At 43.1% G+C, this 72,089-nt stretch overlaps 2 protein-coding genes across 5 annotated transcripts; one reads left to right on the top strand and one right to left on the bottom strand.

The window, feature by feature from the left end:
* The first annotated feature begins 21,850 nt into the window (after positions 1–21,850).
* On the top strand, positions 21,851–38,139 carry gmeb2 (glucocorticoid modulatory element binding protein 2). 4 transcript variants are annotated; one of them, XM_080015016.1, is made up of 11 exons: positions 21,851–22,026; positions 25,740–25,912; positions 28,331–28,377; positions 30,291–30,415; positions 30,524–30,627; positions 30,964–31,121; positions 31,985–32,053; positions 32,308–32,445; positions 33,385–33,405; positions 33,880–34,002; positions 36,717–38,139. In XM_080015016.1, exons 2-11 carry the CDS (start codon positions 25,749–25,751, stop codon positions 37,376–37,378), a joined length of 1,611 nt encoding a protein of 536 aa, XP_079871142.1. In that variant the 5' UTR covers positions 21,851–22,026; positions 25,740–25,748; the 3' UTR covers positions 37,379–38,139. The 4 variants fall into 4 exon arrangements, with proteins under 4 accessions (XP_079871142.1, XP_079871140.1, XP_079871141.1 ...); XM_080015014.1 differs by having other exon boundaries at positions 28,331–28,416; XM_080015015.1 differs by lacking the exon at positions 33,385–33,405 and having other exon boundaries at positions 28,331–28,416.
* A 1,186-nt stretch (positions 38,140–39,325) lies between these two features.
* On the bottom strand, positions 39,326–41,289 carry pdyn (prodynorphin). Its single transcript, XM_080015986.1, has 3 exons — positions 41,192–41,289; positions 40,852–40,984; positions 39,326–40,497 (listed from the first exon to the last, which is right to left on the bottom strand). The coding sequence occupies exons 1-3, from the start codon at positions 41,194–41,196 to the stop codon at positions 39,880–39,882; spliced, it is 756 nt and encodes a 251-aa protein (XP_079872112.1). The 5' UTR covers positions 41,197–41,289; the 3' UTR covers positions 39,326–39,879.
* Between the last annotated feature and the right edge of the window lie 30,800 nt (positions 41,290–72,089).

The following is a 72,089-nucleotide window of genomic DNA, read 5'->3' as shown; positions in this document are numbered from 1 at the left end:
TACTGAGGGGATAATGTTTCCCTGACAAGGGTCACTGATAATCTTTTTCGCCCTTCTTTTTGACCTGGAAGTATAGAGGTCCTGCACCAAGAACAATAAAAATGTCTCTATTAAACGTAAGGTCACTAACTAACAAGTCATTTTTAGTTAATGAGCTTATAAGTGCTCATAACCTGGATTTCGTTCTATTAACTGAGACCTGGCTGGATAGAAATGGCTCAGTTGCACTCGTTGAGACAGCACCTCCTAATTTCAAGTTCATCCAAACCACTAGAGCTGACCAGAGAGGCGGTGGAATAGCTGCTGTCTACTCTGATATCTATACCTGCAAGGAAATCCTCCTCGGAGAATTCAGGTCTTTTGAACACCTTGTTATGTCTATAAACTGCAGTGCCCCGATTTTAATCATCGCTGTCTATCAGCCACCAAAATCTAAATGTGTCTTTCCTGATTAATTCTCTGAGCTACTGTCCAAGGTCTCCATTGATTATGATTGTGTAATTATCTCAGGTGATTTTAACATTTATGTTGACGATCAAACAGATCCAGATGCTCAACACTTCATTAGCCTACTGTATTGGAGGCATTTGACCTCACTCAGCAGGTTTCTGGACCCACCCACAATAAGGCGCATACTCTGGACTTAGTCATATCAAAAGAACTAAATATCACTGTACCCTATGTCCTGGATGTTGCTATTTCAGATCACTATTGCATTTTCTTTGACATGTCTGCGCTTCCTGTACAACAGAGGGGTACCCGAACAATTTAAAAACGTATCATTAACAATAATACCATTGAAACCTTTAAGAGAATTATAAATGGGTTACCGCTGTTCAAGGCATCATCAACTGAGGATCCTGTGAACAACTTAAACGCCAAAATACAAAATATCATTGATAAGAATGCACCTAAAACTAAAAACATAGAAAAACAAAAAGCCCCCTGGAGAAATGGAGCAGTTATTAGGCAGCTTAAGAGAGGGTGTCACCAGGTTCATCATGAAATTTACAAGGATAGACTCAATCGATACAATATAGAAATTAAACAGGCCAGACAGTCTTTCTTCTCTAAAATCATTAATGAAAACCTCAACAATAGTGAAGTGCTCTTCTTCACTGTTGATCGACTTATTAATCCACCATCTACAACCCCGTCAGAGACGCTCTCCACTGAAAAATGTGAGGAGTTTGCTACATTCTTCTGTAACAAAATTATAGCTATCAAACAGAATATGAATGCCTCAACATCCAGAAATGAACCTACCCTTCAGTTCCCCAGTAATATGACTGCTGCCATGTCTCATTTCGTCCCCTTAGACATAAAGAGACTGAACAATATTGTTGGTCAGCTCAGGTCCTCCACCTGCTGCCTGGACCCCCTCCCTACCACATTTTTTAAAACAGTTTTTAACTGCCTAGCACATGAGGTATTAGAGATTTTAAATGGCTCTCTTCAATCAGGTATATTCCCTGCAGCATTTAAAACAACTGTCATTAAACCACTCCCGAAGAAGAGCAATCTCCATGCAACAGTTATGGCCAACTACAGGCCCATTTCCAACCTGCCGTTCCTCAGCAAAATACTTGAGAAAACAGTTTATCTTCAGCTTAACAACTATCTAACCTCAAACAGCCTTTTAGACACCTATCAATCTGGCATTCAACCTCACCATAGCACAGAAACAGCACTTATTAAAGTTCTGAACGATCTACACATAAACACTGATGCAAAAAAACAGTTCTTCTGCTCCTGGATCTCAGTGCTGCCTTTGACACTGTTGACCATCAGATTTTATTAGCGAGATTACAAAAATGGGTCGGCCTATCTGGCCCGGTTCTAAATTGGTTTAAAACCTACCTACAGGACAGGCAGTTCTTTGTGTCCATGGGAGATTTTGTGTCAAACAAAGTGGATATTGTATGTGGAGTACCCCAAGGTTTGATTCTGGGACCATTATTGTTTCACCTCTATATGCTTCCACTGGCACATATTGTAAAGAAACACAAAATAAATTACCATAATTATGCAGATGATTCACAACTTTCTTATCCCTATCTCCTGATGACCTACTCCCCATACACTCCCTCACTCAGTGTATTAAAGATATTAATGCATGGATGTCAAAGAACATTTTACAACTGAACAAAAACAAAACAGAAATACTCATCTTTGGTGCAAAGGCTCAAAGACAGAAAATTGCAGCCCATCTTAGTTCTCTGTCCCTGGAGAGCAAAAATGAAGCCAAAGATCTGGGTGTAATCATAGACGGCAATCTAAATTTCAAGTCATATAAATCAAATCACAAAATCAGTCTTCTACCATCTAAAAAACATTTCAAAATTAAGAGGCTTCCTGTCAAAAGCAGACTCCGACAAATTAACCCATGCATTCATAATGAGTAGATTGGACTACTGTAATGGCCTATTCACCGGCCTCCCAAAATCAGCTGTGCAGCGGCTACAGTTGATCCAAAATGCGGCTGCACACGTTCTCACTGGGACAAAAAAGTTTGAACATATCACATCTGTTCTTAGAGCTCGACATTGGCTCCCCGTCAAAACTAGAATTGATTTTAAGATTCTGCTACTTGTATATAAAGCTATAAATGGCCTTGTATATAATGTATATAATATGTATATAATGGCACCTCAGTATATAAAATAAGTGGTAATTATACACAAACCAGCAAGAACTCTCAGGTCCACAGGCAGTGGTCTTTTAACTATCCCTCGTACCAACTCTAAAGGAGGAGAAGCTGCTTTCTGTATCTATGCCCAAAGTAAATGGAACACTCTACCGAGGGACCTGAGAGAGACCCCCCACACTGAATACTTTTAAAAGCAGGTTAAAAACCTTGCTGTTCGCTACAGTCTACGACTGACTGATTGACGTCTATCTGTCTGTCTGTCTATCTGTCTGTCTGTCTGTCTGTCTGTCAGTCTGTGTTATTGGTGCTGTGGCTGCTGCTAAACTTATACCTAAACTCAACCCTCGCTTACCTTGTGGCTAAAATTAAGCATCTCTAACCCTATACCATAACTTAAACACCTCTACCCACCTCAACTTAACTGTATTTTTGTTGCTGCTGCTGTTGTTGTTTTGTGGCTGCTGCTGCTACTGTTGTTATTTCTGTTGCTGTTCTTATAGTTTCTGTTGTGATATTACAGTGGGAGGAGTATAAAAAGGGTGTGTCTTCGGAGAGATAGTCAAAAGAATCTCCCTCCCGAGGTCAGAATGAAAAACTTGACCCGTAATTTAGGGACGCTAATTAAAGGACCGTGACTGAATTAAGATGAGACGGTGCACAGAGTTGAAATTCCCGTTTCCCGTGAGGGCTACCACTTCCGGTTCCGGTGACGTCTTTGCTCTGCGTTACTTCATTGAGATGAGATGGTACACACTGTTGACTCAATACAGATGAGGAGATTTCTGGTTCCGGTGAGAGCTACCACTTCCAGTTCCGGTGACGTCTTCGCTTGTGCGCTGTCGCTGCTGCTGGTGCTGCTGTTTTTGCTGCTGCTATTGTTGCTGCTGGTACCGTAGCTGCTAGTGTTGTCATTGCTGCTGGTGTTGTCGTTGCCGCTGCTAACCTTATACCTAAACTTAACCATCTCTGACATTATTCCTTAACCTAATCATCTCGAACATTATACCTAAACATAATAATCCCTAGACTTATACCTAAACTTAACCATCTCTTACCTTATACCCTATTTTTAATATCTCAAACTTTGTACCTCAACTCAACATCTCTAACATCTCTAACCTGAGTGACTTTTCCAGTTCCGGTGAGAGCTACCACTTCTGGTTCCGGTGAGGCCTTTGCATGCGCGTTGCTGTTGTTACTCCTGCTTGGTTTTGCTGTTGTTGCTGCTGGGGTTGATGTTGCTGCTATTTTTGTTGCTGTGGTTGTTTCTGTTGTGATATTCCACTTAGAGGATCATAAGAAGGGTGTGTTTTTAGAGAGAGAGAGAAAGCCAACAGGATCTCCCTCCCGAGGTCTGTTTGGAAATTTCACCCGTAACTTAGAGACGCTAATTAAAGCACCATGACTAGATTAAGATGAGATGGTGCACACAGTTGGAATTTCCGATTCTGGTGAGGACTACCACTTCCGGTTCCGGTGACGTCTTTGCTGTGCTTTACTTCGCTGATATGAGATGGTACACACTGTTGACTCAATACAGATGAGGAGATTTCTGGTTCTGGTGAGAGCTACCACTTACGGTCCTGGTGACGTCTTCGCTTGTGCGTTGTTGCTGTTGCTGTTTTTGTTGCTGCTGTTGTCTGCTGCTGGTATTGACACTGCTGATGTTCGTCTTAACCATCTCTAACCTGAGTGACCTTTCAATTTCCGGTTCCGGTGACGTCTTTGCGTGTACGTTGCTGCTGTTGTTGTTGCTGCTGCTGGTGTCGATGTTGCTGCTGCCGTTGTTGCTGTTTCTGTGGCTGTTGCTGCAGCTGTTGTTGTTTTCTGTTGCTGCCACTGGGGTTGGAGTTGCTTTTATTGCTGTTTTTGTTGTCTTTGTTGTTGCTTTTGTTGTTGCTGTTGTTTCAGGGGCATTCTTTTGTAATGACTGGCTGACAATATGTTCTCTCTTTCTTTGTTGTCTTTCTTTTTTGTATTTCTTTGCAAAGCGCATTGTGTTGCCCTGGTATGAAATGCGCTCTATAAATAAAGTGTGACTTGACTTGACTTGACTTGACTTGAAGGGTGGAGAGGTCACAGTCGATGATCCTCTCTGCTGCTCTGACGACCTGTTGAGGTTGGCTTAATACTGGACGTTAGCAGGCCCATACCAGACACACAGTTTTGTTGAGTTTTTATATAATCTTTATTGGTGTTTTTTCTGTGATTGACTCATTGCTTTGCTTTCCTTGCTGATGTTCTGAAGTATAAACTTGGGTAACACTTAGAATAACAGTCATTTTTTCTATATTTAAATTGCTGAGGGCAATTTGACCCCAAACATGAAGGATTTCTGTTTATTTTAACATAATAGCTGGGATAATTTTTTTCGACAACAGAGGGTACAGTAGAAGTGCTAAGAGTCACTGTCTTTCATCAGTAGTGTTATTATAATTTTATATGTCTATGTTTTGGTGTACTTTTGACGGGAACTTTTGTACAAGGTATGTCTACTTTGCTTTTCTTATAAAGGCTAAATAGAGTTCATGTCCTAAAAAAGACACCTTGTCACCTTGTGAAGATGTGAAGAGGAGAAAGACAACATGTCTCGACCATCAGATAAGGGAACTTCAACAGATGATCTGTCCCAACTAAATTGCCCCGTCAGTGAAACTGTCTCATCAGCAGGACCCATGAGGAGGCATCGCGACATCTGCTGACCGACATCTCAACGACTCGTCAGCTTCGCCACTCCTAGAAAACTGTATAAAAAATTCAGATCTCCAGTGAGAATTGTGCAATTCCTCTGTGGCACTCTTTTGTGTTATTATGATGCCTGTTATTACTGATGCCTCTTGTACAATATACTTAATTAACCGAAAGTATTTGTCTCCGATTTCCTCTGTTACGATTAGTCCGTCCACAAACAAAGTTTATAACAATTCAACTTCTACAAGTAGCTCACAGGAGCCTCCAGTGCCTATTCACATTGTTTCATAAATAGTTTATAAGAAATTGTTTAATAAACAAATTCAATTTCAATATTTTAAGAGTCAACTGTCTTTTAAAATATATTTCTAATAAATATGCTTGGATATTTTTTTTAAATCTGTGCTAAAATAAGATAAACCTGAGGGAATCCCCTGAGGGAAATTCAGGTGTTATAGCAGCAACAGCAATGAGAATGAAACACAGTAGAGGTACAGGTAAGAGTAAATAATAATAAATCAATAAATAAGATAAAACACTGGTTGCTATTTGCCCCAGTGTATTATCTTATTTATTTAGTGATTTTAGTTTATTGATTGTAATCCTTAGTCCCTACGGGATTCAGAATTTAAGGGGGACCTCACAGGTGAAAAAACAAACATGAAGAAGACAAACTTCCGCAGCCCATGTGACAAGGTTCCTGTCGAGCGTGGACATCTAAGGGGGAAGTCCACCATATTTGGTCTATATCGAGGAACTCTTGGCTGAAGACGCTGAAATCAAGACAAGTCACACTTTATTTATAAAGCGCATTTCATACCAGGGCAACACAATGTGCTTTACAGAGAAATTTGATCAAATAAAATATATAAAATGTCTGCAATCATGAGAACAGTCAGAGCAGAATAAACAAATCTCACAGCATACAGAACACACACACACACACACATCTCACAATGTACAGAACACACACGCACACAGAACGCAGTCATAGACCATAGTGAACAGCAAAGTTTTTAACCTGCTTTTTAAAAGTGTTCAGTGTGGGGGCCTCGCTCAGGTCCTCAGGCAGGGTGTTCCATTTACTTGGGGCATAGATACAGAAGCCAGCCTCCCCTGCTTTAGAGTTAGTATGAGGGATGGTTAAAAGACCACTGCCTGTGGATCTGAGAGTCCTTGCTGGTTCATGTGTAATGAGCATTTATTTTATATACTGAGGTGCAAGGCGATTTAGAGCTTTATATACGAGTAGCAGAATTTTAAAATCAATCATAGTTTTAACAGGGAGCCAATGTAGAAATCTAAAAACAGGTGTAATGTGTTCAAACTTTGTAGTCCCAGTAAAAACATGTGCAGCCGCATTTTGGATTAACTGTAGCCACTGCACAGCTGATTTTGGGTGGCTGGTGTATAGGCCATTACAGTAGTCCTATCTACTCGTTATGAATGTATGGATTTTTCAGAGTCTGCTTTTGACCGGAAGCCTCTTACTTTTGAAATATTTTTTAGATCGTAGAAGGCTGATTTTGTGATGTGATTGATCTTCTTCTTCTTCTTCTTCTTCTTCTTTCAGCTTCTCCCGTTATGGTCGCCACAGCGGATCATCTGCCTTCAATACCTTCTGTTCTGCGCATCTTCCTCCCTTACACCAGCCGCCTGTATGACCTCCCTCACCCCATCCATAAACCTTCTCTTTGGCCTTCCTTATTTCCTCTTGCCTGGCAGCTCCATTCTCAGCATCCGTCTCCCAATGTACCTCTCATCTCTCCAACACACGTGTCCAAACCATCTCAGTCTCGCCTCTCTCACTTTTTTACCAAACTGTCCAACCTGAGCTGTCCCTCTAATATACTCATTCTTAATCCTGTCCATCTTTGTCACTCCCAATGAAAATCTCAACATCCTCAACTCTGCCACCTCCAGTTCAGCCACCTGCCTTTTTGTCAGTGCCACCGCCTCTAAACCGTACAACATATCTGGTCTCACTACCGTCCTATAGACCTTCCCCTTCACTCTTGCTGGAACCCTTCTGTCACAGATCACTCCTCTTCTCCACCCACTCCACCCTGCCTGTACTCTCTTCTTCACCTCTCTCCCGCACTCTCCACTGCTTTGGATGGTCGACCCCAAGTACTTGAACTCATCCGCCTTCTCCACCTCCACTCCTTGCATTCTCAGCTATTTGCCACCCTCCCTCCCATTCAGGCACATGTATTCTGTCTTACTTCTGCTGACTTTCATTCCTCCTCTCTCTAATGCATGCCGCCACTTCTCCAGGCTCTCCTCAACCTGCTCCCTACTCTCGCTACAGATCACGTCATCCACGAACATCGTAGTCCACGGAGACTCCTGCCTGATCTCATCTGTTAACCTGTCCATCACCATTGCAAACAAGAAAGGGCTCAGAGCTGATCCTTGATGCAATCCCACCTCAACTTTGAATGCCTTCGTCATGTCTACTGCACACCTTACTACTGTCTGACTGCCCTCATACATATCCTGTACCACTCTTAGGTACTTCTCTGCCACCCCGACTTCCTCGTGCAATACCACACTTCCTCTTTTGGCACCCTATCATAAGCTTTCTCTAAATCCACAAAGACGCGGTGCAACTCCCTCTGGCATTCCCTGTACTTTTCCATCAGCATTCTTAAAGCAAACATCTGTAGTACTCTTTCCTGGCATGAAACCATACTGCTGCTCACTGATCCCCACTTCTCCTCTAAACCAAGCCCCAACTACCCTTTCCCATAGCTTCATGCTGTGGCTGATCAACTTTATTCCCCTGTTAATATTACAGCTCTGTACGTCTCCCTTATTCTTGAAGATGGGTACCAGTACACTTCTTCTCCACTCCTCCGGCATTCTCTCCCCTTCCAGGATGGTGTTAAACAGTCTCGTTAGGAACGCCACTGCCATCTCACCTAAACATTTCCATGCCTCCCCAGGTATGTCATCTGGGCCAACTGCCTTTCCACTCTTCATCTTCTTTAATGCTGTTCTCACATCATCCTTGCTAATTTGCTGCACTTCTTCATCCGCTATCCCCACATCATCCACTCTTCTCTCCCTCTCATTTTCTTCATTCATCAATTCATCAAAGTACTCCTTCCACCTTCTCAACACACTCTCCTCACTAGTCAGCACATTCCCATCATTATCCTTCATCACCCTAACCTGCTGTACATCCTTCCCAGCTTGGTCGCTTTGTCTTGCCAATCGGTACAAGTCATTTTCCCTTCCTTACTGTCCAAGCTCATACAACTCGTTGTATGCCTTTTCCTTTGCCACTTCTCTCTTTGCCTTGCACCGCATCAGCTTGTACTGCTGTCTACTTTCTTCATCTTTCGGACTATCCCATTTCTTCTTTGCCAACCTCTTCTGCTCTATGCTTTCCTGTACTTCCTCATTCCACCACCAAGAGTCCTTGTCTTCCTTTCTCTTCCCGCATGATACATGAGTACCTTCTTGGCTGTCTCCCTCACCACTTCTGCAGTTGTTTCCTCATCATCTGCTTACCGTTCATTCACACCTGCCTTACCTATTCCCTAAATTGCATGCAACACTCCTTTTTCAACTTCAACCATTTTATCTTTGGCTCTTCTTTCACTCTCTTCCTCTTCTTGGCCTCCAGAGTCATCCTACAGACCACCATCCGATGCTGCCTAGCAACACATTCCCCTACCACCACTTTGCAGTCACTAATCTCTTTCAGATTGAACCTCCTGCATAAGATGTAGTCCACCTGTGTGCACCTTCCTCCACTCTTGTATGTCACCCTTTGTTCCTTCCTCTTCTTGAAATATGTATTCCCAACAGGCAATTCCATCCTTTTGCGAAATCCACCACCATCCGTCCTTCCACATTCCTCTCCTTGACACCATACCTACCCATCACCTTCTCGTCACCTATGTCTCTGATCCCTTCGCCAACATGCCCATTGAGATCAGCTCCAACGACCACTCTCTCTCCCTTGGGGACGCTCTCCAACACTACATCAAACTCACTAAAGAATTATTCTTTCTCTTCCATCTCACACGCAACTTGGGGAGCATATGCACTGACCACATTCATTATCACCCCATCAATTTCCAGCTTCATGCTCATCACTCTGTCCGACACTCTCGTCACCTCCAAAACACTTGACATATTCTTCCTTCAAGACCATCCCTACCCGATTTCTCCTGCCATCCACTCCATGGTAGAACAGTTTGTACTCGGCTCCGATAGTCCTGGCCTTACTCCCCTTCCACCTGGTCTCTTGTACACATAGTACATCTACCTTCCTTTTCCGTCATCATGTCGGACAGCTCTCTCTCTTTACCCTTCATAGTGCCAACGTTCAAAGTTCCAACTCTCAACTCTCCAACTCTAACTCCTACCCTTCTTCCTCTCCTGCTGTCTCTTGACACGCCTTCTCCCTCTTCTTCTTCTTCGGCCGACAGCTGCACAATTTCCACTGGCAGCCTGTTGGCTAACGGTACCGGTGGCGGTTGTTGTTAACCTGGGCCTCGAGCAATCCGGTATGGAAATCCGATTTGTTATCTGCATGTTTGATTTGGCATGGTTTTTACGCCGGATGCCCTTCCTGACGCAACCCTCTCTATTCATCCAGGCTTGGGACCAGCACTGATAGACTGAGTTGTGCATCCCCAGTGGCTAGATTATGATTGTGATGTGATTGATATGGCTCTTAAAATTTAGATCGCCATCTATGAATACACCCAGATTTCTGGCTTCATTTTTGCTCTCCAGAGACAGAGAAATGAGATGAGCTGCAATTTTATGTGCAAGTGGGAGCATTTAGAGGTTAAACAATAATGGTCCAAGAATTGATTGAACCTTGGGGCACTCCAGATATAATATCCACTTTGTTCGAGACAAAAGCTCCAATGGACACCAAGAACTGCGTGTCCTGTAGGTAGGTTCTGAGCCAGTTTAGAACTGGGCCAGATAGGCCGACCCATTTTTGTAATGTCGCTAGTAAAAAATGATGGTCAACAGTGTCCAAGGCAGCACTGAGATCCTGGAGCAGAATAACACACTCAATTGTGTAAATCGTGTTAAACGTGACATTGGAGTAAATACATTCCATGTTTAAAGGTGCAGTGTGTAGAATTTACAAAATGCACTTGGCAGAAATGGAATTTACTATTCATACGTATGTTTTCATTTGTGTATAATCGCATAAAAATAAGAATTGTTGTGTTAGCGTTACATTAGAATGAGCCATTTTTATCTACGGGGTAGGTACACTTCACGGAGACCACCATGTTGTACTGCCATGTTTCTTCTATAGTAGCTCAGAACAGACAAACCAAACACTGGTGCTAGAGAGGGCCTTTCACTTTTTTCGCGAGTTTTACAGACACCGTCTCTACCACACCTCCATGTTGCACCGCCATAGGGAGGGGTATGCAGTTGGTTGCAATTTGCAACACCATGGCTAGATGCCACTAAACTCTTCACACTGCACCTACAGTATAAATATTCTGCTGAATCCATAGCTGTCAAACCTGCTGTTTTTCCTGGGATTCTCTCATATTTTACCCTTCTTTCCCCATCCTCTCAGTTTTTTATTTTCCCGTAAATATCTCATTTTTTTAACCTTTAAAAAAAATGAAACAATAAAAGGTTGGTGGTGCTGCTCACTGTGCAATCAACTGTGCATCCCCGTTTCTCCAAACAAAACCAATAATAACAATGTGTTTTTATTGTGGATGTATTTATTGTAATTTAATGGAACAAAAAAACGCACTGCGTAACCGTGCGTGAAAAATGTACTTAAGTACTGTAACAAAGTATTTGTGCAAGTACTTTCCACCGCTGACTACATCTTCATTTAATCTTAAATTCCAAGCTTTCCTTTTCTCATAAATTACTATTAACACTATTATTTTGATTAAATCCCAATATTGTGGAGGAAATCGAACACGTCAGATTTCATGACATTCCTATTGAAATAGCAAAAAGAAGGCCTTCCGGGAGAATGAGATTAGCATTGATATGGTTTTCTGACTAAATAACTCCTAAGTATCATACTGAATTGGTGTCCCCATCTCTATAGAGATGGCCACGTGTGATCTGATTCTTTCATATTAGAATTGACATTGTAGGAGCAAAACATTTCTCTTTACATGAACTCTGGGGGGTTCCTGGGGGGACAGACACAAATGTTTTCAAACCCCCTTTTGGAGGTAGAGGCCTTTGTCCTCATTCAAAATAGTTGATTGTAATCATTTTTCCCTCACACTTCCTCCTCTTGTTCCTACTGGAACAACACCATAAGGAAAATGTAATAATGCTAAATTCCATATAATGTAATTTGGATACAATACAATTATACTTCAGAGATATCATTCAATTCTATCTTATTGGAATCTACTGGTAAAAAATATCCGCATCTAATACTAAATTTAACTATATGAACTCGTAACCAATTCCAGATATAATTCCAGGATATCTCCACCTCAAATTGGCCAAACCTCTCTTCTCACATTTGGCTGGAGAAAAGTAAAAGACCAGTAAGGGTTATCTACTATACTATGACAACGCACAGGACAAAAACCCCTGGTCATACAGAGGAAAAATCCTGTGTGGCCATTTTACAATTCTAACTAGAAAACACAGACACAGAAGGAAATTTATCATGAATCACATAATGCAAACATAGAGATTTCACTAATACATAATGCTATGCAGATTAATCAATGGTTATCACTCAATAATGACAACAGCAAAATGCGTTGTGCACGTAATGACTAACACATGCTATAAGTAACGATAAACATGATTAGACAAAACATCTCCATATTTCAGCATCTCAGCGTCTCAACCTGTTCGCTATTAAAAGGTGGTTTCCACTCATCTAGTCACCATATTAGTAATAATCTTACGAAAGATAGGTACTATACAGGCTAGACAGCAACATAGCATTAAACGCATTATCACTACAGGTATCAATATCTTTATGAGCGTAGAAATTTCCCCCTGGGATTATTAAAGTATTTCTGATTCTGATTCTGATTCTAATTTAAGGCCCCAGTGCATTTCTTAGCCAAGCAAATGGATCCCAAGTGTTAGCTTGATCTTTCATTAAATCATCACGTAACTCTTTCATAGCTTGTATGGCTAAAGACACATTTTCTGATTCTACATCATTGGCAGGAATGTATGTACAGCATGACTCACCTATCATGGCACATACACCTCCTTGAGCCTCACTCACTATGTCTAGTACCATGCGATTCTGGAGAACCATCAAACGGATCGAAGTTAATTCTTGTTTAACCTATAATGTATGATATTTAACCACTTAAAAGCTGTAGATGTACCTACGGGCGCTAATATAGACGGGCGCCTACAATCCTACCCAGCTACCTGGTCAGAGGTGGTGTAGTGGTCCTTCGAGTGGGACGGGTAGGCTGCTTTGACCTGGGCACATAGACTTAAACACTTGGGTGAGAGACACACATTTTGACAACATTGTTTCGTCTAGGGCCATGAATGTAAAATAGGGTACGTGGAATAATTCTGTAATTTCTCAAACAGTTATGTTGAATAACCGACTACAGACTCCGCACAAAGGTTTATGTATGCACCCCAGTGTAACAATAATATTATCAAAATGTCTAATATGTAGGAAATTATGTCCATAGAATCTCGATTAGGCTACAAAACAACCGACAGTGTGTAAATTATGCTTATCAAACGCTTTTCAAATTTTCCTAGAACGATTTCTCGAATGTTGTCTGAACATAATCCCATCGACACAATCCATTAATAAAGTAAATCTAACAATGATAAATACTAAACTGGACAATGTGATCACTACTGGTTTACGTGATGTAATTCATATGTGGCTTTTGTCAACAGAAGACATACTTAACGGCATTGGTCTCCTGGTCAGAAATTCATGCAGGGACAGTCGTGTCGCACCATGTGATCGTCCTCGCAAAACCATCATCACTAATGACAGGAATAAAAACTCAGTAGAGCTTACCTTTACTGGGATTCCATTCTGAAAAACATGTCAATTATCACCAAACAATATTTTAATCATGACAAAGCGTCAGCTTGATAAGTCCATCATGAGGTTCCTGCATTGTTCTAAGCACAATCATTATGTTTACTTAATTCTCTAACTATATCCCTCCTATTTGACAAATGGTACCTACCATATGTCAAACAAGTAAAACAATGAAAAAAAAAAAAACTTGTGGGAAAGATACCACTCAGTACATACTGTACCAAGCGGCTCTGCCAATCCAATAATTTAGTGCAGGATGCCTTTGAGTAAAGGAAAAAGAAAACAAGTTAGTGAGCCTGTGTCGTCATCTGTGGAGGAGACAACCATCATTAGACAGAGCATAAATTGGGTACGGCGGCTTTGTTGGCTGCATTGGCTCCAACATTTCCTATAGGGATGGGGTCAAGTACATTAATGTAAACAACACAAATAGGACGATCAAAATGGGGGGGTTATGACATCACAACATTAAACAGATGTTCTGTATGTCTCATCAAACAGGTACGCCGCACCGTATCTCACTTGCCTGTACATATTCATGTAATCAAAAATAAAAACAAACCACAGATAGAAACACAAACACAAATGTTTTACAAAGATAGACACACACTGTTTTATACAAAAACAGATGACGGACAAACAAACCAAAACAGAAACCCTCCTTTTGTTGTACTCATGAGTTCAAAATCATTGTTGTTGAACTTTTCAAGAACTTCAGTAGCAAGATCTGGGCGAAGCCACAAGATCTATCACTGTCAAGTAATCATGTGAAAGAAGAAACAGTCTTTATTAGTCACGCAACACATGCTTGCGCACACACGCTTTGATGGTGGCCGGTGAAATGGATTCTCTGCTTTTGACCCATCCTGGCTTGTCCTTACTCCGGGGGCACAGCCAGGAGCAGTGGGCAGCATACGTGGACGCGCCCAGGGGATAATTGTCCATTGCTGGTCAGACAATGATGGGTGCATGTCCTTACTGACGTGAGGTGGAGGAAACCCCATGTGAGCACGGGGAGAACATGCAAACTCCACACAGAAAGGCTTCTATTTGGGAGATAACCCGCCGGCGCACCGTGCCAACAGCGCCCCAGGCGGGAATTGAACCCAGGACCTTCTTGCTGTGAGGCAGCAGTGCAATGCACTGCGCCACTGCGCCACCGTGCCACCGTGTGAAGCTCCCTAAGAGTGAAGAAGAGAAGTTGGAGTAAGCAAAGTGAAAAATTTGTGAGCAAAGTGAGTTTTCACAGACCTTCTCGGAAATGCAGGAGTAGGCAAGTCTCTCAGCAGGATATCAGGCTTTTGGTCTTGTGTGAAAAACCCTTAAGGTGCTTAATGTATTGTTCTCATACATTATCATATGATGAAAGGAAAAGTCTACCACTGTAAGAAGCAGTGTCATAAAGATAATCACTCCAGGGTGCTCTGACAACAGTGTCCCTGAGTGTTAACACAGTAATCCTTAACTCAGCTTCTAAAGATTGTTTCAACAACTAGACTAGACAACTAGAATGTCATTTTAAAATAAGAACTAATCAAGAATTATTCTGGTTCTATAATGCACTCTATAATATTTGATGCTTTTGTGGGGATGGTAGCTCTGGAGGTAGAGCTGGTGGTCTAGTAATCTAAAGGTTGCTGGTTGGATCCCAGGCTCCTCCTGCTAGCATGCTGTAGTGTCCTTGAGCAAGACACTTAACCCCTAATTGCTACTGATGGCTGCATCCGTCAGTGTTTGAACAATTGTAAGTCGCTTTGGATAAAAGCGTCTACTAAATGTAAATGTTATACGATTGAGCTTGATATGGGATATAGAGCTAAATTCAATCAAGGTCTCCTTTTTATATACTTTCATGCATATCATCTCAAAATAATTCCAATTGAGCCTATTAAATAATCAAATTTGCAAATCAGTTAAATACAAATAGTAATAACATCAATTATGTACAAGGACCTTTGAATGCTGGACATGTTATGGCCTTTACTCATTTGTAGAGCAATTCTCTTTGATCTGATCTCTTTGTCAGTCCTTCAAGTTTTCTCAATCAGATGCTGTCACATCTACACTGGTCAAAACTACAGTCAGTGGATTCCTGCTTCCTAAAACCTGCGGTAATAGAACACTGAATAGATGGGTTGGTTAATTCATCATTATATAACTACAACATTACTCAAATCGCAAGATATTTTCATGTTTAAACTTAAAAAAATTTGAATGTCCAAATTTAAAAAATAAATAAATAAATAACATCTAAATGGCCAACGTACTTGACATTTATTTAAGCGTTTAAATTTTTAGTAAGCAAAGTACACAATCCATTACCTCTCCTGTATACAAAACAAAACAATTATTCCTCTTTGTTAAACTACTTGTTAAATGTTATACTGTATACCAACATCTACCTTATTCAATCTCACATCGAGATTACTTCTAGAGGAAGACAAAAATAAAAATTAATAGTATTAATAATGTTGTTCGATCAACTTAAACAATCACCAGCCCGAGTGAGAAAAACAAAAAGTAACCTGTAAATATTTGAAACATACAAACACAGTTGTATATCACACCAAAACTAACAATTCACTGATGCAATATCATGATTTAATGTATAGTCTTCAATCTATACCATTTAGTTATTTATCATATCCTTTGATATAGAATTACCAATTTACTAATGCTTTGTGCCATTCAATTTGTTACCGCTGTAACACTGCAGACTATCCCACTGTGGGATAGATAAAGGATTATCTTATCTCAACCAGCAGATCACTTTGACACAAGAACACAAAAGGGAAAAATAAAGTAAATAAAAAAAAAATAATAATAATAACTCTTTATAAACCAAAAACTATTTAATTTCTGCTGCTCCTATGCATCATATGTGCTCTCCGCGATGTCTTAAAACATATTTTGGAAGCAATTCCTTTTTAATTTATATTGATCAATTTAGTTTTACCAATTTTGGAATGCTTTTCCATAAAATCTATTAACAAAGCACCAACTATAGTTCTCAAAAAACAAAAATCACCATACTCCTAACCTTACCAAAACAATTTAATGAACCAAAAACACTTTCCAGCAACTTAAAACCACAACACTATTGTCAACATCACAATCATCTCTCTAAACACAATCCAACAGTTCAAACTGTGCAATATCTATTCATACTACCACAGCATAGACCTCTGTTGTACAACCTTTGACTTTTAGTTAAATTATTCAGTTCTGCAGCTTCCTCCGCTGAACTAATATCTTACTAAAATGACTTTTACGCGCACTCTTCTCCAAGTTTCATCCTAAACAAAGAATCCCAAATGCATCATGGGCAAACTTTCTCACTTTCATTGTCAAGATTTAAAAAAAAATAAAAAATAAAAATGTCCTTATTCATTTAAAACCTTACGGTATCCTTTCTAGCAATCCTACCAGATATTTCAGATTATAATGCTACCTTTACACCAAGGACTCCCGTGTGAAACTAGTTTAACATGTTATGTACAGCACACATACCAGGCTTATCTTGCGTTTATACATTAGCTTGGTTCATTGAGATTTCTATCAGCCAGGAGGCTCAACAAAGCCCAAGAAACTGTCTCTCCGAACTGACTTCTCATCCATACGTGTTCCAGAGTGATCAATCGGCCAGACACCAATTTGATCACACAGGATTTATGTGAAAGTGTATTATACTGCAAATAGAGTCACACAGTGGGCCCTTGAACTCCGTTCTCCTAACTAATTAAAAGTTACTGAAACTAGTTAGAAAGTATGTCGCATAGCTGGATTATCAATACCTCCAAAATGAAATCTAAGCAAAATAGTAAAAAACAATAAACAAAACAATAATTACAATTATGATAATAACAATTATTATTATTGTCTTTGATTTTATTTTTATTCCCTCTTTCTTTATAATAAATTTTACTCTAGTTATTGATTACATTTATTGTATTTCTACAACACCAGAAGTTCCTCAACGCTCCTGCTAGGAGGAATCAACAATACTCTATAATATTATGTATTCAATAATGTTGAGTTATTATTGAATAAAACATACATATATATTAAAAAATAAATAAAGATAAACAAACAAAAAACCCATGATCATCTCGATTGATACAATATTGGCCACATCCACGGTTTTTTAGACCGATATATCCACTACCCTTCCTGATTACGCCGCACGTAACAGGCCATACGTCTATGTGAGGGGTATGGTTTCTGAGTAAAAAATAAATTAATTAATTACTCAGAGCTATTAATAACAATAGCTTCTACTTCGATCTTCTCGATCGACAATATCTCAGTTAGTCCTCACCTTAATTTGTTCCAAGATCTCGTGTTGCTCTCTGCTGGATCTGCCAGTCATGCCAGACGACTCGTTCTACCGATATCTCTACGGTCAGTTCCTGCCTGCTGTTGTGCACACAACCTGGGCATGAAGAGGTCCAACAGAGGCAAGCAGAGATCCTGCCGACAAGGCCAAACTGTGAAGGAAATTCTTCCGCAATGATCGGTGAGGTTAATCTGCCCGCTACAAGAAGACAAAACTGAGAGTATCCAAGATTATTTATTCTGCAGAATAAAGAGAGATTCAGTACTGCTCCAAAGCAGCGCTGGGATCAATCTAACATCACAGAGAAAGACAGGAGGCTTTATACAAGAGAGCAGGGTGTGGTTTGGGTCAGAGGTCTCCAACAGGTCTGCGCCCACCCCCCAACTGTCTTCCTGGGTGCCCCCCCTTCCTAGACAAGGGAAATAACAGGTACTTGCAAACTTGACCAGGCAGAATGGGGGTTGCATGACAATGCACTTCTAGGTGTCCCCCATCTCTATAGAAGGTAAACAGGCCACGTGTGATCTGATTCTTTCATATTAGAATTGACATTGTAGGAGAAAAACATTTCTCTTTACATGACCTCTGGGGGGTTCCTGGGGGGACAGACACAAATGTTTACCCCCTTTTGGAGGTAGAGGCCTTTGTCCTCATTCAAAATAGTTGATCGTAATAATTTTTCCCTCACAGTACAATAGAGGAATAATGCAGCCTTCAGGTTTGGGAGACCAGGAGGCCTACAGCTCTGCCAGATCCAACCCGAGGAAAGGAATATACAGGGCTAAAAACAACTACAAGGAAAGGATTGAAGAGCACTTCAACTCCTCTGAGGACACATTTCAATTCTCCACCTCAAAGGTCTGCGACATCCTGAGCAGGGTGAATGCTCGGAAAGCTGCTGGCCCTGATGGAGTCCCCAGGCGTGTGTGCGAGCCTGCGCTTCAACATGTCACTAGCCAAATCAACAGTCCCCCACAGTTTTAAATCTGCCACCATTGTTCCGGTGCCTAAACACTCTACAGCCAAAGAACTGAACGATTTCCGCCTTGTTGCACTGACACCCATCATTGCAAAATGTTTTGAGAGGCTGGTCCTCTCACATCTGAAAGCCTGCCTGCCCCCTTCACTGGACCCGTACTAATTTGCCTACCGACACAACCGATCAACAGAGGATGCTATCTCCACAGTGCTCCATCTAGCACTCACCCACCTGGATAGCCCCAAAACATATGTTAGAATGCTGTTTATTGCACACACACACTGCATTGAACACCGTGATCCCCTCCAAGCTGATCTCCAAGCTCAGCCAGCTTGGCATCAGCAACTCACTCTGCAACTGGATTATGGACTTCCTTACTACAGCTGTTAAATTGGGGAGTCTCTCCTCCTCCACTATCACCCTGAACACTGGTGTGCCGCAGGGTTGTGTGTTGAGCCCTCTGCTCTACTCTCTCTTCACTCACGACTGCGCCCCTGTTTATGGCTTCAATGCCATAATCAAGTTTGCAGATGACACTACTGTGGTGGGCCTGATCAGAGAAGAGGATGAAACAGCATATAGGGATGAGGTTCAACATCTAACTACATGGTGTAAAAACAATAACCTGGAACTCAACACCAAGAAGACCAAGGAGATCATTGTGGACTTCAGAAGAACCAGGAGCAGGGCACACACACCCCTCCATATCAGCGGTGCTGAGGTTTGTGTGTCTACCTTTAAGTTCCTTGGGGTCCACATCACAGAAAATCTCTCTTGGTAACTCAACTCCTCCAGTCTGGTGAAGAAGGCGCATCAGCGCCTTCACTTACTACAGACCCTTAAGAAAGAACAGCTTTGTCCCAGGATTCTATCGGACTTCAACCACTGTATCACTGAAAGCATACTTACAAACTGCGTCTCTGTCTGGTATGGTAACTGCAACGTTGCCGACGGCAAGGCACTACAAAGAGTAGTGAACTATGCCCAGAAGACTATTGGCTGTATACTCCCCCCATCCACAACACATACCATGACCGATGTTTAAACAAAGCCAAATCCATTGTCAAGGATGACACCCACCCTAACCATGGACTTTTCACCCTTCTCCCATCTGGCAAGTGATACAGGAGCCTGCTCTCCCGTACCAGCAGGCTCAAGTACAGCTTCTTTCCAGAGGCTGTAACACTGTTGAATAAACCCCCACCCTCCCTCTATCACTGGACTTTTAAATGGTTACCTGCTTACCTGTTGTTACTTGCTTACCTGTTGCATCTCACTTTCTGCAATGTTCACCTGTTTACATTTACTGCCTTGCACTGTGTAACTGTTTACACTCACTACTGCACTGTTTCATCAATTGCCCGTGCACTGCTATCACCTAAAAAACTGCACAATACTTTTTTTAACTAAACTTTTTTTTTATATTCCATAACCTGACCAAAACCTGCACAATATACATAGATATACTACATGTATATATATAGTATTTATATAAAATGTATATGTATACTCTCTGTACATAATCCCCCTATACTCCTGACAAACCTGTATTTATAACCTTACACTGTTGTACATAATACATATCTTTTGCCTACATAACTGCACAGAAACACTGTACTCAAATAGCACTTTGGTATTTAAATGCTTCTTTTGCACTTCTGGTTAGACGTCAACTGCATTTCATTGGTTCTGTACCTGTACTCTGCTAGTGACAATAAAGTTGAATCTAATCTAATCTAATCTAATCTAATAAAAACAATCAGATCAACATATCTGGGAGTCCACATCACAGAGGATTTAACATGGACTGTACACACAGACACTCTGGTGAGAAAGGCGAGGCAGCGTCTTTACCACCTCAGGCAGCTGAGGAAATTCCGGGTCTCGGTGAGGATCCTCAAGTCCTTCTACTCTGGAGCAGTGGAGAGCATCCTGACAGGCAACATCACTGCCTGGTTTGGGAACTGTACTGCCCAGGACAGGCGGGCCCTGCAGAGGGTGGTGCGTTCAGCTGAACGTACCACTGGAACTACCCTCCCCCCCTTGCAGGAGTTATACACCAGGAGGTGTAGTAGCAGAGCCCGTAGGATCATGAAGGATCCTCATCACCCCAACAACGGACTGTTTCAGCTGCTGCGGTCAGGCAAGCGCCTCCGCAGTCACACAGCGAGAACAGAGAGACTGAGACGGAGTTTCTTCCCGCAAGCCATAAGAACTGTCAATGCTGACCTCACCAGGGGTCCTAACTGAGCTATACACATAGGCTCCACTACCTACTGTACTGTATGTAGCATACTGTACCGCATACTGTGTCACTGTTCAGGGTTGTTCGTGATGCCCTATTGCTGCGCCGTACTGTTGTATACTGTGCTGTATTATCCCAAACACTACCTCACTTTATTCACATTCACATGCCACTTTAATTCACATGCCACTTTAATGCACATATCTGTATATACATAAGCATATTCCCTCTATCTATTCCATTTTATTTCATTTTATCTTTATTGTATTTTATTTTATTCTATATATTTTTATTTTATTCTATAAGTATTCAACTTACTGTATTACGTTTTAGGAGTCAGTTAGTTGGTCTATTAGAAAGACTTTTTTTTCCTAGGACATATTGTGTGTTATCACCGGGTGCGTTGCATTACATTTCACTGCATATATGTATGAAAGTATTTATATGTACGTGACAAATAAAAATCTTGAATGTTGAATCTTGAATATCGTGAGCAATTTCCTGCGACTCGTCGTGGAAAGAATAGCCCGGTGTTGAAAAATACATTTATAATTATCTTATATAAATAAGTGTACATAGTAATTATGGTAATAAAACAATTCAAATAAAAACAATTAAAGGTGTATCGTGTTTGAAAAACCGAATTTAACAGGAATTTACTTGTGATGTATGGAAGATTATCATGGTCAACAGGATTTTTAATTGTATTCTAGAATAATGTCGAAATATTGAGACTAGAACCATGGTATATTTTGGCAATTGCCACAACAATTCGAGAATAAAGTCATATTTGTAAGACAAAAAAAAATAGTGCGGTGCTGTTGTATATTTTTCTTCGGACCGGTAGGGGGCGATAATACAACATATGCGCGTATGTGAACCACATTTTAAAACACAAGAGTTAGTCTGACGGAAAAGGCGAAGGCGCAATAACAGCGTCTAATATGCTTGATATGCTTGCTGTGGTCAGCCGGCATATATGTCCCGAAACTTTGAATAATACAACACAGTTTGCCGTTTTGAGAAGCACGGAAGTGAAGACCTTCGTGTTGTAGCCTCTGGCCGCCATAGGAGAGAATCGCAATTATCTCCAACGGTAAAATGTGTATTGTGTTTGCGCATGCGCGAGGGTTGAACTGCCTCTCGAATGATATTGATCTACGGTATGCATAACTGCTCGTAACTGTGCCAGAAACATCCACGCACGTAATCCATGATGAAAAGCCAATCGTTTATTTTTTAAATGTCATATTACATATTAACGTACATATTTATCACTGCAAAAGAGGATAAGGCACCATGCGTTACCTGCCATATATATAGCATTTGTTTGCTTCGACAGATTTCAGATCACGTGAAGTAATGGTTTTTAAAACCAAGGTCAGTGTGTGTGTGTATGTGTATATATATATATATGTGTGTATATATATGTGTGTGTGTGTGTGTGTATGTATGTATGTATGTATGTATATACAGTATAAATGTGTATATATATATATATATATGTGTTTGTGTACAGTGTGTGTATATACACTACTCACAAAAAGTTAGGGATATCTGGCTTTTGGGTGAAATTTATGGAAAATGTAAATAGTTCACACCCAGTGATATTATACCATGAAAGTAGGGCATTTAAGTGGAATCATGCAATGGTGATTTCCTCATCTCAAACAATTTATTGAAACAAAAGTCAACAACAGTGGTGGGTATACCACAAGAAAAAATGTCAATGTCTCAATAACTTGTCATGTGGCCTTGAGCATCAATTACAGCTTGACAACGACGTCTCATGCTGTTCACAAGTCGAGTTATTGTCTGCTGAGGCATGGCCCCCCACTCTTCTTGAAGGGCGGCCCTCAGGTCATTGAGGTTCTGGGGTACAGAGTTACGAGCCTCTACACGGCAACTCAGCTGATCCCATAGGTTTTCTATGGGATTCAGGTCTGAGAAAGTTCAGGCCACTCCATTTGAGGTACCCCAGTCTCCAGCAGCCGTTCCCTAATGATGTCACCTCCATGAGCTGGAGCATTGTCCATGAAGAAAAATTAGGCCTGTGTTGTTCATGCAGGGGTACAATGACTGGATTAATGATGTTATTCAGGTAGTAAGGGCTTGTCACTGTACCATTCACAAAGTGTAGGGCAGTTCTGTATTGACTAGACACATCTGCCCACACTGTAACACCACCACCAAAGGCTCGTCTGGTGACAACGGTGGCTGGATGTCCACTTCTATGCCTTTCTGTGACTCTTCCAGTCTTTCTGTATCTCTGTTGCAACCTGCTGATGACACTCTCTGACACTCTAAGCTTGGTGGCCACTTCCCTCTGAGAACATCCTGTTTGAAGCCTCGCAATGGCGAGGTACTGTTGATCAATTGTTAGGTGTCGTCTTGGTCTCATGATGTCAAAATGTGAACAGCATGATGAAGAGGACTGTTTAAATAGCAATTCTAATTGAACCAGGAAATGTATTGGTCGATTCATGGATCAAACACCTGTTGTGAATTTTGCCATTCAGCTCCTTGTTAGAGAACAGCAAGTGCAAAAAGTACTGAAACATTGAACAGTTGGACATGTGCATTCAAATAATGTATAAAAACATAATAAAAGAGAACGTCAAAGAGAATCGCAAATTTTTTTCATTCAAAAGAGATGCTTCCACAGTCAGGTAACCACATGAAGTGAACGAGTGAGACGCAGGATGCTGGCCAGATTCGCTTGCCACGCCAACTAGCGGCGGCGTACCTGAAGCTTCTCCTTGTAACTCACATTTTTGCTCGCAAATCAATACGAAAAAATTGACGGAACAACGGCTCATAACTCGGAAAACTCATGTTAGTGCACTCGTAAATCAAGGGGTGTGTGTGCGTGTGCGTGTGTGTGCGTGCGTGCGTACATACATACAAACACACGTGTGTGTATGTGTGTGTGTGTACACTCTCCGGCCACTTTATAGGGTACACCTGTTCAATTGCTTGTTAACACAAATAGCTAATCAGCCAATCACATGGCAGCAACTCATTGCTCACAAAAAGTTAGGGATATTTGACTTTTGGGTGAAATTTCAGGATGAACCTAAAATGCACTATAACCTTTACAGGTGAACTTAATTTGACCTTCTCTAAACTTTTGAATGCACATGTCCAACTGTTCAATGTTTCAGTACTTTTTGCACAACTTGCTGTTAAAACAGTTTAAACAGTTCTCTTCATCATGCTGTTCACATTTTGACATCATGAGACCAAGACGACACCTAACAACTGATCAACAGTACCTCGCCATTGCGAGGCTTCAAACAGGATGTTCTCAGAGGGAAGTGGCCACTGAGCTTAGAGTGTCACAGTGTCATCAGCAGGTTGCAACAGAGATACAGAGAGACTGTAAGAGTTACAGAAAGGCATAGAAGTGGACGTCCTTTGGCCACATCCCACTTTGATGACTGCTTCATTGTGAACAGTGCCCTGCGGAACCGGATGATGAATGCCACTCAACTCCAGGCACATTTAAGGGAGGCGAGAGGCACCCAAGTGTCACATTCAAAATTGTTTACATCAGCGTGGTCTGCGTGCTAGATGATCTGCAAGGGTACCTGACCACACCACCAGGCACAGGCATCATCGTCTTGCATTGGCCAGGGAGCATTTACGCTGGATGAGGGACCAGTGGGCCTCAGTGCTGTTCTCTGATGAAAGTCGATTCACGTTGAGCAGCAATTATGGCCGCCAACGATGTTGATTTTGCTATGCATCAGCCACTGTGGTCACCAGACGAGCCTTTGGTGGTGGTGGTGGTGTTACAGTGTGGGCAGGTGTGTCTAGTCAATACAGAACTGCCCTACACTTTGTGAATGGTACAGTGACAAGCCCATACTACCTGAATAACATCATTATTCCAGTCATTGTGCCCCTGCATGAACAACACAGGCCTCATTTCATCTTCATGGACGATAATGCTCCAGCTTATCGCGGTCGCATCATTAGCGAGCAGCTGCTGGCGACTGGGGTACCTGGAGTACTGGAGTGGCCTGCACTTCTCCAGACCTGAATCCCATAGAAAACCTATGGGATCAGCCGAGTCGCCGTGTAGAGGCTTGTAACTCTGTACCCCAGAACCTCAATGACCTGAGGACCGCCCTTCAAGAAGAGTGGGGTGCCATGGCTCAGCAGACAATAAGTCGACTTGTGAACAGCATGAGATGTCGTTATCAAGCTGTAATTGATGCTCAAGGGCACATGACAAGTTATTGAGACATTGACATTTTGTCTTGTGGTATACCCACCACTGTTGTTGACTTTTGTTTCATGCTTCTACTTAAATGCCTGTTTTTTGTGAGTATTGCTCTATGTATGTGTGTGTATAAATGTGTGTGTGTGTGTGTGTGTGTGTGTGTGTGTGTGTGTGTGTGTGTGTGTGTGTGTGCGTGTATATATGTTTGTGTGTGTGTATGTATGTATTTATATATATATATATATATATATATATATATATATATATAGATAAAACTTTGTCTCGCATGAAAAATAGGCTTCACATTTTTGACATTTTAGCCAGAAAATAGTTGTGCCTCTCATTTCTATGTGTGATTTATATTCCGCCCTTAGGAATTGTATTTTCCTTGTGAAATAATTGTGAATGGACTGCACAGAAATCTCACTTTGAATCATAATTAATGGTAAATTTTTCAGTTGGTCGGCAAGGTTAACCGACACACCTCACGTCATCTACATAATTGAAACTTTTAACATGGTCCTATTTCTTCATCACATTTACCTCACGTTTGTTATTTCCCCCCGCTTGTTACGTTTCAGCTGGCCCTGATGGCCTCGGCAGATGTTGCCATGCAAGAAGTAGAAGAGGTTGTGATTGTGACCATACCAGAGGGCACGACAGAAGAGCTTCCTGGAGTGGTGGAGGGGGATGATGAAGAGGTGGACGATGTCAAAACTGTCCTGGTGACAACAGAGCTGAGCCAACAGCGAGGGTGTGTGTTGAGTATAACTATAGCCTCGTCCACATTACGTGTTTTTATTTTTTTTATCATAAAGGACAATGAAAAAATTGAGCAGCGCACATTTATCAACTGAACTTTGCAGATTTTCAGTCTCTTTTGCACACACACATAACTGCTTTCTTTGAGGAGCACAAATCCAAAGATGGAGAACAGACAGAGTTTTGTGAATGTATCTTCTCGCAAGAGGCAAAATATCTTGGGATATTTTGACACCAAAACAAATGTGGATACCATACAGCTCGCTGCTGTGGTTGTTTGTGCAGCGAACTTGCAGTGCTGACATTATTCACTAATCAGACACCCATCCGTCTGCCACAATTCCACAAGTCACTCCTCCATTACGGACGTCCACACTCGCCCACTTGCTGTGATCTCATTGGCTGTTGAAATATGCCATTGCGATTTGAGGCTTTGACGCGCACATACCAAAGGATTTTGAAAAGACTAGCCCCGACAAAATCAAAAATGTTTGACATGAAAATCTTAACAGTGATTGGTACACCTTATTGCTCAACAAAACAAGTACACGTACACTGGGATAACAACTTTGATGTGTAATTATGTTCAATTAATTTCCATTGATTTACAAGATCGCAGGCTATTGTGGCAAATCGATACATAATGACATGCGTCCAGGTGGAACTCGGAGCTCTCAATTTAAGATTGAAAGCACTCAATAGCTGCTTTCACACATGCACTCCGGAAAATGTCCGAACCTGATTATCCAGACATTGTCCTGATTTACCCTTTCAATCAGTTTGGTTTAGACGAGGGGTAGAGCCAGGCTAGAGGGTGCAGGACTGGATGCAATGACGCCGCAGTTTTACAGCACACCCAAGATGGCGGATGAGGCTACAGACTTCAGAAGTTAGGAATTTTTTTCGTTTGTACTCCAATTATTTGGACATATCCACAATATAAACATGGAAGTGGAAAGGAATAATAAAGAAAACAGAAAGGAGTATGCAGCAGTAGGCTTGGGCGATCATGCAATATTCTAATCGCACTTCTGAAATGGGGAGACCGCATTTGCAACATTAAACATTCGCACGTGGGTGGGGGTTTGCGCGCAAAGAACGTAATTCAATGCTGCAAATGCGGTCTCCCTGTTCCAGAAGTGCAGGATTTATTATTTACAAGTAAAGTATTTACACAAAAACATCCAGCTTTTACTAAATTAAGTCCTATAGAAACAGGGAGACGTGCACAGTTTACTTTTGGAACGGAACGGGACAGTCCCTTAACTCATTTGTGTTTTAAAAATGTCATTTCATACATGTAGGAAACAAACAAAAATAAATAGATCTAAAATAAAAACACAGGCACTGGAGCCTACGCGTACAGTTGTCTGGAGGAGAAACAAAAAAAAACTCCACTCCAATTCTCTGAGTTAGGTTTACATTTTTCATTTTCCATACAAGTAAGAAACTCAGGAAACAAAACCGAAATCTTTCTCTATGAGCTTCTAATATATTTTTCTATAGTATGATCACAAGATCTACATATACTGTAGAAGGGTGTGAGGGGGAGGGGGCTACGATGTGCGCACAGTGGAGTGCAGATCACACTCAGATCACACCGCTGTGCTGCTCCGTTTGCCCAGAGCGGCAAAATGCTAGAACCGGAGCTGGGGCCCATGTGCCTTTTTCTTTTTTTGAGCACCTTTTTAAAGATTCTATACGAGACTGTAGAAAGGGCAAGTGAGATCGGGAGTAGTTTCTCCACAGCGCCGAGCGGAGAGAGCCTCCGCCCCCTCTCCCCCTTCTCTCTCCCATTCCCCCGCTCTCCCTCTCCCGCTGCAGTTTCAGAACACGGTAAACTGCACTTCCGTTTCAATGCTCAGATTTTTCCTGGAGCATTAAAAAAAAAAACAAGTCGTCAAGTCGTTCGCCAATAGACGATTTAATCATAAGTCTTCCCAAGCCTACGCAGCAGCTACACTGCAGGCACCAAGATCTGCACAAAGGTAAATAACTGGCGCATGATAGAGACGCCATCAACACAGCAACACGCCCACTTGCTCGCTGTGAATGATCCGGACAATCACCTGCTCTGTTCACACATGGGATCAATTGGACTTTGTACTAGGGTGCTGGCTGGGTAAAGTTCACTTTATGTCCGGGTCAAATGATTCGAACATTTGCATTCACACATACAGCTCATCTGGGTAAAGTCCAGATAATGTCAGGTTTACAGTGCATGTGTGAAAACAGCATCAAACTCTTTACTGAGCAATGCTGTAACAGTAACTGGGGTCGTTGGGGCGTTTGTTAACTCTTGTGCTGGGTCACGAATATGCAAATAATGCGTTGCTATATCCATATTATACATCTGTATATCCATTTTGCCAACTTATTTTATGGAAGATTTGGTTTTATGTGATTCTAGAGACGAAGTCTTTGCAGTAGTGCCAGTGGAATCGGAAGATGATGCTGGTGATTCAAACACACTTTTAAAGGACGAGTCTGTCATAGGTAAAGTGTCATGTGTGTCAATGTAACGCTCCCAGCATGCCATTGCTGTGTCTGAAATGACTAGCATACTCTTTAGTACATCAACCACCACAGTTGTACACTTAAATAGAATGCAAAAAGGGCCATGATTACTACATATTAGGGGTGTCACGATTCCAATTCGAAATCGAAAATCCATCAAAAAAAAGCGACTGACAAGAAAAAATAAATGTGATCTCTAATGTAACATGTCTGAAAATAAACTGCGTACTGGCTCGCTGAAACGGCGCTCTGGCGGGGGGGTGGTGGCGGTGAAGCCGGCGCCGGAGTACGCAACTTAAGGCATCGTTCCGGGTAAGTCACGCCATCATTAAGCGTAAGAAGTTTTTCCAAGATGGAGAGATGGTAAAATAGTTCTTCGTTGAGGCAGCTGACTCGTTTTGGGACTTTAATATTATATTAAAATTTTAATAACATTTAAATAAACCAGAAATATTATCTTCAATCAAAGCTGTTCGGCTATCAAGACAGTTACACGGCGTTGTGAAGTAATGGGCGATGATTTAACACACGTTTGGAAGGACATCGTGGACTGTGAGTGTTTCTCATTGCAAGTAGACGAGTCTATGGACATAAGTGATCCAGCATAATTGTGCATTTTTATTCGGATGGTGTTTACAGATATGACTGCAAAAGAGGAGCTGTTAACAAAACTGCCCATGAAAAGATGAACATTTTTCAGTCTTTCAAAACCCAGCTCCCAGTGTGTAAGTTGATGTCAATCACCACGGACGGTGCACCCGCAGTGGTGGGCTGGTTGAATGGATTTATTACCAATTGCAGGGAGGACGATGCTTTCCCCGACTTCTTTAACTAGGACTTCCGTCCTTAAAGCTGCAGCGCCATGATTTGGGGAACTTTCAAAACCTCGCATCAGAGCTGGAGACCCAAGGGAAGGCGCGTGCAGAACTTGACAGTGCTACACAGAGCAGATTGAAAACTGTCTGTCAGACTTTGACAAACGGTTTCAAGACTCTGCTTTACTCGAGCCAATCATTACATTTATGTGCTCGCCATTTAGGGAAGATATTGAGGTTGATTCACTCCAACACTGTTTCACCTGAACTCGTCTGCAGTGGAGGATGAGATGTTGACACTACAGGCTGACATTCAGCTGAAGTCCACGGCTCATGGACAGTTTTGAAACTTATTCACGGAGGAAAAGTTCCCAAACATGAGGAAATGTGCTACCTCCTTGACTGCATTATTCGGCTCTACTTATTTATGCCAGTCAGCCTTTTCCCACATGAAGATTATTAAGTCCAAATACCGTTCCACCATGACTGATGATTATTTGGAAGCCTGCTTGAGGCTGGCTACCAGCAGCTACTGTCCGGACTATGCAACCCTGGCCGACTCCACAGTGCAAGTCATCAGAGTAAGGTAGTGACCATAAATGTATTACATTGTATTATGTCGTAATGGTTCATGCGGTGATATAAAGTATACTCAGTATATATATAAATAAATATATTTAGCATTTTTTAATGCAGGTAGATCATTTTGACCTGGTCATTTTAAAAGTAGCTCGCAAGCCGAAAAAGAGTGGGCACCCCTGACTTAATGTGTCTAACAGTTATTGAATCATGGATTTGGAGCATTGTGACACCCCTACTACATATGCATTATGAGGGCAAGAGGATGTGTCGTCATCAGCCCACAATATGATGATGATATAGTATGCACTACAAGCCATCATTCTTTTTACTCGCATGTACTATCATCAAGTGCACTGGCTGATACTATGAACATGTAGTATGTAATGCACCATTCTGGACGCAGTTTTTGTCAAAGCGTCAGCTCAGTTTTAATGTCTTGTCTACTTTGCCGAGAAGTGAAGTTGACGGAAGAAGTGGACGTAGAATCGGATGTCTTCTACCCAATCACCTGCGGCGACACCAAGGCGCTCCTGGTTTGGAAGAAATTTGTGTGCCCTGGTATCAATATTAAATGTGTCCAAGTAGGTATTGTTGTCTACAGTGGGAAAATGATTTGAAATTGATTTATTCCATGAATTTGTGATTTGAAAGTCATGATATTCATGTGTGTCTATCTTTTTATCCGTTAGTTTAATGAGCAGCTGATCAGCCCCAAGGAGTTTGTCTGTTTAGCGGGGAAATCTACCTTGAAGGACTGGAAGAGGGCCATCCGCCTCAATGGCACAATGCTCAGGTGTGATCTTGTTGAATAGTTAAACTGTAAACCTCTTGATGGGTGAAGAAAAACATACACTTTGCCAAATCCCATTGTGTGGCATGGGAGGTTTTATTTAAAAAATATATATTTAATTCCCAGTTACAACATGTTATTCTGTCCGAGCTGTTTTCACGGAGTTTAAATATTGTATTTTTTTTTTTTTTTTATCGTGTGGTATGGACTGTAACAGAAAGTGAACCTTTTGCGCTAGAAGAGTTTGTTGACCTTTTTTTTTTTTTTTTTTGTGTATACAGCACATAGTAGTGCAAGTGTAAGCTTAACTGCTCGTAACCCTGCTTATGTTACATGCAGGAAGATCATGGACTCTGGTGAGCTGGACTTTTACCAGCATGCCAAGGTGTGTTCCAACACCTGCCGCAGCACCAAGATTGACCTGGTGGGAAACAAAATGTCTGTCAGCAGCCAGCAGTCCACCGAGTTTGTCCCCGTCACAACCTCACCAGCAGAATGTAAGAAAAGTCGATCCTACATCTCCTCCCAAATTGTTCCCCAAAACAAAGCAGTGTTTTTTTAAGCAGTGACACACTATTCTATAAAGCAGATTTTGATTACTTAGGCAACAACTGAGAACCAGTTTCACATAACACATTCAGACAATGTTTCTCGGGAAGGGTTCTTGTATGCAAAGCCATTGGCACATTTATTCACTTTTTCAAACAAGCTGAGATTCTGATTGAACTAATTGTAAATGTTCGCTTTGATTTGTAAAACAAAGACATTGTTGATATTAAGAAATGGCATTCTCAATATCAACATTACTAATTCTTGACATACAAATATAAACCGCTTCCCATTGCTTTCAGTACAGAATCGCAATTGTGATATAAAGAATGTGTATTGTTGATATCAACAATTTGAATTGTTGATATCAGATATCTGCTTCTTGATTTTAAGAATTTTATTGCAAACTTAAAATAATTATATCATGAATTAATAATCCTTGTTCTTTGGGTTTAATATCTTAACTTTTACTGTCCCGTTGCCGTAGAACACAGGTAAACAGTCACATGAGGCACACTGGCAGTGCAAAGTGCATTAATACATTGAGAAACACTGTCACAGTAATGGCAAAATCATTTTGTGGCATGAAACTTAAGAAAAAAACAGGAACTCAATGCAGCTACATCTCATGATATCTGTACCAGGTTCTGTTATCAGATTGATTGTATACTGTAAGTAAGTAAGTATACAAGCACTGTAGCGGAGCCCATACCAGACATCTTTTAATTTCTTAGAATAATGGATTTGTACAAACCCGGTGAAGTCTGATGTTTTTGATTGTTTGATTTGTTTGTTGTTCCCCACATCGTAGTGAATGGTCTACCGGCCAAATTCACAGACAGAACAGAGGAGAGTTCAGAGTGGGTCACGGCCATTGGAGGTAAGCAGCAAAAGGTCAATTGGTTTGACCTCCAGTTAAAATACCCCTTTCCACCGGAATTTCTTAACTGGTGCCGCTGTTTTTAAATAACCTTTCTACTAAACTAGAGCTACACAAAGCTTTAATATTGAGAATCGCACTGTTATGCTAGGGTCACACCGCCGGCAACGGGGCTGCGATGTGAAGCCAAGTCGCCCTCGTCTTGACAGAAGGTTACAGAAAATGTGACGTGTGTTTGCCCACGACTTCTCCAGAGGACTCTGTTCTTTTCTGGTGCGGCGTGAAGGAGGCGGGCCTGCTGGACGAGGTTGTGGAAGACTTCCAGAAGGAGCTGAAAGTTGTGCTGAAGGGCCTTCAGGAGCGTGTCTCTGATCCACCGCTCCTGTTCAAAGGTAATTTGTGTGTGTGTGTGTGTGTGTGTGTGTGTGTGTGTGTGTGTGTGTGTGTGTGTGTGTGTGTGTGTGTGTGTGTGTGTGTGTGTGTGTGTGTGTGTGTGTGTGTGTGTGTGTGTGTGTGTGTGAATACTGCTTTTAAATTACAGTGGAAACCTCATCTAGTGATCACATATCTCTGGGGCAAATTGATCGCTATAAGCAGATGAATATTATAACCAGTTTGTTTTTTTTGTTTTTTCTCATGCCGATCACCATCTAATGGTAACAATTGCTCTGTGGTGCCAATTAATACATCTAAAATAAAAACCTACTGTTTAAATGTTTTTTTTTTTTGGAGAAACGGGTACGCGGCATGGAGATCGCTCCATTGCATTACGCATTTATGCCACCTGCCTGTTTTACGAATTATCAGTCTTAAGTAAATTTTAAACTTCAAATACTTGTCGGACAGGGTTTACAGTGTTCAATGAAAATATAAAATTGTAAGGAAATTTTTAGGGGGGACTGCGCTAGTCCTATGCTAAATCCTACCAGGGCTATAGCACTGCAGAAGGGTTACCGTAATGCAAAGTATCATGGGAGTAAAGTAAAAAATAAAAATAGAATTACCGTAGTTTAAAAATGTTTTTCATGTGTAAAAAGACTCCAAATAAACAGGCCACAAAACAGTATAGGAATGATTCTGTCCCAAGCTCAATAACTGTAACCGTGATCATCATAAGCGGTTTCCACTGTATTTTCCAAATGTATTTTACTGTTAACACAGCCCAAGCCTACAGCAGTTTGATCAACAGAAAATCGTGTGTGTGTGTGTGTGTGTGTGTGCGCGCACGCGCGCTATACTGGGATCTGCAATCAAAATTCTTCACGTCTAATCCTAAATTTACTCTGAAAGTATTATTATAATTATTTTCTTTTTCATTGTTGAGAATACAGGAGAGTGCATAATCAAAGAAGGTAAGGACAAGAAAATAAGTTAATCTTAATTCATTTGGCACACGCACACAGTCATGCACTCAGTCAAGGATAATAGTAATTACCATTAATGCTATTATCCTTAATATCATTGTTGGTATCCAGCATTGCTGCTGTTATTGTTATTATTATTATTATACTAAATCCATTATTAGTTATTTTCACTACTATACTGCTGTCTAACCATATCATAGATAGATTTAACAATACGGCTATACATATATTTACTATACCAACATACAGTATTTACTAATAACTATTAACTAATGGTCAAAAAATGTACTTGCACTGTTCTGTCAACCTCTGCTGCTGTAAGACCACCCCCCAGTGTAAGGTGTTTTTATATCTTCCCTAATGAGTTTTGGTTGTGAGATTTGCCCACAGAGCTGTTTATTATAGGCGGCTTATGATATTTAAACTGCCAAATAGTTTTATCTGTTTTTTTTCCCCACACAGATGCTGTTCTGTTGAACAACATAGTCCAGAACTTTGGCATGTTGGACCTGGTCAAAAAGGTCCTAGCCAGTCACAAAAGCCAGATGGATCGCTACAGAGAGCAGTACACACGTAGCCTTGCTGGTGTGTGTGTGCGTGTCTGTCTGTGTCTGTGCGCAGCGATCAGTCACAACATGAAACCCACTGATAGTTGAAGTGAAAAACATTGATAATCTCATTCCAGTGGCACCTGTCAAGGGTTGGGATATATGAGGCAGCAAGTGAATGGGCACTTCTTAAAGTTGATGTGTTGGAAGCAGGAAAAATAGGTAAGTGTAAAGATCTGAGCGACTTTGACATGGGCCAAATTGTGGTGGCTGGAGGACTGGGTCAGAGAATCTCTAAAACGGCAGGTCTCGTGGGGTGTTCCTGGTATGCAGTTGGTAAGTACCTTCCAAAAAGTGGTCCAAGGAAGGACAACCGGGTACAGGGTCATGGGCACCCAAGGCTCCGTAGGGAGCTAGACAGTCTGGTCCGATCCCACAAAAGAGCTTCTGTAGCACAAATTGCTGAAAAAGTTAATGCTGGCTATGATAGAAAGGTGTCAGAACACACAGTGCAACACTTCTTGCTGTGTATGGGGCTGCAAAGCTGCAGAACGGGCACGTGAGCGTCAGAACTGACCTATGGAGCAATGGCAGAAGGTGGCCTGGTCTGATGAATCACGTTTTCTTCTACATCATGTCGATAGCCGGGGTTAGGGTCCGATCGAGCATCTGTGGGATGTGCTGGAACAACAAGCCTTATCCATGGGGACCCCACCTCGCAACTTACAAGACTTCTGCTGCTAATGTCTTGATCCCAGATCCCACAGGACACCTTCAGAGGTCTTGTGGAGTCCATGCCTCAATGGGTCAGAGTTGTTTTTTGCGACACGAGGGGGAGCTACGAGGGCTGCAGATATTCCTCTGTAAACACATTCGAATTTGTATACTTTTTTTAATATTCAAATTTTTAATGCTCAAATTTAGTACGGAGGGGCATTTCGTTACGTACAGTTCCTCAGCTACAGAGCTCTGATCAGAGCAATCTTTTCTCCAAACAAAGCAAATATAAACTTTAGATGTATTTAATATACTCAGTTTCCTGCTGCTGCGGAGCAGATCACTCTGAAAAATCCACCCGTTTTCACAATCCAGTGACAAATGGCCGGTGGTCTGACATGGTCCACAAGCCGATGGTTGGGAATCTCTGCACTAGAGCAAATTGCATCGGTAATTGTCATGTTTATTTCCCACTTTCATCGCCACATCTGTGGAATTACTGAACATTCTGGTCAAAGACACACATTTCTCTCTGTGTGGTCACTGTACAACAAACTGGATGAATTTTTATTGAACTTTATTGCTCGAGAGAGAGAGAGACTCCACAAATGCTCGATCGGATTGAGATCTGGGGAATATGGAGGCCAAGTAAACACCTTGAACTATTTGTCATGTTCCTCAAACCATTCCTGAAGAATTTTTGGCAGGGTGCATTATCCCGCTTAAAGAGGCCACTGCCATCAGGGAAGACCTTTGCTATGAAGGGGTATACTTGGTCTACAACAATGCAAAGGTAGATGGTCTGTGTCAATGTAACATCCACATGGATGCCAGGACTCAAGTTTTCCGAGCAGAAGATTGCCCAGAGCATCACTCTGCTTCTGCCGGCTTGCCTTCTTCCCATAGTGCACCCTGGTGACACCTCTTCCCCAGATAAACAACGCACACGCACCCGGCCGACCATATGATGTAAAAGAAAACCTGATTCATTAGACAGGACAACCTTCTACCATTGCGCCATGGCCCATTGTAGGTGCTTTCAACCGTGAAGAGGGGTCAGCATGGCCACTCGACCGGTCTGCGGCTACACAGCAAGCTATGATGCACTGTGTTCTGACACCTTTCTATCACCAATTTATGCAACAGTAGTTCTCTGGGGTTGGACCAGACAGAAAGCCTTCGCTCCCCAGACGCATCACTGAGCCTTGTGTGCCCATGACCCTGTCACCGGTTGTCCTTCCTTGGACCACTTTGTCACCATTGTCAAAGTTACTCAGATACTTACGCTTACCTATTTTTCCTTTTTCCAACACGTCAAGAACTTCTGTTGATGTGCTGCCTAATATATTCCAACCCTTGACAGGTGCCATTGAAACGAGGTGTGTGTGTGTGTGTGTGTGTGTGTGTGTGTGTGTGTGTGTGTGTGTGTGTGTGTGTGTGTGTGTGTGTGTGTGTGTGTGTGTGTGTGTGTGTGTGTGTGTGTGTGTGTGTGTGTGTGTGTGTGTGTGTGTCATTTAAATACGGAAAACAATTAATCAGTCAATACAAAACAATACCGTACATTTATTCAGTATTTAAACTACGTCCTTTGGATTGGACCAGATGCCTGTGGTTCTGTAACCCCTCCCTCTCCTCTCACTCACTCAACATCCACTGATATGCAGCGGTACTTTATAATCCACCGACACTGCATTGCTGAGGTAAAATGGGAAGTGGGGGAGTAATGAGATGAATTTGTATACTGCATGTAGTTAGCTGTAGTAGCTCGCAAATGACGGATTGGCCTCGTTATGAGATGGCTACAGTGTGAATAACTGATAGAGTATGTTAGCTGCAGTAATTCATACACCACAGAGACTATTGACACTAGTGAAGTGTTTGGTTTTTTTTTTTTACAGTGATATAGAACAAATGAGCAATAATAAGTTATTAAAAACTGACTGGATGTTAACAGTGTTATAAACAATATAAATATATAGTGTTGCATTAGTCATTGCTCTCATTATAAAATAACTTTTCTGTTATTACGTGTAGCTCTGGAACAGCAGTGTGACGAGCACAGGAAGCGTGCCAAGGAGCTGAAGAACAAATCACAGCACCTCAACAACGTCCTGATGACCCTGGCCCCCGCTCCCCCCTCGACCCCACTGGCCCCCAAGCGGCCCCGACTGAGTCGCTCCATGTCAGGGCCCGCTGCCCCTGGTGCCTCCCCCACCCAGATCACGCTGTCCCTCAACCAGCTGGCTGCCACCAGCCTCCCAATTGGCAAGGTGCTTGCTGTCGCCAGCTCACCAGCTAGCTGCAGCTTGGGTGGTGGCTACACCCTCCTGACCTCCCCGGTGGGTACAGCAGAGTTGGCGTCTGACGCCTCCGGCCTGAGCGCGATTTCCGTGGCCACCGGCGTCCAGGAAGGTACCCCCGTGGGCGGCGCACCTGGGCCAATGGCCTTTGTCAAGGTAGTTGGTCCCCAGTACCAACTGGTCACACTTCCCCCCGCACTGGGAGCCACATTGCAGGGGCCAGGGGCACCGCAGAGGGCTGTAGTCCCGCTGCCGGTCAATAACGTTAGTGTGGTGAGCAGTGGCGCCATCACGTCAGGACACACCGACAGCACAGCCCAGGGAGACACTGAGCCAACCGATGTACAGCAGCCACAAGAGATTAGTGATGCCCAGCAGCTGGACGAGGGGCAATGAAATGGAAAGGAAAATGAAAACTGGTATTTGTAAAAGTTGTTACTCTGCCCAGTTCTCTTCACTCCAGGCAGTTGGCGGTCAAGTTTTAGGGTCACACATTAAAGAAAATAGTGAAACATACCTTTGTTAAAGGTATACCTGTTGTCTTTGTTCTTTTTTTGGTCAATTAGTACATTTAAAATTTTTAACAGTAAAAACAATATCTGGCTTGCTGTTTGTAGTCCGTCCTCTACTCACATGCATCTAATTTTCACGGTTATCATAAGTGCTGTATAAACTTGCATTCCGGGTTGCAGAGGCAGCAGGCTTGTGAGAGCAACCCCAATGTCCTTTTATGCTGGGGGATTCCCAGGTGTTCCCATACCAGCTGAGTGATGCAATCTCTCCAGTGAGTCTTTCCTTGGCCTCGAGGTCTCCTCCAGCCTTTAGCCTACCAGATGTCCAAACCACCTCAACAGATTCCTCTCAATAACAGAGGAGCAGCGGAATGTGAGATCCTCACCTTATCTCCAAGGCTGACTCCAGCCACCCAGTGGAGGAACCTCATTTGGGCGGCCTGTACCTTACTCTTTTGGTTGCTACCCAATGCTCATGACTGTATATGAGGGTTGGAACAAATAAACTCTTGAACTTGAACTTCAATGAAGATTAAATGGGGAATTGCGCTCTCCCCACCCAGAGGTAGCAAGCCATGATCGTATCATATCTGTGCGATTAGTAACAATCACATTTTAGCCGTACTATGATTTGATAATTGAGAAAACAAAAACATTACCTGTATCAAAATGTATTTGATGGCATTTTCACTTTAAAGAAGCTGCTATCACTCCTATTCCTTTGAACTGAGCCAGTGGCTGAAACAAATATGTTTACACAAAATTCTATATTAAAACATTCATAAAATAAATCATTTTGCTGTGGGCGCTTGGATGTAGGATGAAGTCAAAGTGTTTCACAATGAAACGTATTTTGGTTGGATTACTGGCAGAAGCAATCCAACCAGTTGTTGAAAGCTAACAGTGTACAAACCATGTTGAGATTTGGTCATTATAATAATTATAATCTTGATGGCCTTTGTCCAAATTTTCGTTTTAGTTGAGCATGTAAGGAAGGGAAGTGAAACCCACTCATACATAAGGTTGTGCAAACGTCACGCCACGGTGTTTACTAACCTATGTAAAGTAGACTTCATTTAAAGACATGTATCCGCATGATGTACAAGGAAATGTGATTCATCAGACCAGGCCACCTTCTTCCTTCATCAGACCAGACCACCTTATCCCATTGCTCCATGGTCCAGTTCTGAGGCTCACATGCCCATCGTAGGCACTTTCGGCGGTGGACAGGGGTCAGCATGGGCACTCTGACTGGTCAGCGGCAACGCAGCCCCATACGCAGCAAGCTGTGATGCACTGTGTGTTCTAATACCTACCATTGGAGATGCTCTGACCCAGTCATCACAATTTGGCCCTTGTCAAAGTGGTGCTTCCAACTCATGCTCAAGAACTGACTGTTCAGTTGCTTCCTAACAAATCCCACATAACATTGATAATCTCGTTCTAGAACGAGATTATCAATGTTATTCACTTCACCTGTCAGTAATTTTAATGTTATGGCTCATCGGTGTATCTATTATGACAGAATCACATTGTCGTAATAGACACACTTGCCATTTTCCTTTCATGTCCGCAAGATGGCGCAAGAGCGTATTTTATTGCAGAATTCACTCGTACCTTCGTATAATCAGAGGCTTTGTTATCGTCGGCAACGCCAACTGATTTTAAATAGCCATTTAGCACACACTTAGAAAAGGAAAAAATACTAAATTCTTTTTTTTTTTAAGGTCAAACAAGGTGTATATTTTTAACTACAAAAACATTCTCCAATGAGCCAATTAACGTTTATTAGTTTTAATCACAACTTAAAAATGAAAGCTGTGTATGTGTGGGTTATATCAATTGTAATTGAAGCGAAATACTGTACAATATACCTTATGACAACATCGGTGTTCATGTTGAAATAAAATAATAAGCAAACGCTATTCGAGGCTCTCATTATTATGCGAACCTTGAATAGTAATTTTAATTTATTGAGTATTGGGGGGGGTTTGCACTTTAAGAAGTGCGAAAACAAATGTGCAAAAAACAGAAGTGCTTTTTTTTTTTTAACCCAGCTGAAGGATGTGGATGTTTTTAACCCCACACAGACATCTCGTCCTTGTGATTTTTGGCAAAACACGAAAGTTGTATTTCTTAGACATTCATTTTTTTGTGTAAAACAAGCATTATTTATTACATACAATAAACAATTTCAAATCGTGGTTATTTTCCTTCACCGAAAAGTAACACGGAAAGCACTGAAACATAATTTACACAAGCAGATATTGGTTTCATATTTTTACAGAATTAACAGGGTATCGGTGATCTTGTTGGACCACTTATGCAAATCAAAGTTCTCCGCCCGTGGCGCGGTTAAAGCGCAACGTCAAATGATTTGGGCTCTTAGTCTGAGCGCGCCGAGATTTTAAAGTGACGACGTAAAAAGCCCCCGTACCTCTTCTGGTTGTCCGATTTCAGGTTGCTCAGTTTGGGCCGGATCCTCCTCATGAAGCCCCCGTAACGTTTCTGCGGGCTTCCTCGCCGCGCGCTTCCCTCCGCGGAACTACTCCTCTCGAGCTTTGTGCCAAATTTACGCAAAAAGCCGCCGTAACGTTTGGCTTCGTTTATCGGCGCGTCGCCGTCTACTAGTAATAATAATAATAAGGACCTCGCCTCGTTTTCTGCGGCGAAGTCTCCGCGCGGGTCCTCCTCGGATATGCCCAGGACACTCTCCCGGAGACTCTCCTCGGGGAGATTCCTCCCTTGCTTCGAGTCCGACGCCTCCGATTTCTCGGGCTGCTCTCCGACCTTTAACTCGGCGCCATGAAGCCAGAGAGGCGTGTATGGACCGACGCTCTTTTGCTGTGGAGGTCCACCGTGAAGACCGACTGTTTCCTCTCTCTCTTGATAACCCTGCGCGGCCGGATCGTATTGAAGTCCAAAACTTGCCAAGCTCCTTTTCTGCAGGACGTTCCGACATTTCAGGAACTCTCTGTACAGTTCGCAGCCCAGTGAGCAACTCTGGAACAAAAAAAAAAAAAAATCCCGAATTAGTTGCTTTTTCAGACCACATGTTTAAAATTATAAATACACAACACCCAGTGCGCAACTCTGAAAAATAAAAATATAAAAAAGAATAAAATAAAAAACAATCCCGAATTTGTTGGTTTTTGAGACCATATTTTAAAGTGCTAAATACATCGATAAATAACACCCAGTGTAAAACTCTGGAAACAAAATCCCGAATTAGTTGGTGATAAATAAGTGATAAATACACAAATAACTAATACAATTTTCCCCCAGTTATTCCACTGTACATAATAGACAGAGAGAAGGAGAGACAAACCTTGTTAACTTTTATAAGGAGATTCTTACCAGACTTCCGAAAGTCGCGTCGGAGACGATCCGCCGGGCGCATCTCTGACAGCGAGCGGAACAATCTGTCTGGATGGAAGAAGGTAAACTTAGCATCAACACCACGACGAGCCACTCCATCCTCCTAATGTTCCTGGAAGAACCGTTGAAAGGTAGGGGAAAAAATGATTCGTTAGTATGATGGGTTGTTATGATTGAAAATATTTTTGTCCATTTGTGCCTATTTTTCGCTTCACCTTATTTTCCAAATGTGTTTTCACGAAGACGAAGAGAAATACGCACATACTTTGAATGCCAAATATAAGATTTTTTTATTTAAATCTAATCAAAGTATATTTACCTCATAAATCTTTTGTAGAAGTAGTTCCGTGAGCGTAACGATTCGATTAATGTGGGCAAAAGAACGTCTATTTGTCGAAACCCGCCCTCCGTCCTCTTATCTTGGGTGGGTTTGTCAGTCGCTCATCTGGTTCCTTCTTTTTATGGACGGAGGGCGTCGTGTCACCCAAAGACATCACAGCATCGCTCATTAGGGAACCAATGGAGACCGCAAAATAGTGCACAAACAGTTCGACTCAACACCCTTTGGCGTTTTCTCCACCCACCCACGCAAGAGGGCTTGGATCAGCGTGGCAACTTATTCCATGAGAACATCCTCGCCGGATCTATGAATTTTCTATGGAAAGTGTCGGTTGGTATCAAATATATGTTGTACATAAATTATGTTTGAATGTAGGTATTCAATTTGAATGTATAGCGACTGACTATAAAGAAACTATATGGTGTGATTTTATATATTCATGAATACGATTATTATCATTATTGCATTTATTATTGTTATCAATAATAATAATTATTATTGTTCAGATTATTTTCCTCTGAATTTTTCGGGCTAAAACAATCTGAAACAGATCAACCGCAGAAGCTACGATCATGGTTGAGGTGTCGTTAGAACCGGGACATGTGGTTCAGTTTCATCCAAATATCCGCATACGGAGCAGAAATGTATGAAAAACCGACAAAATCTGACCCACAGTAGCAGGATGGTGGTGTGTCACAGACACGGCAATGTTCGAAAAAGAATGTAACGAGATGAGTTTTAGAGTAAGACGCTTTGTGACGTAATCTATGTACTATAAATGTACTATGTACTATAAATGTACAGATTATAGTTCAGAATATCCATTTGCACCATGCGTGGTGTGTGGTGTAGACTCTTATTGCTCTGTAGTGGCTATCACTCTGGAGATGTGTATGGGTGTGGTTATGTACCTTCTTACCTGGTAGATGTCTGTGGATCTGTTCGATTTTATCTCTTTGGTCCCCATTACTTTGCTGGTTCATGCCGTTTATGAAAAAACATGAAAAAACATTCATCCACAGAAACTCATGACCACGTTGAGTCCACTCAACAGTGCGAATGAGTGATGCGATGATGTACTAGGAAGGCATCTGAAAATCGTAATCCATGGAAATGTAACCCATCAAAAATGTTATCTACAGAGAGAAGTCACAACTAAAATTATGGAAGTTTGATTACCTTCGCAAACCTCCGTAAATACGTCACTATTGCTCCACACAAGACCAAACGTCAACTCCCGTCACTGAGACTGCACATCTATTTCCACACTCAACACGGTGAGTTACAACAATGACAAAGTTTGGTTTAGAGTCAAACGTAGATGGTTGTTTTAAAGAAACTTCATGTACATGCAGTTTCCGACAGCTAAATGCAGCAGACTTAACTGAAAAGGGCAGTTTTAAGTAGTGACAAATCTTTCCATAATAAGTCAAATTCCAAATGAATGTTAATGTTCCATAAATGTTGTCTGCATTACAATATAGACAATTAATCTATTTAACTGAATTTTCCAGATTTCCAGATTGTTAAAAGAGAAAATACAATAAAATACAAATAAAAACTAACGTGTATTTATTATGTTTGGGAAATCACATGTATTTATTATTATTATGTTAAGTAATTACAAAGTTTGTTTTAATTATTGTTCCAGATTCTGTAAAGTAGCCGAAAGTCTAAGACAATAAAGAAGCAAATCCAAAAACTGTAATATGTACCTAACACTCACACACCTAACGTAACGTAACAGCTACCACATACTGGACCCTGTGTATTGCTGCCTGCAGCTTTATTTATTATTATTACCATCCATCCATCCATCCATTTTCCTCCGCTTATCCGGGGCCAGGTCGCGGTGGCAGCAGGCTGAGCAAGGAGCTCCAGTCCGGGTAAGCAGTTCTCTTCCCCGTTTGCCAGAACTTCCTTGAGGCCAACCGAAAGTCCTTCTCCATAGCCTCCCCGAACTCCTCCCACACCCAGGTTTTTGCTTCAGTGACCACCGAAGCCACCGCCCTTCTAGCCTGCCGGTATCTGTCTGCTGCCTCAGGCGACCCCTGGGCCAGCCAAGCCCGAAAGGTCTCCTTCTTCAGCTTGACGGCTTCCTTCACTGCTGGTGTCCACCAACAGGTTCTTGGGTTACCGCCACGACAGGCACCGACTGCCTTCCGACCACAGCTCCTAGCAGCCACCTCTGCAATGGAGGTTTTGAATATGACCCACTCAAATTCCATGTCCTCAACCTCCCCCGGGATGCGCGAAAAATTCTTCCGGAGATGGGAGTTGAAGACCTCGCGGACAGGGGCATCCACCAGGCATTCCCAGTTCAACACGTTTGGGTTTACCAGGTCTGTCTGGCAGCCCTCCCCCGCCATCTGATCCAACTCACCACCGGGTGGTGATCAGTTGACAGCCCTGCTCCTCTCTTCACCCGAGTGTCCAAGAAATACGGCCGCAGATCTGATGACACGACTACAAAGTCGAGCATCGATCTTTGACCTAAGGTGGTCTGGTACCACGTACACTTATGAGCCACCCTATGCTCGACATGGTGTTCGTTATGGCCAATCCATGACTAGCACAGAAGTCCAATAACAAAGCACCACTCTGATTTAGATCAGGCAGCTTGTTCCTCCCAATCACCCCCTTCCAGGTTTCTCCATCGTTGCCCGCATGATCGTTGAAGGCTCCCAGTAGAACAATATAGTCCCTAGGCGGAGCCCCTTCCAGGATGCCACCCAGAGACTCCAAGAAGGCCGAATACTCTGAACTGGTGTCCGGTACATAAGCACATACAACAGTCAGAGCTTTCCCCTTAGCAACTTGTAGTCGCATAGAGGCAACCCTGTTGTTCACTGGGGAGAACTCCAACACAGCAGCACTCCAGCCCCTCTCCAGGAGTTTGGTTCCAGAGCCAGTTCTATGCGTAGTAGTAAGCCCAACTATATCTAGTTGGTACCGCTCAACCTCCCGCATCAGTTCCGGCTCCTTCCCCGCCAGAGAGGTGACATTCCACGTGCCTAGAACTAGTCTGCGATGCCGAGGATCAGCAGGCCCAGGCCCCCTTTGCCCACCGCCCGGCTGGCATTGATTCCGACCCCCACGCCTATCCCTGCAGGTGGTGGGCCCATAGTGTGCCGGCTCCATGATATTTCTTCGGGCTATGCCCGGCCGAGCCCCATGGGTCAAGGCCTGGCCACCAGACCCTCCCAGGTCTGGCTCCAGGAGGGGACCCCGGTTTCCCTATTCCGGGCGAGGTATCATTAGGCCTTTGTGTTTTTTCATTGGGGTCTTTTGAATCGCTCTTTGTCTTGTCCCTCCCCTGGGACCACTCTGCCTTGGGAGACCCTACCAGGGGCCAATGCCCCCGACAACACAGCTCCCAGGGTCACAGGGAAACACAAACCCCTCCACCATGGTAAGGTGGCAATTCTTCGGGGGGTAATTATAATTACTAATTATTATAACTACTACTACTAATAATAATAATAACGTTAGAACCGGGACATTTCAGACATCTCGTGGTTCAAGTGATATCCATATCGATCAACGTTCGGAGCAGGAATTAGTGCAAACCGATTAAATATGACCAGAAGTAGCTGAACCTTCATGCATCGCCGATACGCCAAGGCTCTTAAACTTCCAGTCGGGTGGTGGGGAGAGATAAGTTGGTTGAGTAACACGCTTTGTGACATCATCCAATTTGTTATATATTCATGGGTTTTGACTCCAAACATCCATTCACATTGTGCGAGCTGCGTAGTGTAGACGCCATCGCTCTGTAGTGGTTACAAACTGCGTGTGTGTAGGTGTCTGTGTATCATCTTACCTGCTTGATGTCGGCAGGACTTTTCCATTGATATTTGATCTCTTTTGCTCTTTTTGTAAAAAAAAACGCATTCTGTTTGCATTTCACCCTGTTAAGGAAGAGCTCAATCAGGAACCAACCAGGAGCAGAGGAGCCGGTGGAGAATCAGGAATTGAGAGTTCAGAAGGAGGGACACAAACGGTAAGGAGGGACACAATCCCTGTATGCAGCATTGTGTCCCTCCTTACCTTGTGGGATTCGAGTAAGTCGTAACATACAAACTGTGCAAGTCCATGATGCGTTTCATATATTCGGAACGCGTCAGACAACTAGGACCCAGAAAAGTATAAATAATCACAGAAAGCCGTCCGCGCGTCACTACGTCATTGTTGCCCCACATGGTTTCAAACGGTCACGTTTCTATCACTACGTTATCCTTGTCCAACACACTACCAAACAGTCACCATCCGTCACTGAGGGTGCTGCTCTATTTCCACAGACAAGTTCAAGTTCACACACTGAGGTACAACAATAAGAATTTCTGGTTTACAGGCAAACATGGACGGTTGTTTTGAAGACAGTAGGGTTGCGCTGTGTAGACTGCATTGTGGTTGCTCTGCAAAACGAGCAACCAGGAGACGACAGACCAGGTGAGCCGATCTGGCATTCAATGTGAATTTGGAAAATAGTGCTGCACTTCAGGAGCCGGGAAACTGTAATATGTACCAAACATGACTAAACCGGACCCCATGTTCTGCTGCCTGAGGCTTTATTTATTATTCAGGGTCCAGGCCTATTGTTATTGTTCGGATTTTTATTATTATTTTTCTCCTTGGCATTTTTTGTGCTAAAAGTGTCTAGAACACGACAACTGCTGGAGCTGTGGTTTCAAGTTTCATCCATATCGTTTAACATTCGGAGCAGAGATTCGTGAAAAACCAATTTATTTTGACTGGAAGTAGCCGAACATTCGTACATCGCCCACACGCAAAGGTTCTGAAACTTCCGGTCGGCTGGTGGAGCGAGATGAGTTTGTGGAGTAAGACGCTTTGTGACATCATCCAATTTGCTACGTACGTATGTGGAGGTTGTGTGTGTACGAATGCGCATTCGCACCGTGCGAGCTACGTAGTGTAGACTCCATCGCTCTGTAGTGGTTGCAAACCGTGTGTGTGTGTGTGTGTGTGTGTGAGCATGTGTATCTATTGCCTTACCTTCTTGATGTCGACAGGGCTTTTTTTTGATAGTTTATCTATTTTGCCCTTTTTGTAAATAAAAGTATTCTGTTTGCATCTAACCCAGTGCTGTGTCCCTCCTTATTATAGTTAATTAAATCTCTCTCAGGGACATGCAATGTTTAATCTGTTTAAATGGAACTGTGTTGTTGGGAACTTCCACAAGGAGTGACTTCCTTCCACAGAGACACCCTGAGGCAGCTCTGTGTACTATAGGTAGGAGACAGCCACCTTCTAATTTTTAGGATTAAGTAATAACATGCAACGAGTGCATCGGCTTGTAGTTGTAATTCTGCATGTCACCAGGACTCGGAAAACTTGCGTCAAATTTTAAATCGTTTTAGTAGTAAAGCTGAAGCTGAAGAGGAGCGGCAGCACGAACTGATGCTACGTTCCACGGGAACTCAAAAAAATGTAATTGGTGTCGATACTGGACCCCGTATATTGCTGCCTGCAGCTATATTTAGAGGTCCAGTCTGCATGGTTAAACCAGTATGTCACAAACATCTCCTGATTCAACTTTTATCCAAATCAATCCACATACAGAGCAGAAAGAAATGAAAAATAATCCAAATTTGACCCAAATCACAGACGCGGTCTAAGTTATCGAGCACCAAAGTATCTACAACAGTGCTAAATTTATCTGAAAAACAACAACGACAGAAGTTAGGAACATGGTTGAGGTGTCTTTTGAATCGTTAAATCACCGAAGTTATATTGTGGTTTAAGTTTCAGCCAAATCGATCCACATACGGAGCAGGAATGAGTAAAAAAACAACCAAATTTGACCTCCAGTATAGTAGCCTCAATGTCGTGCTTCACCGACACACCAATGTTTGAAAACAAATGTAACAAGATGAGATTTATAGTAAGACGCTGTATGATGTCATCATTCCATGACCTGTACTGTAAATGTGCAGGTTCTGGTTCAGAATGTACGTTGAAACGATGTCCAGTGTGCGATGTAGACTGACGCTCTGTAGTGGTTAGAGATGACAAACTAGGCGTATATGTGTATTCATGTACCTACCTGGTAGGTGTCTGTGGATCTGCTCGATTTATATTTTATTTTTTTAGTCCCCATTACTTTGTTGCATTCATTCATGGAATAATACGAAAAAACATTAATCCACAAAATTCTTGACCACGTCAAGTCGAGTCCACTCAACTGTGTGAATAAGTGATGCATTCAAGATCCAGCAAGGCGTCAGAAAAATTGTTTTTTGTATTTTATGGAAACATATTTAATTGACAATGTAATACAAAAACAGCACTCACCACTAAAATTACGTAAGTTTGACTACCTTCGTAAAGCACCGTAAATACGTCACATCAAACGTGACATGAACAGAGCCATGTGATTAAAAGAAATGAACGGTCTATAAGTGGCGGGAGCTGAAGCTTGGAGTTGCCAAGCGACGAAACCTCGAACCTTGAAGCCTCGAAACCTAAAAGATTTGGAGAGGATCTGCAAAGAGGAGTGGTCCAACTTTCCTCCTGAGATGTGTGCAAACCTGGTGATCAACTACAAGAAACGTCTGACCTCTGTACTTGCCAACAAGGGTTTCTCCACCAAGTACTAAGTCATGTTCAATGAAATTCAAAATAATTGTTATCTTTTATTTAATGTGATTTTCTGGATTTTCTTTTTGATATTCTGTCTCTCACTGTTATAATAAACCTACCAAAAATTACCACTAAAATTATAGACCGTTCATTTCTTTGTCAGTGGGCAAACTTACAAAATCACTGAGGGATCAAATAATTATTTCCCCCACTATATATATATATATATATATATATATATATATATATATATATATACACACACACACACACATACACATACATATATATATATATATATATATATACACACACTCACCAGCCACTTGACTAGGTACACCTGCTTAAGTAGCTTATCAGCCAATCACATGGCAGCAACTCATTGCATTTAGGTATGTAGACATGGTGAGGATGACTTTCTGAAGTTCAAACCGAGCATCAGAATGGGAAAGAAAGGGGATTTGAGTGACTTTGAACGTGGCATGGTTGTTGGTGCCAGAAGGGCTGGTCTGAGTATTTCAGAAACTGCTGACCCTGAAGTGCGCGTGCGCGAAATCTGCATGCTGCCTGTTACATTGCTCCTACTTTTGAGTCTGCTTTTTAACTTTCTTAACTTTTATTCTCTTTTGTTCGTTCTGTTTTTTTCACTCTTACTCTGTGAAGTCCTGCTCTCTCTAACAAAGTTTTTTTTTAGAGAGTTTTCGTGGGGTTTTTTTTCGTGTTGTTTTTATTATGCAGCTTCCACCGGGACACGCTGCCTTTGTTTACTCCGGAGAACAGCTGATCGGGCTAATGCCGGCCGGCATGGTGGCCAGACCAGCTGATATACCATCTGAACTCTGGAAGAAAACACACCGGGGAGGCAGAGGAGGGAAGCAACATCGGGGGAAGAGTGGAGGGTCGAGACGGGATGGGCTTATGGAGAGGAGAAGATTTAAGCCGTGTCTCCCCTCTGTTGTTATGGGAAACGTACGGTCTCTCAGCAACAAAATGGACGAGCTAACGGCGCTAACGCGGAGCCGCGCAGAATACCGGGAGTGCAGTCTGATGTGTTTCACTGAGACATGGCTGCACAGGGACATTACGGACCAGAACGTCTCTGTTGATGGCTTCCACACCGTCCGGGCGGACCGGGATTGTACCGAGAGCGGTAAGCGGAAAGGCGGGGGGCTTGCCATTCTAGTTAACAGCAGATGGTGTAATCCTGGTCACATCACCATTAAAGAACAGCTCTGTAGCCCGGATGCTGAACTGCTGGCCGTTGGACTCTGTCCATACTATCTGCCTAGAGAGATCCCGCATGTCATCATCGTTGTCCTGCACATCGCTCCCTCTGCAAACCCAACAACTGCCTGCAGCATCATATACACCACCATCTCCAAACTTCAAACTCAACACCCCAGTGCCCTCATCATCATGTCGGGAGACTTTAACCATGTCACCATGAACAGAGTTCTGCCGACTTTCAAACAGTACGTGTCCTACCAGAGAGGAGAGGACCCTGGACCTGATGTATGCTAACATTAAGGATGCATTCATCTCCTCTTCTCTCCCCCCTCTGGGCAGGTCAGATCACAACCTGGTTCACCTCAAACCCTGCTATGTGCCCCTGGTGAAGAGGAAGCCTACGACCACAAGGACTGTGAGGAGGTGGTCAGAGGAGGCTTATGAGGCACTGCAGGACTGCTTTGAAGTGACTGACTGGCCTGAACTCTGTGAGCCCCACGGGGAGGACATTGAAGGGCTCACGGAGTGCATCACGGACTATATCAACTTCTGTGTGGACTGCAATGTCCCAGCTCGGACTGTCACCTGTTACGCCAACAATAAACCATGGATCACTAAGGACATTAAGGCCACCCTGAACGAAAAGAAGAGGGCGTTCAGAGATGGCAACTGTGATGAGGTGGGGAGAGTGCAGGGGGTACTCAAACTTACAATCAAGGAGGCAAGAGACAGTTATAGGAGGAAGCTGGAGAAAAAACTCCAGCAAAACAACATGAGGGATGTGTGGAGTGGCATGAGAACCATCCAGAAGACTGGTGGCATGGGGTTGGAGGGCCGTGCAGACCGGGCCAATGAACTGAACCTATTTTTCAATAGGTTTGATACTGCGGGCCATCCCCCACAAGTCTCTGCTGCTGGCTGCTGAACAACAACTGCTACTTTATCTCCCCCTACTCCTCCTCCTAACAGACCCCTTGTTTGCTCCTCACCGCCTCAATTCACACCCACCTACTCCACCCCTCCCCCCTGCTCTACATCATGTCCTCCACAACCTGAGGACCCCACCCCTCCCCAACTGTCACCTCTACAGTTTCCTTCACGCCTGACCTGGTGAGAAGACCGCTGACGAGACTCCACTCCGGCAAAGCTGCAGGCCCCGACGGTGTATTTCCCAGGGTGCTTAAAGCCTGTGCCCCCCAGCTGTGTGGAGTACTCAGTCAAGTCTTCAGCATGAGCCTGCACCTCCAGAGGTTCCCTGTGCTGTGGAAGACGTCCTGCCTAGTTCCTGTGCCGAAGACGCCGCGTCCCAGCGGCCCTCAGGACTACAGACCGGTGGCTCTGACGTCCCACATCATGAAGACCTTTGAGAGGCTCGTCCTGGAGCAGCTAAGGCCTATGGTCAGGCCTTTCACTGATCCACTGCAGCCTACCAGCCTCGCCTGGGAGTTGAGGACACCAACATCTACCTGCTGAACAGAGTCTACACTCATCTGGACAAGCCGGCGAGCACTGTGAGAGTCATGTTCTTTGACTTCTCCAGTGCTTTTAACACCATCCGTCCGGCTCTTCTGGGTAAGAAGATGACTGCGATGCTGGTGGAGGCTCCCATCGTGTCCTGGATTGTTGATTACCACAGTATGTACGCCTACAGAACTGTGTGTCTGAGAGAGTAGTCAGCAACACTGGGGCCCCACAGGGGACTGTCCTCTCTCTATTCCTCTTCACCCTGTTCACCTCAGACTTCAACTATTGCACTGAGTCCTGCCACCTTCAGAAGTTTTCTGATGACTCAGCAATAGTTGGCTGTATTAAAAAGGGTGATGAGAGTGAATACAGGACTGTTGTGGGCAACTTTGTCACTTGGAGTGAGCTGAACCATCTGCAGCTCAATGTGACTAAGACAAAGGAGCTCATAGTGGATCTGAGGAGGGCAAAAACACCCGTGACCCCTGTTTCCATCCAGGGGGTCCCTGTGGACACTGTGGAGGAGTACAAGTACCTGGGGGTGTACTTCAATAACAAGTTGGACTGGACCAGAAACACAGAGGCAGTCTACAAAAAGGGCCTAAGCCGACTGTATTTCCTACGGAGGCTGAGGTCCTTTAACATCTGCCGGACGATGCTGAGGATGTTCTATGAGTCTGTTGTGGCCAGTACGATCTTCTTCGCTGTCACATGCTGAGCAGTGGGCTGAGGGTCGCAGACAACAACAGACTAAACAAACTAATCAGGAGGGCCAGTGATGTCGTAGGAGAGGAGCTGGACACCCTGACGACTGTGGCAGAGAGGAGGATGCTGTCCAGGTTTCAGTCCATCTTGGACAATGTCTTACACCCTCTCTACGACACACTGGCCCAGCAGAGGAGCACCTTCAGCAGAAGACTCCTCTTACCCAGATGCACCACAGAGCGCCACAGGAAATCATTCCTGCCTGTGGGCATCAATCTCTACAACGCCCCCCTCAGAGAGTCAGACACCCCCTCTCTGTAACCTGACCTCGAAACACGGACTTCCACTTCTGCACCTTCTTCTTTTTGCACATTTTAACTGTACATTTTACACTTTACCATGTGTATATAGATATGTATATATATATATTTATATATAAATATGTTTCTTAATAATTATTATAAGTTGTATGTACATATGTTGTATGTAGATTTGGAGTTGTAACAAAAGTAATTTCCCCCTGGGATTATTAAAGTATTTCTGATTCTGATTCTGATTCTGACAAACTGGGATTTTTATGCACGACCATCTCTAGGGTTTACAGAGAATGGTCGGAAAAAAATAAACTATCCAGTGAGTGGCAGTTGTGTGGACGAAAATGTCTTGTTGATGTCAGAGGTCAGAGGAGAATGGACAGACTGGTTCGAGACGATAGAAAGGCAACAGTAACTCATAAAAGTTACAACCAAGGTATACAGAATACCATCTCTGAACGCACAACACGTTGAACCTTAAAGCAGATGGGCTACAGCAGCAGAAGACCACACCGGGTGCCACTCCTGTCAGCTAAGAACAGGAAACTGAGGCTACAATTCGCACAGGCTCACCAAAAATGGACAATAGAAGATTGGAAAAACGTTGCCTGGTCTGATGAGGTCGATTTCAGCCGCGACATTCAGAACGTAGGGTCAGAATTTGACGTAAGATTGTAAGATTCAGCAACTGAATTGCTTATTAGCCAAGTCAAGTCACACTTTATTTATGAAGTGCATTTCATACCAGGGCAACACAATGCGCTTTACAAAGAAATACAATCAAAGAAAGAACATTGTTGTCAGCTGGTCATTTCAAAAGAATGCCCCTGAAACAACAGCAACAACAAAAGCAGCAGCAACAACAACAAAAACAACAAAAAAGGCAACTTCAACCGCAGTAGCAACAACAGCAACAGCAACAGCAACAACAGAAAACAACAACAACAACAGCAGCCACAGAAACAACAACAACAACAGCAGAAGCAACATCAACACCCGAAGCAACAACAAAAACAACAGCAAAAACAACTACAACAACAGCAGCAGCAACAACAGAAACAACAACAACAGCAGCAATAGCAGCAGCTACAGAAACGACAACACCAGCAGCAACAACAACACCAGCAGAAACAGCAGCAAAAACGGCAGCAAAAACAACAACAGCAGAAGCAGCAACAATAGCAGCAACAACAGAAACAACAACTGAAACAACAGCAGCACAGAAACAACAACAGAAACAGCAGCAACGCCAGCAACAGAAACAACAACAGAAACAACATAAGCAGGAGAAACAACTACAGCAGCAGCAACAACAGAAACAACAACTGACACAACAACAACAGCAGAGGCAACAGAAACAACAACACCAGCAGCAACAGAAACAACTACAACAACAGTAGCAGCAACAACAGCAGCAGCAACAACTAGTGCTAGCCAAGCCAAAGTCCACATTCAAAAATTCGAAAAACAGTTCAGGCAAAGGTCAAAGCCAGGAAATGGTAAGGATATCACAGTGCGAACAATCGGAAATTCAGAATCCAAAATCAGGTAGAGTTGGGAAACAATTCACAGAAGTAACGCACACACAAAGACTTCACCGGAACCGGAAGTGGTAGCTCTTACCGGAACCGGAAATCTCCTCATCTGTATTAAGTCAACAGTGTGCACCATCTCATCTCAATCCAGTCGCGGGGCTTTAATTAACGTCTATAAATTACGGGTCACGTTTTCATTCAAACCTCGGGAGGGAGATCCTTTTGACGTTCTCTCTCTCTCTGAAAAACACACAATTCTTATGATCCTATCACTGTAATTTCACAACAGAAACAACAACAACAGCAGCAATAACAGCAGCAATAATAGCAGCAACAACAGAAACAACCACAGAAACAGCAGCAACAACAGAAACAACAGCAACAACAGAAACAGCAGCAACAACAGCAGACAACAGAAAAAAAACAATCAAAAGAGCAGCAAAAAATGTCTGTGCAATCACAATCATAATCATAAAAACAATCAATCCGGAAAAATAGATCTCACAGCATACAGAGCACACACACAAATTCCACAAGATAGAAAACACACAAACAACACAAAAACAACAAACAACAATCCAAAATCCCTAATCCAAATCAGGTAAAGTTGTGAAAGGATTCAACGAAGTAACGCACACACAAAGACATCAACATCTCAATCCAGTCATGGTGCTTTAATTAGCATCTGTAAATTACAGGTCAAGTTTTCATTCAAACCTCAGGAGGGAGATCCTTTTGATTCTCTCTCTCTGAAAACACACCCTTCTTATGATCCTCTCACTGTAATCTCACAACAGAAACAACAACAACAGCAACAGAAACAACAGCACCAGCAGCAACAACAGAAACAACAACAACAACAACAACAGCAGCAGCAGCAGCAACAACAGAAACAACAACAGCTGAAGTAGCAACAACATTAACAACAATAGCAGTAACAGAAACATCAACAACAGCAGCAGCAACAACAGAAAGAACAACAGCAGCAGCAACAATAGCAGCAACAACAGAAAGAACAACAGAAATAGAAGCAACAACAGAAACAACAGCAGCAGCAGCAGCAACAGCACCATCCTCTTGGAGGCGGCGCAGGCAGGCGGTCCAAGTCAGTGCGGAATAAACAGATCTCACAGAATACAGAGCACACACACAAATCTCACAGCAAACAGAGCACAGTAGTTGGAGTCCAAACCGGTAGTAAATTGTTTGAATTCCTGTATGTCCTGTACTGTCAATTAGCTTTGTAAATTCCTCTTAAATTGTCTCTGATTGTTTGTTCCTGAGATCATTGGTTCCGACGTGGATGAGAACAGTGGAGGCAGAGGGGTTTTGATCCAGCAGCTGTGGGATTCTGGAGTCCATATCCTGGATGCGGGCACTGGGGTAGCAGAGGGTTTTAGCCGCAGGCAGGGTGTTCGATGTGTCGAACCATGAGGAGCCGACAATGAGCATGGATGGAAGTCCGGCAGCAGAGGAGTTCCGAGGGACAGCAGCAGCAGCCAAGCCAGGAGAGAACCATCCTCCTGGAGGCGGCACAGGCAGGCGGTCCAAGTCAGTGGCTGCGGGGTGGCACCGGCGGGCGGAGATCCCGTTGCGGGAGCCGAGGCGGCTCTCTGCAGCATTGAAAACAGCTGGGTCTGTGGCGGCGGAGGAGCCACCAACTGGCTCGGGCAGACGATCGATAGTCTGGCGGCAGTGGAGACACGGCGGTAGAGAGACCGTCTTGGTGCCCTCGATGCCACGGTGGACTGTAAGCCCCCCTCCAAAGGGGGAATTCCCGCATATCCCTGACATTGACTGTGGGCTCCAGGGCTTGGAATCGGTTCTCCAACTGGAGAGTCTCCAGCATTAAGCGGCACAAGGAGCGCCACGGCTTGCCGCCAGGGTCCAGGGCTCTGGGGTGGAGCAGGTCCGGGACTTGGGCCATGGCTCCTCTATCACAGCCGGCGGGACATCAGATGGATCCAACTCACCCGCAGTGAGAATGGACCTGGGCCATGGGAGAGTCTAAGTCTGGTCCAATCACAGCGGAGGACATGGAGCAGGAGATGTGCTTAGCCTGAGTGTTAGCAATGCAGGCCAGATGCACAAACAGTTCATCCTTTTTCTTCATGTCCTCACGCAAGCTGTGGATGTCTTTGAAGACTGACTTTTCTAGAGCGCTGAGTCTGTTGACCAGGCGCAAACAGTTCCCACAGTCTGTGGAGGTAGGCGTCGATGCCGCATAGTTAGCAATATGGTAAGCTAAGGAAGCTATATACATACACACACACACACACACACACACGCACACAAAAAAAACAAATATATATATATATATATATATATATACTGTATATATATATATATGCATACATACAGTACATCCATCCATACATACATACAGTACATACATATATATATATATATATATATATATATATAATGTTTTGTTAGACAGGCCCAACAGACCAAGGCCTTCACTGCGACTGTCTTTTTTGCCTTTTCATCCACCCTGCCTTTCAAGGCGGTATTGTTGAGGAATGAGAAGAAAAAAAAAACCCTGCGCTGGCAACCAAGGTAACATTAACATGCCTACATCACCTACATGTTCTCTCCTTTGGTGAATTCAGGTGATAGTGAGGGAATCATTTCCGGCAGACGTTTGGTTTGAATCAGTGCAAGCTACACTGGAAGAACTGATTGTCTCAAATCGGCAACAGCAATCGGCTCGGTGATGTGCCGGGCACTTAACCCCAAACCCCGACCCTCCCCAAACTCTCTGATGTCATTTTGCTTCTGCTTCACCCCACTCCCCCGCGATATTAATAATAAGCACAGCTATGCGTGTTTGTGCGATCTTTTGATCATTAATGGGTTTGTAACATTAACATTGTTTGTAAAAAACCATGCCATGAAAAAAGCTTGAGAAACACGGTTCTACTGTACTGTACCTTTTTCCTCATGGAAACAATAAATGAAACACAATGAAATAGTACAGGTGGAGTCATCCTCATTTCTGAGGATATGGACCTGACGAACAACAGCAATCCCAAATCAGAACTTTGATAGATCCGTTACCCAATTTTGATATATATATATATATATATATATAAATATAAATCATATTTTTCTAAACTAAAGTAACACAAAAATGTATAAAAATGTATGTATTTGTTTTGAAATGTAGTAGAGTGAAAGTCAAAAGTCTCTCAAACTGAATATTACTTAAGTACAGATACTTGAAAATTGTACTTAAGTTCAGTAACAAAGTATTCATATATAAGTATTTTCCACCCCTGGGGTTAATACAGGGCAGAGATGATATTTTCTTGGTACAGGTGAAAGAAAATGGTGCAAAACCAGAGACTCTGCAGAAATTGTTCACCTTGGATTCAGTTTTTAAAACGGACCCCACAACATATTGACAGAGAACAATTCGGAGGAAACAGCGTGTCCTTTTTTGCCTTGCCTTGAAGGAGCTTTGTTTTATTTTGATCGAGGCCATATTGTAGCTGTTTGCACAGGTCATATTTTCACCAATCACTGCGTGAGTGGCATTCATCATTTCAGCAAGCTTAAAAAAAAAAAAACATTTTGAGCATTTTCTCATAGCAAATCTTGCTGCTACTTGTTCTAATACTACTTGTTTAATTACCGGCAAAATAACCGCTCCATTACTTCAAAATACCTGATGTTTATAATAGGGTCTTAGTTGGGAAGAAAAAAAAATACCCCTATCCACTACCGTTATTTGGTAGCATTTGCTTGGTGACGTTAAATTAATACCATGTGGAAAGCAAGCTGAAACAGACATTTTAGCACATGCCGCTGGAAACTGTGGCTTCCTGGCCAAGGAGCTTTTACTTTGTTTGTTACTGCTGCTTTTTCAATAAATGATTAATCCACTTTTTCGACCCTGATGCACTCACTCACTCGACACGCACACACCCATGGGCGCATGCACACACACATTATAATTATAATTTTATTGTTTGAGCATCCCTGTTTGCATTGAAGTTCCCCAGTAACCTGGAAACACCTGCATCACGGGATCCTGTATGTTGGACACTTACCAATGCTTTTACAATGTTGTACAAACGCCTAATTGGGCCCTCACCCCCTCACAGATCCACCCATGCACGTAAACCCCCCCGATCACCAACCCACCTTGACTGTGTATTGATGCCTCACATCTCCGCTATTGCAACGGATCTGACGCGTAAGTGACAATAACACTCTCAACTCACCTTTCCATTTTTTCCCCTGCTATGATCGTAACCATAGCACCAGTTAAAAGCTGACTCGGCCTCCATAAATAAACATTCTTGAAGACGGTAGGGTATTTTTGTACTCGGAGATGAAGGCAATTTTTTTTGTTCACGAGTGAGCAGCGTCAGCGAGTGTCTCTGTGAATTTGGAGACCGTTACTTATTATCAATATGATTAGTTTACTTCAACAGCATGCAGAAGTCAGGGGCAGAATTGGATTTAATCACCCAGCACATTTACATATACTGAGAAAACGACCCTGCGTTAGCACTAAAACCAAAATCTGTTTTACCAAATAGGGGACACTGATGGTCTTGCGTCTGTTGTGCTTAAAGCTATTAACAATTAGATATACAGTGTATCACACATATAGGCACAGGATATATGAGCTTTGTGCATTTACAGAAAATTCACACCTACTGTTATAAAAACATAAAAACAATCAGCTATCTACAGAAGTAAAAACTGGAGAAACCCTGGTCCTGCTGGGCGGGTGGGGGGGTGTTTGGGGGTAGGACTCCCAGGAGTGTTCATCTCTTTCCTCTTCTGTCAACCTCTGCTCTCAGCTTGTTAAATGCCTGGTAAAGCTGGAAGAACAAAAACATCATTCAAGATGAGCACTGAGGTTGTTGACCAATTTTAAGTGATCAAAACTAATGAAAGTAAACTTAATTTACTTAAATTTTTTTGGTAACCAACTGATTCGGCTTGCCGCTAAGTTCACTAACACCCAGCTGATTAGAAATTGGAGAGATATTATAAGAGAAATATTTGGTACATTCTATGAAAGCAGGAAAATTAAAAATCATCACATCTATATACTGGCTGGTCTGATTGTGGTGAAAAGCACATCACACTAACTTTTAAGGATCTATATTGATGTATTTTGGTTGCTTTGGTGGTACACATGCCTTAATCCTAATGGTTCTGTGGCCTCTGTCCTGGGTAATGACAGGAAGGCTATATTCATAAATGTAGTACCATTATAATGTATAATATAAATGCCTAGTCTTCAGAATAAACAGCTTGTTTTATTGAGCCCTTAGTGTAGTATGAATGGTTCATTCTGATGACATTGAGCATACCCAACAGTTTAAATGGCAACTTATTACCTGTATCGTTTAGTATTTCAATAAGTAAAATGAATGTGAATGTAAACACACTTGAATTAATAACTTTTTTGTTTCAATAATGAACAATGGCAATGAGGGCCTTTTGTGGCCAAAAGACATTTCAAGGTCAGATTATAGAGATGAGTGCAGGGACAGACATGCATATATAGACTCAGTTATAAACACATATTCAGCATTTCTTCTCTCTATCTCATGGCCTTTGGTCATTAATACTAAATAATTTCAACGTGTCAATGAGAGTCGTGGCACAATTTGCATGGATTGTAGGAGGAACAAAGTAGTTTACAGCGATGGAGCATCATGTGTTCTCGATTTCGTCAACTTAAAATACTGGTGCCATAGTTTCAAAACACGCAGGCTTATAAAATAACAATCTTGAGGTATGATTTAATTGTAATGTTATTCATTATCATATTCAGAATGTTATTTTATATGTTATGAGCCTGTTTTTTACATTTGTAGGAGGCTAGCCATTCCACCCCTCTTTAAGATACTGAATTGTACATTTTTTGAAGACTTCCCATATTTTATGTTAAGATTATTGGCACCCATAGGTATAACAAGCCGATTTAACATTTAATCCATAGGATAAACTAGTCACATTTTAAAAGTTACAAGTATTTATATGTTAGTTACTAGTTGCTATTCAAATTGTTACTTTTGCAAAGTTACTGTTAACAATTTGGACAATTTTGGTAGTGGGCTCCGTGTTTGAGATATAAAATGACTAGTATCTATTCTGACTGTTACTAGTATTCATTGCAATATTACTAGTTTTGAAAAATGTAATACTAGTATGTATTCAATAGGGACTAGTGTCTTTTCCTGTTGTTACTAGTAACATTTTTATTTTTACTAGTAGCATTTAAAATTAAACTATCAGCAAGCTGTTTTGACTAGTAATTTCTAATGACGGGTAAAAAATACAATGTTGCTGGTAAAACCAAAAATGTTACAGATGGGAAAGGCACTAGTCACTAATGAATAAGTACTAGTATTCAATTAATAGTGACCAGTAAAATTGGAATAGATACTAGTAACAATCACAATAGATACTGGTCAGAGGCAAATATTTGATATCTCAAACATGGAGCCCCATAGGATTCAATGACAAAATAGTCCAAATTGTTAATAGTAACATTTTAATAGTTACTAGTAACTGTTTGAATAACAACTAGTAACTAAAATATAATTACTAGTTACTTTTTTTTAAAGTGACAAGTTTGACAACAACGGTAAATGTCTCATCTCTCTACCTTCTCTCTACAACAAAGTTTAGTATTGTTAGCAACTCGGACATCAGGAGCTGAATTACCGTATTTTCCGCACAATAGGGCGCACTGTCAATGAATGGTCTATTTTCGATCTTTTTTCATGTATAAAGCGCGCCGGACTATAAGGCACATTAAGCGAAACAAAACAGTCAGATAAGTCAGTCAGTCAAACTTTATTAAACGTGTTCACAATAACTCTCAACATTGTTCAAACGTTAATGAGCGTATTCACAATAACTCCCAACCTTGTTCAATTGTAACACGTAAAAAAACCAGTCTGATACCGCTAAATCAAACGTTAGCGTATTCACAATAACTCTCAAAATTGTTCCGTTATAACACATAAAATATAACAAAATACTCTCACTTTTTCAGTTCATTCCTCGTCCACAAATCCCTCAAATTCTTCATCTTCAGTTTCCGAGTTTAACAGTTGGGCGATTACGGCATCCAGCATGCCCGGATCCCTCTCGTCATTATCCGCGTCAGTGTCGTTGCTGTTACCTGGCAGTTCAGTGATGATTCCTGGACCCTGTTTTCTCCACAGTGCGGTTCATGGGGATATCAAAGGTAAGGGGAACCTCGTCCATGTTGGTGATGTGCTCTGGCCGGATCTTCTTTTCAGTGATCTGGTTTTTGCAGTATGCGCGGAAAGTGGCCAGCTTTTCTTCCTAATCTTTTGGCAGTTGCTGCGAGACGGTAGTTTGTGTGCGGATCGAGAGATTACGTCTTTTCACAAAACGAAAGCACCAAGAAGGAACGCCTCGAAAGTCATTGATATTCATGTCCCGTGCTAACGCTGTTGCCTTCAGTCGAATAGAGACTGTAGAGACGCTTCTACCTGCTGCTCTCTGTTCAATAACCCACTGTTCAATTTTGTCCTCTAACTGTGGCCATCTCGCTTTGTTCCCTCGGAAACTCTGTGTGGTCTTCTTTACTTGGCGCAGGTCATCTTCTTGCTTCCTCCACTTCCGTACCATTGATTCATTAATGTTGAATTCTCTCGCAGCTGCTCTATTCCCATGTTCTACTGCGTGACTGATAGCCTTGAGGTTGAAGTCTGCGTCGTTAGCGTGTCTCTTGACATGTGCCATTTTGGGGTCCTTATACACACACACTGTAATATTATGGTGAAGCACAGTATGTATTACTCCGCGACGCTCCTGACTACGGTAGCCGTAATGCTGCAAGCGGTGCGGCTTTGTAGTTTACCAAAGTCGTACTAAAACATGTTGACAGAGCGGCGTGTACCACACAAAATCGCTTCGAGGTCATTGCTTACTAAAGTTATTTTAGCTGTCATCCCTCTTTCAGTGGCAGTGAGGGCTGTCTGCCGAGTTCCAATGGGACACAGCTGAACTGGGAGCGGGTCGTTCATAGCCATTAATAGCTGATGACAGGTGTCAGGATAGTTATTCCAGCAGGTCAGGTTTGGTGCCTCCTTTAGAAAGTCAGGGCTTGGGCTGTATAATACAGTTTTACACCAGAATTAGTGGGTTTACCCGGGTTTTTTAGCCCAGGTAAACCCCATAATTTGAGGCGATTGACGCCTTTCCCATTGCCAGGAGAAATGACACTTTTTTCTACCGTGTAACGTTTGACATCACAAACATGTTAGGGGGTCTGTCATGATGCCAGTGTGATTGGGAACAAAACAGTAGAGGAGACATCAACTTACATAAACAATGACATAAAGCTGTAAAACTTGGGGAGGGGGGGGTATTTGTGCTGTTCAAAAGATTTGAACGTGAACAACCCAACACTACAGTAGAAGCAGCATGGAGTATCTGCGCACTGGCAGGTGCGCACCGGTCCTTCAGCGGTGGGGGGTGGATATGGGGGCATTTCTGGAGTGCCTCGGAGCTTGGCGCAGAGTGTTTGGGTTCTCCGCTGTGCTCCCCACGGAGGGATCCCCACACTTGAAACATTTCATCGGCCCCCATGTGGGAAAAAAGTCAATAACTACTGATCTTGATTTTTTGATTTATTTTTTTGTTATTTTATTTATTGATTTTGGATTCTAAATGGGATATGAAATATCCGGAAGCTCAACGCAGGTCACATCATGCATACATACAAGCATACATATATGTAGTGAAATGACATTGCAACACACCCAGAGATGATGCACAATAAGTATTAACTGGCACAATAGCAAACTAATTAACTAACTAAACTGATTCCTAAAATGTAACCAAATTACTAAATAGAATAAAAGAGTAAAAAAGGTAATGTACAAAGTAGGAATACGAAATAGAAATAAAAGGAATAGACTATTATGTAGATACAGATATGTGCAGTGAAGTGGTATTTGAATAAATTGCAGTAGTGTGTGTGGAGATATACAGTATAGTATACAACAGCATGGCACAGCAATTACAGTGCAGAACAGCATTACAGCACAGTTTACTATAACCCGATACAGTATGCAGTACAGTATGCAACATACAGTACAGTAAGGCAGTGTGTTTGTCTCAGTGGGAGCCCCTGGTGAGTTAAGCGTTGACAGTCATTATGGCTTGCGGGAAGATACTCCATCTCAGTCTCTCTGTTCTCACTGCGTGACTGCTGAGGCTCTTGCCCGACCACAGCAGCTGGAACAGTCCATTGTTGGGGTGGTGAGGATCCTCCATGATCAGGCCCTACTACTACACCTCCTGGTGTATAAGTCCTGCAGGGAGGGGAGGGTAGTTCCAGTGGTACGTTCGGCTGAACACACCACCCTCTGCAGGGCCCGCCTGTCCTGACCAGTACGGTTCCCCAACCAGGCAGTGATGTTGCCTGTCAGGATGCTCTCCACTGCTCCAGAGTAGAAGCCCTCACCGAGACTGAATTTCTTCAGCTGCCTGAGGTGGTAAAGATGCTGCCTCGCCTTGCTGATCAGAGTGTCTGTATTTATAGTCAATGTTAAGTCCTCCGTGATGTGGACACCCAGGTACTTGAAACTTCTCACTCTATCGACAGAAGTCCCTTTAATCATCAACGGCGCATGCGTCTTCGGTTGTTATCCGCTCCTAAAATCCACAATCAGCTTCATAGTTTTGCTGACATTCAGCTGTTGTCCTAGCACCAGAGTGACAGGTGAGCCACCTCCTCATGGTAAGCCTTCTCGTCGTCGTCGGTGATCAGGCCCACCACGACTGTGTCGTCAGCAAACTTGATGATGGTGTTGGAGCTGGACCTGGCCACTCAGTCATGTGTGTACAGGGAGAACAGTAGAGAGTTAAGGGGGCAGCCCTTGGGGGGGATCCTGTGTTCAGGGTGAGGGTGCTGGACGTGTGCCTAACCACCTGGGGCCTGGCTGTGAGGAAGTCCAGGATCCAGGCACACAGCGGAGTGTTCAGTCCTAGCTCCAGCAGCTTGACAGCTAGTCTGATGGGGACTATGGTGTTGAAAGCTCAACTGTAGTCAATTAACAGCAATCTCATATAGCCCCCCTTCCGGCCATCCAGGTGTGTGAGCGTGGTGTGCAGTACCTGGGAGACCATGTTGTCGATGGATCTGTCCATCCGGTATGCAAAATGTAGTCCTTAATCAGCCTCTCATAGCACTTCATGACCACTTAGGTGAGGGCCACCAGAAGGTAGTCATTTAAGCAGGCTGGAGAGGTGTTTGCCGGCACAGGGATGATGGTCGACCTCTTGAAACAGGACGGTACCACCGACTCGACTCGGCCAGGGAGGTGTTGAATATCCTAGTGAGCACTAAAGCTAGCTGGTTAGCACAGGTCTTCAGTATTCGCCCAGATATGCCATCTGGGGCCGAAGCTTTCCTGGTGTTTACACACATCAGAGCCCTCCTGACGTCATGCTCAGACACTGAGAGTGTGCGCTCATCCCTAGCGGTCAAATCACATTATCATATTATCAAACTCAAATTAGACGGCTAGCTAGCGGTGTTGTTACCAGCCTCAATCCGTGCATAAAAGAAGTTCAGTTCGTTGGCTAAGGAGGCATCCACACTTGTGGCTGGCTTGATTTGAATTGACGCTGCTGTTATAGTTAGTAATAGTCCGCAGCCCCTGTCACAAGTGTCTGGTGTTTCTTTGCTCCATCTGTATAGTCCCACTGTGTTCCTGTATGTCCATTTAGCATCCTTCAGTGCCCTCCACAGTTTATAGGACGCTGCTTTGTAATTGTCCATGTTGCCGGATACAAGACCGTCGTTGTAAGCGGCTGTGCAAACATTCAGAGCACCGCAAATGGATTTATCGACCTCTGGTTAGGAAATATCCTAACTTTCACCATGGCTATGAAGCTCATAGCAACATCGTTAACTCGCTGATGTCACTGGAACATGCCCCAGTCGACGTCACTCATAGTGTCCTGTAGCACAGCTTCTGATTGCTCCGACCATTGCTTTACGTCCCTCATTTCTACCATTCCACGTATGATGCTAGGCTTGTAAACAGGAAGCAATGAGATAGAGGTGTGGTCCGATTTCCCGAAAGTAGTGAGCAAGATAATCTTGTATCCGTTCTTGTACGCTGTGTAGCAGTGGTCCAAAGTTCTTTCTCCCCTGGTGGCACATATAATGTGTTGATGGAAATTAGGCAGAACTTTTTCAAGATTCACCCTATTAAAGTCCCCAGCCACCACCACAGCTGCGTCGGGAAGTTTGTTTTGAAGTCCGTATAAACATCATATAGGTCCGTTAGTGCTGTGTTGGTGGTGTCTGCTTGCAGTGAATACAAACGGCTGTGATGATGACCGTGCTGAATTCCCGGGGAGGTAGAAAGGATGGCATGAGATGCTCAGCTGTTCCAGGTTCGGCGAGCAGGAGCAGGAGAGAGTCTTGATGTTGTTGGGGTTACACCAGCTGCTGTTGATCATGAGGTCGACACCTCCACCCTTGGATTTTCCAGACACCCCTGACCTGTCTGCACAGAACAGGGAGAAGGGCTCGGCTGGATGTATGGCGTGGGCTAGCACCAGTGGGTTCAGCCATGTCTCCGTTAGGCAGAGGACGCAACAATTTCTTGTATCCCGCTAGAATCTTATCCTCGCCCGAAGGTCATCAGCAAGAAGGATGCTGGACAGAGGTGGACGGTCCTCATTCTGGTGCGAATGTCACCTTGCTTCCTCCAGCGGCGCTCCCGTGGAACAGCGACAGCATTGTTGTTGCTATTTTTTTTGTTGAAAGTGTTTGCCTGTGGAATCTCCACCAGCGACCTTGCATTAGCAGATAAAATGTCCCAAAGTTGTTCTTTCAGAGATTTTTTCATCTCTGCCGATGAGTATTTGACCGGCCTAATGGTCTAGTAAAAACAATACTAAAATGTGCGTAATCTACACGGAGCGTTTGCACAGGCGACCACAGGGGGCGGCGCCAAGCAGCAAGCAGCCTGTGGGGTGCTTCAGTTCCGGGTCATGTGATGGGTTTTTCCCACTAATGATGACAAATGCCAGATGTTAGTGGGTGTTACTAGGTTTTTGGTACAGTGGGAAAGGGGTATAAGTGTACCAGACATGGCTCTCCTATATCATCCATGCTGTAAGCAGCTTGTTTTTGCCACCTCCACAGGGCCTGCCAACCATGTATTGAATTTATTATTATATTATTAACATCTTATTTACACATTTCTCATGTGTGTAGTATCATCTCAAACTAAAAATAAAGGCGGGAAAATAGACAAGGAGATAGACAAAATAAAACCTAGGGTTAGGTTGGTTGGTTTACTGGTTTATCGAGCTGACAACAGAATCCTTTGTCATTATAATTGTCATCTCTAAAAACCTAAAAACTTTAACCTTATACTCAACTAAAACAAAGCCTTATGTTCAATCCTCCAATGCACTTTGTCTTCCCCAAAATGAGGCCCTCTAACATAATGGTTACATGTGTTAAATGTTTTCCCCTTGTTTACCACTCAAATGCCCAAGCTTGTCGGATTGTATATTTGAGGAAGATAACAGTGGCAATCCATTGTTCAGAGATGTAACAATAAATAATAAATTAGACAGTCAGCTGCATGACTTCCCACGTTTCCTTTATGTGACTCCAGACTAGCATGGCGACCAGCAGACTTCATGTGAGGCATTTTAAAGCATTTTTCCATTTCCTTTCCTTTCTCATCAACTACTTTTTCATATGTCCCTTAATCTTGACCTTCTGGAATCGCAGTCCCTGCTGAATTCAAAATAGCATGTTCCTTTTAATTGGGTTCTGAGTCGGTGCAGATTAGCTGTTGGATGTTTTTTTCCAAAATGCTCAAATTTTCACTATCTCAGCACATGGTACCCAAATTCTAGAAGGGCTCTATTATTGTACTCATGGCAATTACAAATCCCCTAAAGATCTAAACTAGCTTCGGGCAGTGGCTTCACTGGTGCTGAAGGCATTTGAGATACTGATTAAACAACAATTAACTGGCAAGCGGGATCAGGGTTTCGGGATAGAAGAGACTGTTACCTTACTTATCACTTATATGGATTGTAAGCACATATAAGGATCTTGAGGGTACAAAAACCTTATTATTATTGAATAATTATTATCTATAGATTTCTCTTCAGCTTTTAATACAATTCAACTACAAATCTTAACCAGTAAATTCCTGTCACTTTTTAATCTTGATGCTGGCCTTGTGAAATGGATTCCACAGACTCACCACAGGGTTGTGTCCTCTCCCCGTTAAGCCTGGTTTATGCTTCTCAGTAGCTTACAAAATGCAAAGGGATAACATTTCAGCGAGGAATTATATATAAGGGAAATCATAAATATATTTTTATATGTGTGAATTGTCCGTGTCCGGACACAGACATGAACACGGCTCTCTGTTCAAAAAACGAGAGCAACATGGAGAGCCGAGCCCTGTTCCTCCAAATAAATCAACTAAAAACGGAGAAACGGGGCACAACTCGTAAACTCGTTAAGATTACTTTCTGCGCATGATTCACTAGTGCGCGCATCTTTGGCGCTGTCAGAGAGGGAGACAGGTGTGTAAAATGCTCCCCAATCGCTCCCTCTCCGCGTATCCTGAGTCGGCTACAGCCCTACCGTTATACAATGTATGACACCTTCAATGTCCTCCCCATGTGGCTCATAAAGAACTCCCAGTCTGTTGTCTTAAAACAGTCCTGGAGAGCCTCATCAACCTCTTGTGACCATTTAATCGCAGTCCTAGTGGTCATGGAAAGTTGCTGGACAAGTGTCTCATACAGGGGCAGAGTTTTTGAGAGGGTGACAGAGGGTGATGACAACAAATGCACTGGGGTGCTGTCTTTGTAATCCATTACACAAGAGCTCATTATTGATTTCAGGCATAACACAAAACACAAAACTCCAACTACTCATCTCAGGCGAACAAATAAACATCAGATTCCTTAAAATCTCTGCACATACATTAGCAATACCCTAAAATGGTCCAACAACACAGATATCATCTTCAAAAAAGCCAATCAAATCCTCTTCTGTCACACCCACAGCCTCCTAGGACCACTCGAGGCCGCTCGTCTCTTCTATCATGGACATGTCGCCCGGCGCTTACTGCTTCCTGGTCCCCTCCTTCCTTCCTTCGCACCTTCCCACACACCTAACCCATCAATCATCAAAGCCTGCAGTGTTTATTCCCCGGTCTTCCATCCACTCATCGCCAGATTGTCTGCTAATCTTACGCAGTTAGTACCTCTCGTGGCTCCGTATAAGTTCTGAGAATTTGTGTGTACAGTTCCCGTACGAAGCTGCCTTTCTCCCATCCCCGTTCAAGCCATTCCCATCCTGCCTCGCGGAGCCTCAACGCCTTTCCCCCTGTCCGAAACCTGGATCCCTCCTTCCTCGTCCACGCCAGCCTTGCCGTAAAAGGACCATTTGTGTAAACACTCAACGTATGCTTTCCCGGCACCGAAAGTGTTCTGTTTTTCTTTGATAAAACATGTTCTCAGCTGTTACTGAAGACAACAGCGAATCACTTGACAAGTCTCAGAATGGGACATATCCTCTCATGACTATAAAAGCCTCGTCAAGTAAAGTAGAGGTAGACTGGTCAGAACACTGCTTTGGAGCAGTACTGAACCTTTCTCTTTATTCTGCAGAATAAATAATCTTGAATATTCTCCGTTTTTTGTTTTCTTGTTGCGGGCAGATTAACCTTACTGATCATTGCAGAAGAATTTCTTCCTCACCAGCTGTCTCTGTGTCGTGCGTTTGAGTCCCCCCTAGTCCCAGTCGTAACATCTTCCTTCTCAGACAGCTATGAATTTCAAGTTAAAAAAGTATCTATTACTACTATTCTACACAGCCATTGTTCTCGCCCTCCTAAAGTTCTGCCCCTCCCAATCGACATTGCAACATCGTAGCATTACGACAGCATTGCAACATGCACCTTCACGTGGAGAGAGCAGAAGAGTGAATAGATTAACTTCATCTCAAGATCATCACCACACTCACTTTCAAGATTCAAGATTCAAGATTCAAGAGGTTTATTCATCACCTACATACACATACTTTCATACATATATGCAGTGAAATGTAATGCAATGCGGTGATAACACACAATATGTCCTAGGAATTTTTTTTTTTCTAAAAGACCAACTAACTGACTCCTAAAACGTAATACAGTAAGTCGAATACTTATAGAATAAAAATAAAAATATGTAGAATAAAATAAAATACAATAAAATAAAATGAAATAAAATGGAATGGATAAAGGAAATATGCTTATGTATAGGGAATAGGCAATTATCTAGATACAGATATGTGCATTAAAGTGGCATGTGAATTAAAGTGGCAGGTGAATAAAGTTAGGTAGTGTTTGGGATAATACAGCACAGTATACAACAGTACGGCACAGCAATACGGCATCACGAACAACCCTGAACAGTGACACAGTATGCACAGTATGCTACATAATAGTACAGTAAGGTAGTGGAGCCTATTTGTGTGGCTCAGTGAGGACCAGTTCTAATGGCTTGCGGGAAAGAACTCTGTCTCAGACTCTCTGTTCTCGCTGTGTGACTGCGCAGGCGCTTGCCTGACCGCAGCAGATGGAAAAGTCCGTTGTTGGGGTGATGAGGATCCTTCATGATCCTGCGGGCTCTGATACTACACCTCCTGGTGTATAACTCCTGCAGGGAGGGGAGGGTAGTTCCAGTGGTACGTTCAGCTTGACGCACCACCCTCTGTAGGGCCCGCCTGTCCTGAGCAGTACAGTTCCCAAACCAGGCAGTGATGTTGCCTGTCAGGATGCTCTCCACCGCTCCACAGTAGAAGGACTTGAGGAGACCCGGAATTTCCTCAGCTGCCTGAGGTGAGGAAGACGCTGCCTCGCCTTTCTCACCAGAGTGTCTGTTTGTAAAGTCCATGTTAAATCCTCTGTGAGGTGGACTCCCAGGTACTTGAAGCTGCTCACCCTGTCAACAGAAGTCCCATTAATCACCAAGGGCCTGTGCGTCCTCGGTTGTCATCCTCGCCTAAAGTCCACAATCAGCTCCTTAGTTTTGCGGACGTTTGCGGAAGTGTAGGCTGTTGGCCTACCACCAGTGTGACAGGTCAGCCACCTCCTCGCGGTAGGCCTTCTCAGTTGGTGATCAGGCCCATGACAACGGTGTCATCAGCAAACTTGATGATGGTGTTGGAGCTGGCCCTGGCCACACAGTCATGTGTGTACAGGGAGTACAGTAGGGGGCTGAGGACGCAGCCCTGGGGGGATCCTGTATTCAGGGTGAGGGAGCTGGACATGTGCTTCCCCACCCTAACCACCTGGAGCCAGGCTGTGAGGAAGTCCAGGATCCAGGCATACAGCGGAGTATTCAGTCCAAGCTCCTTCAGCTTGACAGTCTGTCTGGTGGGGACTATGGTATTGAAAGCTGAACTGTAATCGATGAACAGCATTCTCACATAGGCCCCCTTCCAGCCATCCAGGTACATGAGGGTCGTGTGCAGTAGCTGGGAGACTGCGTCATCCGTGGATCTGTTCTGCCGGTACGTGAACTGCAACGGGTCCAAGGTGCGGGGGATGGAGGCACAGATATAATCCTTAATCAGCCTCTCAAAACACTTCATGACCACCAAGGTGAGGGCAACCGGACGGAAGTCATTCAGGCAGGCAGGAGAGGCGATCTTTGGGACAGGAACGACGGTGGACCTCTTGAAGCAGGATGGGACCACTGATTCAGCCAGGGAGATGTTGAATATTGTAGTGAACACCGGAGCTAGCTGGTTAGCACAGGTCTTCAGTTCTTGCCCAGATAAGACATCTGGGCCCGCAGCTTTCCTGATGTTCACCGCATCAGAGCCTTCCTGACGTCATGCACGGACACTGAGAGTGCGCGCTCATCCCCAGCGGTGTAACTCCAATTAGCCGGCGAACTGTTGCCACACTCAAACCGCGCATAAAAGGAGTTCAGTTCGTTGGCTAGGGAGGCGTCCACACTCTTGGCTGGGGAGGAGCTGCTCTTGTAGTTTGTTATCGTCCGCAGCCCCTCCCACAAGCGTCTTGTGTTCCCCTGCTCCATCTGTAGCTCCACAGTCTCTCTGTACGTCCATTTAGCGTCTTTCACCGCCCTCCGCAGATTGTAAGACACCGCTTTGTAATTGTCTATATTACCGGATACAAGACCATCATTGTAAGCGGCCATGCGAGCATTCAGAGCGCAGCGGATGGATTTGTCAACCCAGGGTTTCTGGTTTGGAAATATCCGAACTTTCACCGTGGAAACGATGCTGTCCGCTAACGTAGCCACGAAGCTCACCGCTACATTGTCAAACTCACTGACGTCACTTGAACTTGATTGGAACATGTCCCAGTCTATGTCAGCAAGTGCGTCCTGAAGCGCAGCCTCTGATTGGTCCATCCACCGCTTCACTTCGCTCGTCACCATCAGTTGTTGCGCAATCAGAGGCCTGTAAAAGGGAACCAGCGAGATCATGGCGTGATCCGATTTCCCGAAAGCAGGGAGCGAGACGGTCTTGTATCCGTTCTTGTAAGGTATGTAACAATGGTCCAAAGTTCTTCTTGCGTCCTCATTCTGACCCGAATGCCGCCTCGTTTACCACGGTGCTTCCTCCGTGTGCCCGCTCGTGGAACAGCGGCTCCATTTTTGTTGTTGTTGTTGTTGTTGTTGTTGTTGTTGTTGTTGAGCTTGTTCGCTCGTAGAATTTCAGTCGGCCACTCTACTTCCACTGATAAAAAGTCCCAAAGTTGTTTGTTTAGGGAAGTTTTTATATCCACGAGTGCATCGCGGCCGTAAGAGATAACTGCCGATGCTTTTTTGGTGGACATTATGATAAAAACCGGAAAAAATACTAAAATGTGCAAAAGTCGACTGGAGCGCCGGCGCAGGCAACCGCAAGGGGCGGCGCCACTATCACCAATCCTATGTCACTTTGCCGAACTCTGATGAAGAAGCCAGAAATCAAGGACCTCCTTGTGGACTTCAGCAGTGGGCACGCAAAACCGGTGCTGTGTTTTTAGTAGCCCTTAGGGGGATGTGCTCTAAATTGAGGGGGAGGAGAGGCATATACAGTAAGAGGGAGTTCCTTGTTTACTTGTTAAGTTGTGTTTACATTTGTTAATTTATTATTTGGTGTCTATTTTTGAAAAAGCACTGCTTCCCTTTGTGAGTTTTTCCTTAAAAATAATACAGCACTTTGTTATTTATTTTAATTGTCTATTACCAAAGCATTTATCAGCAATCGAAAAAAATATGAATGTGTTGCGTTGCATATCGATTTCAGTGGTGCGCCTACATTTTGTGCTGGTGCTCCTAAGTTTTTCAGTCGGGACAATCATTGCTACTAGTGTAAAAAGTTTGTCTGGAGTCCTGCCTTTCACTGATACCGCACAAAGAACTCGAGGAGGCCAGGCAAGCATTGGGCAGTCATCTTCACATGCATGAGCTCACGTGCGATACATATCGAAGTGCTGGAGTCGGTGGATACCTCCAGTTTCATTAACGCTCTAAGACACTTCTTCGCCATCAGCAGCCCTGTTCAGGTTAGACTGTGGATCCAACTTTGTGGGGGCCTGCAAAGAGCTTCAGATAGACTCCACTGGCTCTCATGATGAGCAAGTTATGAACTACCTTGCAGAAGATGGATGCACATGACAATTCAACCCCCCACACTCTTCACTTATGGGCGGCAGTTGGAAGTAGATGATCGTAGTTACGTGCCGCATATTGGATGCCATGCTCCTCAAACATGGAACCGCAAAACAGACCCATGAGGTCCTGACAACATTCATGGCCGAAGTCAGAGTTACGTAGTCAGAGTTAATGCCAAGCCATTAAGATCAGTCCCCACAGACCCGGAACACCCGGCCATTCTCACTCCAGCTACTCTGCACACCTCTATTACCTCCGGGGCAGTTCAATGAGAGTGACCTCTTCAGACGTCAGTGGCGACAAGTCCAGAGTCTAGCACCTTCTGGAAAC

This window comes from Zeus faber, assembly GCF_960531495.2.
Source record: "Zeus faber genome assembly, chromosome: 15".
NCBI classification, from domain to species: Eukaryota; Metazoa; Chordata; class Actinopteri; order Zeiformes; family Zeidae; genus Zeus; species Zeus faber.
This window is presented reverse-complemented; position numbering and strand designations above follow the sequence as displayed.

Excerpts from the sequence above, each read along its gene's own strand:
- gmeb2 (XM_080015014.1), top strand. The coding sequence starts at position 25,749 with ATGGCCTCGGCAGATGTTGCCATGCAAGAAGTAGAAGAGGTTGTGATT. Across the intron at positions 25,913-28,330 it reads GAGCTGAGCCAACAGCGAGG|AGACGAAGTCTTTGCAGTAG; the intron begins GTGTGTGTTGAG and ends ATGTGATTCTAG. Across the intron at positions 33,406-33,879 it reads AGAGTGCATAATCAAAGAAG|ATGCTGTTCTGTTGAACAAC; the intron begins GTAAGGACAAGA and ends TTCCCCACACAG.
- pdyn (XM_080015986.1), bottom strand. Across the intron at positions 40,498-40,851 it reads ACGCGACTTTCGGAAGTCTG|AGTTGCTCACTGGGCTGCGA; the intron begins GTAAGAATCTCC and ends TTTTTGTTCCAG.